The 53,362-nt window shown below is 34.5% G+C and overlaps 2 protein-coding genes across 11 annotated transcripts; one reads left to right on the top strand and one right to left on the bottom strand.

The window, feature by feature from the left end:
- Positions 1-3,349: 3,349 nt before the first annotated feature.
- LOC128183102 (F-actin-monooxygenase MICAL3-like) lies at positions 3,350-39,922 on the top strand. Of its 10 annotated transcripts, none has more exons than XM_052851966.1 (30): positions 3,350-3,468; positions 6,606-6,911; positions 8,290-8,497; positions 8,785-8,898; positions 9,547-9,645; positions 9,997-10,511; positions 10,959-11,164; positions 11,679-11,797; positions 12,263-12,413; positions 13,761-13,957; positions 14,130-14,227; positions 14,747-14,824; positions 15,025-15,225; positions 15,606-15,798; positions 16,143-16,231; positions 16,576-16,657; positions 17,613-17,642; positions 20,301-20,508; positions 20,750-20,782; positions 23,795-23,970; positions 24,182-24,489; positions 24,716-25,174; positions 26,173-28,219; positions 29,445-29,500; positions 31,295-31,505; positions 32,617-32,713; positions 33,937-34,010; positions 35,257-35,322; positions 36,469-36,583; positions 37,054-39,922. In XM_052851966.1, the coding sequence occupies exons 2-30, from the start codon at positions 6,657-6,659 to the stop codon at positions 37,172-37,174; spliced, it is 6,606 nt and encodes a 2,201-aa protein (XP_052707926.1). In that variant the 5' UTR covers positions 3,350-3,468; positions 6,606-6,656; the 3' UTR covers positions 37,175-39,922. The 10 variants fall into 10 exon arrangements, with proteins under 10 accessions (XP_052707926.1, XP_052707927.1, XP_052707924.1 ...); XM_052851967.1 differs by lacking the exon at positions 20,750-20,782 and adding an exon at positions 21,996-22,013 and having other exon boundaries at positions 13,761-13,969; XM_052851964.1 differs by having other exon boundaries at positions 13,761-13,969.
- A 4,354-nt stretch (positions 39,923-44,276) lies between these two features.
- Positions 44,277-47,332, bottom strand: LOC128183114 (uncharacterized). Its single transcript, XM_052852006.1, has 2 exons — positions 44,703-47,332; positions 44,277-44,550 (listed from the first exon to the last, which is right to left on the bottom strand). Exon 1 carries the CDS (start codon positions 47,269-47,271, stop codon positions 45,589-45,591), a length of 1,683 nt encoding a protein of 560 aa, XP_052707966.1. The 5' UTR covers positions 47,272-47,332; the 3' UTR covers positions 44,277-44,550; positions 44,703-45,588.
- Between the last annotated feature and the right edge of the window lie 6,030 nt (positions 47,333-53,362).

Raw genomic sequence — 53,362 nt, 5'->3', positions numbered from 1 at the left:
GGTAGGACTTGGACCCGCCTTCAATAAAAAGGAGGGGAGATAAGCGACAGTCTGGGGCGGATCTTGGTTGTGATGGAATCCCAACTGCAATATTTCTACATGAGTTATAAGAATTGTTTTCAACTCCCTGAAAAACGAAACAATAGCAGCTCGCATCATGCTTTATAGCATCATTTCAAAGTTCAAAATGGTGTAAAAGTTAACCCATTATATATCTGTGTATGAATTTTTATTTTGATCGCGGCAGATCGTAATAAATATTATTTCTACTCATTTTGAAACCGCAATGTTTGATCAACGGTTTAATATATGAGAAAAGCAGTGTTTCTCTAGAAATAAAGATGAATGAATCCATGTTATTGCAAACAGTTACTCAGTGGACATTGAAAAAATAATAGTCATAGTTCTTATCATTCTTCTAAAACAATGATGGCTGTAAAATCCAGTTTATATTAATCACTATTATAGAAGTCTTTATTAAAAGGACTAGGTGCATCAATGCCTGTACACAGAATATACATCGGGGAATAGTTTCATAATGTACTATTGTAGGTAGATATGTTTCAAACGATTTAAGGTGGAAAACTTCACCCAAATTTTATTTTATGGAATGTTAACGTATCATTTATGAAACATATGATTTTATTGTTCAAAGAAGGATAAATGCTCTTAATTATTTTATACGATATTTTGTTGTTGTATTTTATAAGACAATTGAAAATATGTTTTGGTTGCAAGTAACACACTCTCAAAATTTGGTGTGAATAAATACATGATATTATGACAATATTCATGATAAATTTTAAACTCTACAGTGTGTAATTTGCAACTAAAACAATTTTCCAATGTCTTATAAAAATTAGTATTAAATGATTAAGATAGCATATATCCTTCTTTGAACACAACATCGTGTAATAGAAAGGATCCTTTGATCCATAGAACAGTACACGTATATATAGTATAAAAATGAAAATCGTTGACTAAGTATCTAAAAAACATACGTGTGGTAGAATTTACTGTAAAATAAAAGGTTCCATATTAATGCAATTCCTGAAATGTATACAGTGGTCTAACTCTCCCCACTATTCAGGAACCAAAACAAAAGACCAAAATCCTAATCTGTGTGTGTGTGGGGGGGGGGGGGGGGTAGTGCGAAGATTTTAATGTTATCTAATTTTCTCAATTTTTGTAATATTTACATGCTCTAAAGTGTGTGTAAGTGGGGTGGTGGTGTTTGCAGCTCATTCACAATCCCATTTACTTAATGAAAAAGAAAAATGCCTGCTGTGATGAAAATTATAGGGTGTGGCAGCCCCCTCCCCCCACCCCTACCCCCCTCCCACCGGTATCAGGAGAAAACGTACCCAGGGGAAAACGTACCCGGGAGAAAACGTACCCTATGAAAATCATAAATATACTACCTGATACTTTTTAATACTTTTAAATACTATTTTACATAATAAATATATAGAAATGTGTGAATTTTATATATTTATATGAATTTAATACTTTATATTTTTAAAGGGTTTGGACAAATTAAATAATTTGCAAATGCATATTTAAATGCATAAATATATAGAAATAGATTGAAATATATTCATTTAATGAATGATATCTTTATAATAATTGTAGCAACTTTTATTTTAGTGCGAATTAATGACCTGTCATAAAGTGTTATCAGCTTACTTCTTCTAAGTTTTCCATTTACCGTTAGCCTTACCTATTTGAGTATCTCTGTGCGAGATCCCCTGATTGTCTCTAATTATAGTGATAATCAATTAAATACCTGAGCAGTTATTATTATGTAATATTATGTATTGCCTCCCCATGCCCCACGCAGGAGGTAGAAATATTCACTCCCCACACAAAACCAAGTGTCTTTAAAGTTACTCAGTTATCTAATACTAAAGAACTGTGTAATTAAGGTAAATATTTATATTATGCAAACAAGCATCGAACTCTTAAATGTACACTATGTTTGTCTTACTTGTTATTTAATATGAATATGTTCACATGTATATAACCTATGAGATATTTGTCTCTTGGAATAAAGAACTTAAACATTATACATGTCAGTGGCGTCGGAAGCAAATTTACTAGCTGTTCAATTTGTTGTAATCCATATATCATATAAATTATATTTTCATATATATGAAACAAATCATTGCCTAAATAATTTATCTACGTGACAATGTATTTAAAAACAACAGCAAACAACGATATATTTAGAATTTATAATAATTATGAAAACTATTATTTATGTTTTTTCATAGGGTACGTTTTCTCTTGGAGAAAACGTACCCTAGAAATTGGGTACGTTTTCTCCCGGGTACGTTTTATCCTGGGTACGTTTTCTCCAGCATTCCTCCCACCCACCCCGATGCTCCGTGTCTGCCTATGCGGATGAGTCATTTATGAAATTTGGGGTAAGATCCTTTTACCAATGATTAAACATTTAACATTGTTTAAACATTAACTATACCCCCCCCCCCCCCCCGGTTTTTTAATTCTCATTTTTTTAAAAACGTTATATGACACGCTCTGACATTTACTTTATTGTTTACACACATTTATATGGATATTTTATTAATATTTCATATATGTAAATAAAGGAAACTATGTCTTGCTTGGTTCGTAAGAATTAATAAAATAATTAAAGAATTACAAAAACGACGATAGAATTTCGTTTTCTTTCATGACTGAATTTCCCTGCTCTACATAGCGACATATAATATAGACTAGCAACTAATATAAATGTATTAAAATTAAGTTTTAAAAAACCTTCTGAACAAAAGTCGCATTTCTGTGGGGTTAATCCAGAAACTCTTTTTAAATATTTCATTGACACATAGATGGCATGCGCGGATCTAGAGGGGGGGGGGGGTCGGGGGGGTCCCGACCCCCCCTGGAAAATGAAAATTTATTAAATTTACATAGTAAAATTATCGCGAAAATATGCCTCGGACCCCCCCCCCCCCCCCTGGCAAACACAATTATCCTTCGGACCCCCCCTGGAAAAATTTTCTGGATCCGCGCATGGATGGTAATTCAAACTGTGCCAAATATCAATATATGTATCATGATTAGATATTATGTAATCCGAATACTGTCCATTCTGTGAGAGAAAGAACTTTTTGGGGTTCCTTATAAAGGAGTGTTAAAAACAGAAAGAGGTTTTGAATATCACATACTTTTAATAATTTGTGTTAATATTCTAATGAACTAATGAATTTATAATTATAAATCTTTTTGAATAAAAATTGAAAATTGTTATTTCAAATTAGCGGACACCTACACAGTTTCTCCCTCCTCCCTCTTTCCCGTGTTGGGAATATATTTAAGCCGGGATCGAAATTCTACAATGACAGAAAAGGCAAAATGGCGGTTATATCACAAAAAAGAACAAACTTGTTTATAAAATAACTCAACAAATCTGAAGGAACATATGTCCGATCTTCAGTCATTGCAGTGAGTAAAAACAATTACTTAAAACTATGCAAATCTTCAGTGAATATTTTATTTTGTTTGAGCGAATGCGTAATATATGAATACAATAAGATGGCGAGTGAATTTGATGGACCGAACTATGACTCACGGAAGAATCTGTAGAGTTCTTAATTATCTAATGTATATTTGTAAAGTTTCCTCATTATTTACCATTGGAAAAATTCAAGTGCTGTTGGTTTTCACTTAATATTTGCTATTTACGTTATCGGTAATGTAAACGAGACATCAACAAGTGACCTTTGTTTACATTTAGTTTGTGTAGGGACTGATATATTTGGGATGAATCATACAATATTTAGCTATGGGCAATATGTGCATTCATAAACCGCCCAGGCTTATTGCATCAAATAAGGTACTGCCATGTGAGTCAGTCACAAAAAATTGTTTGTTACAAATTAAATAATGATAATTTCATCATTATTCATACAGGCCCAGAGTATAAATTATATAGCTTATGTAAATCAGTACCCCATGCAAGGTTCCTAGCTTCTCTTTTTGATAACCGCCAACATATTCTTCATTAAATACGTTTTAGTTTTTAATTAGGTCACACATTTTGATTGGACCAAGGTATCTTAGGTATGGGATAAAGTGTCTTTAGTTTTGGGCTGAGGGTCATTATACTCTGTCCCAAGATATTTTGGATTCACGTTTGGCTTAATTGTTTGATATTCATAAATACCTGAGGATTCAAACGATGTTCATTCAAAAGTATGAAAAATTTCCAAGATTTCTCAGTCAAAACGCCCCTGTTAGCTTATCAGGTTTCAATACAATGCTAAAAAATGTGATGTCTACGGAGATTTTGTATTGCAGCAAGCCCGGATGATAACGTTGAAATATTGCGCGATGTATTCCGAATGGTGAAAAGATGTAAACATTCCCCATTATAAATCTCCATAAGGAATCTGTTTTCGTTCCTGTGAATTTTTTCGAGTGAAAGATGATAATGTGTCAATGAAATTATCTTGGAAAATATCCCTTTCAACTATTTCAATTGCACTTCTTTCAAAGGTAAGTGTATTTTGATTAAAAATCGTCCAAATGTGCAGCATAAATATTTTGGGACAAAATGTCAATAGGTGAATTAAGATGTTGTTGGGCCGAAGTTTCCAACATTCTTTGTAACAATATTATGAGAGAGAGAGAGAGAGAGAGAGAGAGAGAGAGAGAGAGAGAGAATGATCACCTTTATTAATAATTATACATTTGATGATTTGGAATAACTCTATTGAACGATTTTTTATTAAGTCATATTATAATTACCATGACTATCATATTTAGTGGATCTGCATAATCTAGTTATCCATTTTGTCAAAATGCAGATGGTCTTGCTGTAAGAATCATTTATGACCTCTTATTTTTGATAATAGAACAAGGAGAATGTTTGGTTACCTATTTATTTAAGAGTTTTCAATTTCTGCAACTCGGAATAACATGAATAATCTCTTAGATCATTTGAATCTGTTTCAATTCAAAACAAAGGTAACACAAAATTACATACATTTCAGTTATTGCATTGGCATATATCTATTATTAGTGTATTACTAAGTTGTTTGTTTACATTTGGTATGATAACAGACATTCAACCTCAAAATTAGATAACGAAATCAAACTTTTGGCTACCAGTTAGAGCCACTTAAAAATAACTCATTGTGTCACAATTTCTTCTTTCAATATATAGTCCTTCAGTTCTTGGGGTATTTAATATTATAAAATTTATTTTAAAAACTAACATTTTTATACCCCCGCTCCGAAGGAGAGGGGGTATACTGTTTTACCCTTGTGTGTCTGTCTGTCTGTCCGTCAGTCTGTGTCTGTCTGTCTGTCCGTCCTAACAAAAATTTCTGTCGCATTTATCTCAGCAACTATTTATCGCAGATGCTTGAAATTTTAACACAGTGTTTGTTAAGGCATGCCATATCGTGGGATATATTTTTGTATCAATCGGACGTCAACTTCCTGTTAAATGACGGCTTTGCTTATTTTTTTTAACCAAAATTTTCAAACAAATTTCCGTCAAAGAATTCTCAGCAACTGTTTATCGCAGATGCTTGAAATTTTAACACAGTATTTGTATAGGCATGCCATATCGTGGGATATATTTTTGTACCAATCAGACGTCAACTTCCTGTTAAATGACGACTGTTTATTTTTAGCAAAAATTTTCAAACAAATTTCCGTCAAAGAATTCTCAGCAACTGTTTATTGCAGATGCTTGAAATTTTTACACAGTATTTGTATAGGCATGCTATATCGTGGGATGTATTTTTGTACCAATCAGTCGTCAACTTCCTGTTAAATGACGACTTTGTTTATTTTTTGCCAAAATTTTCAAACAAATTTCCGTCAAAGAAATCTCAGCAACTATTTATCGCAGATGCTTGAAATTTTAACACACTATTTGTTTAGGCGTGCCATATTGTGGGATATATTTTTGTATCAATCGGACGTCAACTTCCTGTTAAATGATGACTTTGCTTATTTTTTAACCAAAATTTTCAAACAAATTTTCATCAAAAATTTCTCAGCAACTATTTATCGCAGATGCTTGAAATTTTTGCACAATATTTGTATAGGCATGCCATATCGTGGGATATTTTTCTGTACCAAACGGGTGTAAATTTCCTATTAAATGACGACTTTGCTTATTTTGCATATTCACATTAGAGCGGGGGTATCACTAGTGAGCATTGGCTCACAGATATCTTGTTTGTCATACACTATATTACAGTAACATATCAAGAGTTGTCAATTGCAGGTCAAGCATTGTCATTTTCATATATCTCTGTTGTTGATAGTTATTTTATGATATACATGTAATAACATCATTTATTTTTACAGTTCAATGTGCTTAAATCAAAGTTTTCATTTTGTATGCCCTGTAATGCTCACTCTCCTTGCTCCTCCTTAAATGGAGAGTTCCTCAGTATGTTAATGAATCAATGATTTGTCTTGGACAACAACATAGTACAAATCTTGAAACATTGCCTATAAACTTCAAAGTAAAATGTCCCATATTATTTAAAATACTAATAGTATCACTTTGATACACATCATGTGTTACAACCCTACAATGTTAGAACTGTTTACTGCAGATAAAGCACGGAACAGTTATGGTTTGGTGACAGTGGGGGGATGTGTGAGTGATGGGGACCCACGGAGACATCCCCGCGGACTACATCTTTGATGCCTTCCTGAAGGCGGGGACTTGTAAGACTGTCCTGAGTTCCTTCCATCAGCTGTGCGAGGCGCTCGAACTCAAGCACACCAATCACCGCCTGTTCTACCGCCGCCTCAGTAGTCAACTCACGTCATGGAAGGCTCAGACTGTGTGGGTCAAACTCAACAAGAGGATGGCACAGCGGGAGTACCGCAAAGGGGAGGCATGTGCCAATACAAGGGTAAGTGTAAGAAAAGGGAGGCGTGTGTCAATACAAGGGTAAGTGTATGAAAAGGGAGGCGTGTGCCAATACATGGGTAAGTGTAAGAAAAGGGAGGCATGTGCCAATACAAGAGTTAGTGTAAGAAGGTATTTTTATTGTGTGTGTACAGGTGTAACAGTGTTATAAGGTACATCTATGTGTACAGGTGTTATAAGTTATTTCAATATATTTACACTTGCAAATGTTTTCCCTTATATAACACTGTTTGAGCAATCCGCTGTTATTTCTGCATAACATCATTATGGGTCAAGAGGTCAAAGTAGCGCATGAATAATATAGGTCACTACTTTTTCTATGTACACAAACTAATCGGCTTGTGCTGAAACACACCTATTAGATATCGTAAAGAAAACATAATTTTGGCCTAAAAAATAAACGTACATGTATTTGTATTTTGTTATACGAAGTTTTATTCATTCATTCTCATAAAACAAACCATTAATCGCGGGGATAAATGATTCATGTTAGATAACACGTTAGGCATGTAAACATAATGTTTATGGTTCGACATCGTAACGAGGTGTTCTTGAAAATTACAATCGTAATTTGTCAAAGGAGTTAATTCAGTTAAAATTCATTTCTGATTTTATTACAAGCCTCGGTCAAAATTGCAAATGCAAAATTACAGACCTTTCGTGTGTAGTACATTTACGGATCACGATCAAATTTTAAAATCCTTGTGTTTTCTGTCCGATTTGTTCCATAAAAAGATCATCAAAGTTAAAATCGCTTTCCTCTATAATGTTGGAGGAAATCATTATGCTATTGAATCTGATTCTGCGATAGATTTCCCCCTGAAAATGCCTAAGTATACTCTTACTCAACTTTCAATCGCTTGTTTTTAAATTTCTAACCGCTCTGCGACTTCAACACAGGTGGTACTATTCCGCCAAGCTTCAATCAGTTTTTTAATTGTACAAGTGAATTTTCTTTTCTGTTACCCATTTTGATGATAAAAAAGTGTTGTCTCCTCAAAAGTAGTGTCATATTCATTTATCACAATAATCAAATGCTTGCAATATTGTTGCACTATTTTTTGTTACGTCATTTAAATCGAAGCGGCTTTCTAGGTCATCACAAAAGAGGAAGTATGGAGCATTGTTAGTGTTATAATTTGCAACAAATGTAAATATAAGAAATAAGGTATCATTTTTGGATGTCTATCGGGATATAGATACGGGTTGGTACGTGATCAAATCTTCCATAAAGCCCTTCGGGCTTTATGGGATTTGATCACGTGACCAACCCGTATCTATATCCCGATAGACATCCAAAAATGATACCTTATTTCTTAAGTGTACAGGTGTTATAAGTTTTTTCTGTTATACATGTACAGGTGCTGGTGATTGGGGCTGGGCCCTGCGGACTGAGGACCGCTATAGAGGCCGCCTTACTGGGCTGTAAGGTGGTGCTACTGGAGAAACGAGACAGCTTCTCACGTAACAATGTCCTCCACCTGTGGCCATTCCTCATCACCGACCTCAAAAACCTTGGGGCCAAAAAGTTTTTCGGCAAATTCTGCGCTGGTGCCATAGATCATATAAGTAAGGGTGATGACTTCATTCTATAAAAATTTGATGCTTTCTTTTTTTCAAGAGCATCAACAAAAACATAATTGTGAAAGAAACAGAAGAATTCTATCATAATACAGTTACATATTAATAAAAAATCAGTGTGCAATACTACAGAAAAAGTAGCAAGTATTTGTGGAATCGTAGGGCTTGAATATTTTTTATACAGGGTCTTTACAGTTATGACTTTTTTATGGTGTCTAGAATTATATAAGGTTCAGTTTTGTTTTAGTTTTAAGAGTGATTTGATTTTGCTGTAGGTATCCGACAATTACAGTGTATCCTGATGAAGGTGGCCCTGCTTGTCGGGGTGGAGATTCATGTCAACGTCAGTTTTGACGGCCTGCTGGAGCCCACGGAGGATCAACCCAATGGTAGGGCAAGATAGGGTCTTATTAAATCTTTTTAATAATGTAGTCTAATGGTAGGATCACGCCTTAATCACGTGGTCAAAAAGTAGGGCCTCACCTAAGTCATGTAGTCTAAAGGAAGAGCCACACCTAAATCAGAGGCTTGTTCAGCAAAGCGGGTGCAAGCGAGTGCTTGCCAAAATTTGTGTTGCAGGTATAGGGATTTGGTGAGCACTCGTAAGCACTGCTCTGCTGAACACACCTCAGGTAGTCTAATTGTTGAGTCACCTTAAATTATGTTGCCTTATTGTAGGTCCACACCTAAATTATTTTAAAAGACATAATGTACATGTACATGATATATGTGCACAAATCAATAGACACTTAGAATTTTTTTTTATAGTGCATCCTTGCTCATTGATTTTTTGTAATTAAGTGTTAATTTTTATTTTTAAAAAGTGTTAATTTTAATTTATTTCAATTAAGTGTTAAGTTTAATTTACATTCACAGGTATTTATAGACCACTTAATTAAATGATATATATATGTAGATTAACTTAACAACAACAAGAACAAAGTTTGTCAGTTATTTTAATTGTCTTCAAGAAGAAGTCACTATTTTAGCTAGGATCGCGTGAGAACAGGTTTACAGGTTTTTTCTCCTGTTTGTAGTGGGATGGAGGTGTGCCATCACCCCAGAGGACCATGTTGTTTCTGAGTACGAATTCGACGTTTTGATTGGAGCTGACGGCAAAAGGAACACTCTGCAAGGTAAATATATACTGATTCATTATTCCTCTGTTACACATTCATTTCTTTTTTTTGTATGAAATGTATAGTAAGAAACCCTTTTAAGAGGTAGATTGTCAAAAGTAGTGATCAGTGAACTTAATGTTTGATAAAGAAGCTGTTAGCTTAAGATTTTAGTTTTGAATGTTTGTTAATGTTAAAGCTGAAAGAACATTTTAAGGTAAATCTATTATAAAATAGAAAGGAAAAAGGGATGAAATAAAGCATCGCTTTGTTAATTGATTTGATTTACAATAAACATTAGTTTCCATTTACATGTATTCCTCAAAGAAATGACATTTTAAAATTTGACCTGTTAATGTATCATTGAAGGGTTCAGACGAAAAGAATTTCGGGGAAAATTGGCAATTGCAATAACAGCCAACTTCATCAACCGAAACACGACAGAGGAAGCCAAGGTGGAGGAGATAAGTGGAGTGGCGTTCATCTTCAACCAGAAGTTCTTCAAAGATCTGAACGAGAAAACCGGAATTGATCTGGAGAACATTGTGTATTACAAGGACGACACACACTACTTTGTGATGACAGCCAAAAAGACGAGTTTGCTGGACAAAGGGGTGCTCCGCGAGGACCGCTCGGAAACGGCCTTGTTGCTGTCTCCCGATAATATCGATAGAAACGCTTTACTGGAATACGCAAAAGAGGCGGCAAATTTCTCAACGAACTTTGCTCTCCCGAATTTAGAATATGCAATTAATCATTACGGACAGCCGGACGTGGCCATGTTTGATTTTACGTCCATGTTTGCGGCTTTGAATGCTTCCCGAGTGATTGACAGGCACGGACATCGTCTGCTGATGGGCCTGGTAGGAGATAGCTTGCTGGAGGTAGGTTTTAAAGACTTAGTCTTTTATGTAAAATTATCTTGTGTCAAGCTTGCCTTGTCTCATGAAGAGTGTCTTATCAATGTGAAGGCACATGTAAAACATCTTTCTATTTCATTTCTGTCACAGTATTTTAACCTGCAGTAAGTAGATTTTTGAAGTAAGTGTATTAGAAAGCTCTCATCTGTATCAAATACACAACTGCTCTTGAATAAGTGGAAAAATCATCTACCTTAAGGTTGTTCTAAATTTACGACTGTTAGCTGGAGAGGGCAGACTAACATATTCATAAATGTAGCACAGGATTATAAACATGATAAATGTCACTTCTTTAATAAAAGTTTGTGATCGACATGATCATGAGATTTTTTATAGATCTAATTACCAGTTAAGATTATATTTTAGAAGAAAAAATATTCTGTAAAGTTTTATTTGACCATCTTCCTCCAGCCTTTCTGGCCGACCGGATCAGGATGTGCCCGGGGGTTCCTGGGAGGATTAGATGCCGCCTGGATGATTCGGAGTTGGGCCTCGGGGAAAATGACCCCACTCCAGGTGATAGCGGAGAGAGAAAGCGTGTACCAGCTCCTGTCTCAAACCACCCCGGAAAACCTGAACAAGAACTTCAATGAGTACACCATTGACCCCAACACCAGGTACCTGTTGTTACGCTCTTGCACATAATGGTTATCTGGATTTTTTGGCTGGTCACAAAATTCATGAATATGGGGAGAATGTGTTACATTTTTAATATGTGTCAGTCATTTTTGCATTTTAAAAGTTTCTTATGGGAAATAATGGAAGATAAAATTTCTGGATATTCAATAATTTGCTATGTATAAGTGATCTCAAAAAAAGGGAAAATTAGATTATAGGGAAAATTACGGTTATACAATATTGAAATGTTTGAATGGGGAGAATGATTACTGTACTTCATTATCCAGAATAAAAGATCTGCAAAAGTTTTCATATAATCCATACAAAAAAGTAGCTACCATTATGGTGATAATTATTTTTTTTCAAATTGTTCACTCCCTTAAAATAATTACACAAGTAAAAGAATAAACTGTACATTAATTTAAAATACATAATTTTCAAGATAAATGTGAAAATGTTTTTCTGATACAACATGAGCTACGTGTATGATGTGCTGTCTCTGTTGTTCAACAGATACCCGAACCTGAACACCAAGTTACTGCGGATGGACCAGGTGCGACATCTGTATGACTGTGGGGACCAGTCTTACGAGGACGAGATCCTCGACCACCCCACCAAACGACCCAGAAGTGGTACGAATATTGACAGTTCTAATCAGGGCAGGTAGTAGGGTTAAGGAATGGGAGTTTGACAAGATCCTAGACATCCATCAAGCTACCCTGTTATTATGTAAAGCTATATACTTACCAATGTTTTTATTTAGAGGAGTATATAGACAGCTTAACTCTGTTGTTTTAAACTGTATACTGTAATTCCTTTTTTACGTGAGTACTTAATTCCGTGCCTCTGCTGTTTTGTATCAAATCGTGAGAATATTAAATCATGAGAGCCTAATTTTTTTGCTAAAATTTCCTACAGTTTAAAACTCTCTGAAAATTAAAGCAGATTTAAAATCTGCGTGGGTTGCTTCTCGCGATTTTGCGAGGATAAATATTACTTGCATTTATTTCGGAATCTACAGTACTTGGTGTATTCTTAGTGTATCAGTTGTAAGTGATATACATGTAGCTATGACTGTATGCTTAATCTGTTTACAGAAGAGTGTATAGACAGCTACACTCTATTACACTGGTGTCAGCGAGTCCTGAACAACAAGTTCCGTAACGTCCACATCATAGATCTGACCACCTCCTGGAGGAGTGGGCTGGCGCTGTGTGCCTTAATTCACACCTTTAAACCAAGTCTCATGTGAGTGTACTCAATAGTCACACCTTTAAACCAAGTCTCATGTGAGTGTACTCAATAGTCACACCTTTAAACTGAGTCTCATGTGAGTGTACTCAATAAGTTACGCCTTTACACCGAGTCTTGTGTGAGTGTAATCAATAATTCACACCTTTAAACCATCTCTCATGTGAGTGAACTCAAAAATCACTTCTCTAAACTGAGTCGCGTGTGAGTGTACTCAATAATTCACAACTTTAAACCATGTCTCATGTGAGTGAACTCAATAATCACTCCTCTAAACTGAGTCACGTGTGAGTGAACTCACACATTCACACTTTTAAACCTAGGCTCGTGTGAGTGTACTCAATAATTCACATCTTTAAACCTAGTCTCGTATGACTGAACTCAATAATTCACATCTTTAAACCTAGTCTCGTGTGAGTGAACTCAATAATTCACACCTTTAAACCTAGTCTTGTGTGAGTGTACTCTATAATTCACACCTTTATACCAAGTCTCATGTGAGTGTAATTCACACATTTAAGGTGGTGTGGGACACTTTCATGTTGCGACGTATGGATTATCGAAATAAACAATAAAACCAATCATAATTATGTAAGTAGTTTCTTTCCCAAACAGCGTAGCACAGTGGGTTATAGCGTTGACTACGAATCTGTTAGTCATGAGTACGAATCCTGCTGGGAGTTTTACAATTTTTACCTCTTCAAATATTTTAAAAGCAATTTTTTGATTAAATATTGTATAAGTTTGAAAATTCTTAACCATTGAAAGTACTTTAATTATAATGTACTTTATTCCACACCCCTTTAAACTCAGAATACTCAATAATTCACACCTTTAAACCTTGTTTCATGAGTAATATGTGATTATAATCTTTGAAATGATTCTTACTGGTGAGTTTTTTTAATAAATCGCATCTTAAGACCTACTGGCTAGTCTCATGAGAGTGTACTCAATAATTTTGATCTTTAAACCAAACCTTTCTATCTAGTCTGATATGAATGTATCCATTTATTAAAACAATGTTTTAATTAATTAAAACAATTAAACGATAACCTCCTGTGAGTGCACTCGTTAATTCAAAACAATGAGTTTAATCTATGTGAATGTTGTGAGGAAAGTTTCCTCTTGATGATTAACTTTTTGAGCCCAAAGTGGTGAACTTAAAAATTCTGGCCTTCAAGCGTAGTCTAACGTGGGTATACATAATATTTCCCATCCAGTTTTTAAAACACTTTTTCCATATAAAAGATGGTTCAAGTCAGTTTTTCCTACCCAAACTGTATAATTTATGTGCACTCCAGGCTTGTTTAATTGACATAAGATTGTTCTGTGTTGCTGTTTCAGTGATTTCAACTCGCTGTCGTCGCTGGACACGGCTAAGAACAGCCAGCTAGCATTTGACGTGGCTCGAACGGAGCTCGGGATCAGCCCGGTGATGACCGGCCAGGAAATGGCAACCTGCTCCGCCCCCGACAAACTAACCATGGTCAGCTACCTGTCCCAATTCTATCACAAGTTCCACCGGGAAAGGAACCCTAGCGGTAGGGCTACTGGTAGAGTAACGGATATATGTGGTCTTCTTTATCATACTTCTGGTATCAGGCTTTATTACTGAATTGGCCCAGCGGTAGGGCTACTGGTAGGGACTGATGTGGGAACTCCTTTACTTTTGGTGTCTAGCTCTATTACTGATATTTTGTGTTTTATTTTCAGTGGAGTCCCCAGTTCGCAGAGAGAGTCATAAGTCGCCGCTCCACAGATCTCTCCTACAGAAAATACGCAACAGTGCCCGGTTCTCTCGATCAAAAAGAGTAAGTCTCTCAGTTAGCCCCTATAACTTAAAACAAATACACAAAATAACATTATCCCCCTGATCTAAAAGCTGAAATTTGTCCGAGTTGGCTCCTAAAATTTGAATGCACTGTTGGGCCAAAATATTGTGATCTCTAAGAATACTCTAGATTCCTTATTTTACACAATTACTTAATTCCATGATCTTACTGTTTTTCATCAAATCGCGAGAATATTAAATCGTGAACGCCAAATTTTTATCATTTTTTATTATACATGTAGTTTACATGGGTTTGAAAAATTAATGCGAGATTTTTTATGCAGATATTAATTCCTTGCTTTTGATCAGGAACTTACAGTAACACTTAGGTGTTCTCATTGAACTTGAAAGGTGCATCAAGAGAAAGTATTTCAGAATATATGCTCTCCTAAATCTGATCTTGGCTACTGTTATGAAAGAAATTGAAAACTTAAGATATATGAATTGATACAGTAATGAGAATTTCCTGTTAACTTTAATCATCTGGTTCTTATTTTAGAACTCTAAACACGAGGAAGAGAAGAATGAACACAATACCTCACTCAGTAGAAAGAAGTACAGAGACGACATTAAACAAGTCAGTCTCTCTCTCTCTCTCTCTCTCTCTCTCTCTCTCTCTCTCTCTCTCTAAACCTTAGCATGTGTATACATGTGTATGTACAGTAGATGATTTTGAAATACTGAAACATATAGATAGAACAAATTTTAGTCAAAGAAAATTTCAACGCTATAATAGATATAAAGCTTAATCAGCTTTGATTGAATTTTGTTTTTTAGCACAATGGCAATGTTCAACTTACCCGCTATAACAAGTTACCAATGGAGGAGATTGCCAACAAATTAACGGTGGACAAGAAAGATGAGATTAATGCCAAACTGAACAATGACCTTCAGTCAAATGTCAAGGTTAGCCAGATGGCCGAAATTCTAAAGTCAAAGTTCAAACAAGGTTTGGAGCCTCCAGCAAAACAAAAAGTGGTATGATATGTTTTACTGATTTTAGGAAATTAAAATTTTGCTCTAGTCCAATTTATTGTGGTGTAATTATGCTTCAATAATATTGTAATTATATCCAATCTGGTAATTTTGTATAATTCATGTTAAACAAAAATTCAAATTTTCAAAGATGAATGATTACTGAATGGCAACTTTTATTTGTGTCAACTTTATTTTGCGAATAGTTTTCTAGATCAAGATTTGAATATTCTTTAAAATAAAACACCAGAGACGATCGAGGATTGATTCGCAGCAAGAAATTTCGACAAGGACGATGATCTCTTGAAACTTGCAAAATTATCTCTCACTAGCCATTAAAGTTGGTTTACAGTACTTAGGATTGGGTGGTCATTTTGTTGTAGAAGACCACAGGTGTTCTGCTGGCCGCCCAGCCAGAGAGCGAGTTCTGTTACTTCTGTAAGAAGCGAGTGTACATCATGGAGCGAATGAGTGCAGAGAGCGTGTTCTTCCACCGCGGGTGTCTGAAGTGTGACTTCTGTGAGTGTGGACTCAGGGTCAACAACTACGCCTGTGATAGACTCCCTGGGGGAGAAGGTAAGATGTCAGGGAGTGGGGCGGAGGAGGGGTCTGAACTGTGGTGGGTTGGGGTCAATTCCTGCTCAAAGCAATGAAGGATCGGTAAAAAATCATTCAATAAACAAAGTGTTCCTAGAGGGAGATGTGGGGGTTGTTAACAGGAATAATTTGGAAATTGTTAATTATTGATCTTAGAGGAAGAATACAAATTCAACTCGATACTTTACTAATGTGTGATATGACAGAGTTTACATAATACGTGACATTGTGAGTTTATCGACCATTTTTATCAAAATTTGTACACATCCCACTTTGTTGTCATTTACCTATGGTATGTTGAGTTCTTTGTTTGTTGTTTTCAGTCAAGTTTTATTGTTTTCGACACTCCAAGCCCGAGATGAGATTGGGTCGTGCCAAGAGGAAGCGAGCCTTCGAAGATGACACGCCCAAAGTGAGTATCCATAGTAACCGTTGGATCGGGTTACCGACAACGATCCCAACTAGTCAGTGGAATTGTTAATTGTATTTTGATTTACCTTTGATTGATATTAAGTTTAATGTCAAGGCAGAATCTTCAACAGAAAGCAAAGACAAGTACAGCAAATTTAATACATAACTATTAAATTTACACATACCTGTTCATGTAAAAACAATAAAAATATCTTCTGTATAAGTCCAAAATCTTGCTTAAAGACTTTTAGTGTGTGCCTTGAATTTTCATGAACAAATTAGATATTTTTTTCAATGGAAGAGAAATTGTCACCGACTTATTTGTTGGATGATATTTTTCTTTAGGAGAATATACCTAAGATTTTGGAGAGTGGAGAAAAACTACCCAAAAAAGAAACTTCTGGAGATACCCCTAAAAAAATCCCAGGTAAGAATTATTTCCTATGTATAATGGGAGACAACACCTGCCTGGCTGATCAATTGATTCGGTACATCATGTCCTCTACATATAATACATTTTTAATAGCTTATATACTACATAATTTTTTTTAGTATGATTTTAAAGCTATCATATCATCCAAGTACATACAACAGAATGAGCAATTTGGTAAAAAAAATCATTTGGCATCTCTGTGCTTGAAACAAATATGTATGAAATTTTTGTACACTGAATAAAAAGTGATAGCCATTGATAACATTATTGGTAGGTTCATTTACATAACATTACTGTTGTGTGAAATTAATGTAAATAATAATTGGATGTTTTCTAACTGTTGAGTTCTAGAACAGTGTAAATTATTAATAAGGTTCACATTGAAGTTGAAATTAAACATTAACTGAGTAATAACAAAATTTGATATTGAGAATCTGATAGTCATGACTCACATCCAGTTGACGTGCCCGCGCTTACTGACCGACTGTTGGCCAACCCATTCAACTTCTCTTGGTTCCTATTGGCTCCTTCATCTTTTTTGTGAAAGAAATCTCTTCAAATGATGAAATGCTAACTCATGCATTTACATACAATTTCATTTTTTTATCACATTGTTTGCATTTCCATACCTTCAAAAACATGAACACTTTATGGAGAAGCTTATATAGGCATACATGCTGCCTAATTCCATTATGTTAATTGTTATTATAAAATAAGTTAAAAAAAAAAAACACCCACAAAAACCCCATAAGTATTTGGCTTTCTAATGGCTATTAATATATTGAGAATTATGAACATTCATGAGATAAAGGTTAGTGAGTTGGCCTCTAATCAGTAAGATTATGCAAGACTTGTTGTGAGTATTTGACAATCAGATTCTGATAGCCTCCCTTGTTTTACATTAACCTTTGTTGATTATAATAGTTTATTTCTAACTACAAATTTACAGTCTCTAAGAGAGGACGAAAGGAAGGGAAGAGTAAGTTGATAATTCACCATCACCTTCCTCTGTATGTATGTGTCTTACAGAATGCTTTGTGTCTGTTGTAAGGAAAAATCTCATTGGTTCCCTCAAGTGTAACAATCAATTTGATTGGTCCATTTTCTCATTAAGTTTAAGCTGAATGATCATTGCAAAAGTGCCTTTGTAAAGCTTGATTTCTGTTGAATATTTGTATATTAAAGAATTAGTTTTTATGCACTTGGAGAAAATAATAGTTTTTGATGTATATTCAGTTTGCCTTGCAACAAATTATGCAAAGAACTATGCACCAGAAATTGTTCTGAGTTACTGATAATTTAGCCAGAAGTTATTGAATGTATAGGGAAGATTATTTTTTTTTTTTGGATCAGTCTAACAAATGATGGCCTTGATTTTAGTACTTTTCTGCTCTACTAAAAGACAAGTGATTATAGATTGAAGCAGCACAAAGCATAGTTACACGGAGTAAAGGACTACTGTACTGAGACTGTAACTTGATTGACACTCAACAGATGATCAACCTTTATTTCACAATTCTTCATTAATCGCTAATCCTAACTTCACTAACTGTGCACAGGATCTAGTCAAATTGTAATGTGATATATTGGAAAACAAGCACTTTACATTAATTTAAACATATTTTTTTAATGTCAAAAGTATGTTGAAATTATAGAAAGAGAATTAAATGAAAAATAACAAGATTTAAAAGAAGTTTTGTCACACCTTAAGTTTATTAATTGAGAGAGAGAGAGAGAGAGAGAGAGAGAGAGAGCAATATTTGGTTAAAGTTTAGTTTTCTACATGCATGACAAAGAGCTGGTTTGAGTTCGGCTTGTTTTGTTTTCTAACTGTTGGATTAAGTTGCCTGTTAGAACCGATATTTTAAGGAGGAGTAATCACAACTTTGCTTGGTTATTGAGATTTGAATGTTCTAGAGTATTTGATTTTGTATGCATGTATGAGGGAAGTGTTTGCTTGGTTATTGAGATTTGAATGCTGTAGAGTATTTGATTGTGATGGTATGTATGAGGTTTGATGATGACAGGTGAGTGATGGGGTGTACTTAAGAAATAAACAACATTATTTAGTGAACATGGCGTTATGAATAGCAATTGCTCTGTTGGCATATTCCATGATGCGCACTAGTGCATCATGGAAAATATGCCAGCAGAGCAGTTGCTATTCATAACGCCATGTTCACTAAATAATCGTTGTTTATTACTTATATTTGCATTTTACCACTCGCAAATGCCCTGTATTAGCCTAGACCTTGACATTAATTTAGCAATTGCATCAAAAATAAACATTCAGACTGTAATGTATTTTAATTCACATAGATTTGTTAACAGAATCAATGATACTAGTATGTTATAACAGTAAATCTTTTAAAATGTTATTATAAGACAGGTTTTAATATTAAATACATCAATTTTATGGAGTTGGAGAAAAACACATGATGTATCGTATAGTGGTTTAAATCTATAACCTCATGGAAAAGTATATGACGTCACATCTTTATGACGTCATAGTATAGAGACGGAGCAATTGCGATTATAGGTAAATGGTTGTCCCTCACTTTGTCTGATGTTGTATAGCTTGTTGTTCACTGTTTTTGTCTAACACAGAGTTAACTCCCATTACCTGTAACTAGAATCAAGTGTAGATATCGATCTATAGAACTAGAGGTCAGGACTCTGACAGTAGTATTAATTTTGTTTATTCATTATGCTCATTATATGATAATAAACATGTATGTTATTCACAATACAGAATTATAACATTTATTGATTATTCCATTACAAACTCAACACAAATTACAAATGATATATGTACATGATTGTATAAAAAAAGTTCATTACAAAGCAGATACGTTTGCTTTGAAACTAAAGGAATTTTTAAATTAGAAAACATTACCTCCTCTGATATGTAGTGGCTATTTTCTACATTCATATTGTACATAATGGGGGTTGTTTCTGTCTAGCTGTTATAAAACCATTTCCATATACCAACTAAGAAGATCTTTCAACCTTACCTAGATTTATTTAATGTTATTGACATGTTCTACTCTTTACAAACTGCTTTTTCTTCTACAGCATGGAAAATAATCTTCATGTTCTAACTAAGAAGAGATTTCATATTTAATTTTTTTTAAAATCATGTTTTACACTCAAGGAATAGTTCTGATTTTCACATAAAAACTTCATTCCGTTAGTCTACATGTTCTACTGTGGTTTCATTAATTTTTGTGGGTATCAATTTTTGTGGATTTTCTGAAAACCACAGTTTCAAGGATACGTAATTTCGTGGCCAATGATCCTATCAATACAAAATGTTAGTTGAAATTGAACTTCAATGACCATTTAATTTCGTGGAATAACTTAACAACGAAATCCACGAAAATTGGTAGTCAACGAATATTGATGAAACCACATTACTGTGTACAGGGTTTTTTCTCCTGACCTTGTTTTTTTTTAAAATTGTTTAAAAATTGTTTTCAGGTACTACAAAAAAGTTTAAGCTTTTTTACATAGTTAATATATTAATAAATTCAGATGTATTTTACTGAAGAAAATAAGTATATTCATTGCATACAATGTTCATTCCTTGCGTCTGTCACCTGGTGAAAATATCACTTAAAAAAATTTTTTTTTATAGCACCTCTCACCCCACCCTTGGCCCCTGGCAGAGACTATGTCAAACCCAAGAAGACACCAGAGAGAATCGAGTTTGAGAACAGCATCGACGGACTTCCCGAGGAGTCGGAGGAAGAACTAACCGAGCACAATCTACGAGCTTCCATGTCACGTGACGCCATGATGGCTGAGTTCAACGATGATGACGACTTGTCTGACTCGGACTTAGAGTATGTATAAATACCAAGTCAACTTCATACAATCTTTCATTAATATTCCATGTGCTTTTAGGAAAAAAATCTGTTTATTCTCTTCTCTTTTTTTCACGTATTGTAGTTTAAGCTTCTCGTAATTAAAATTTCATTTATGAGACACATGCTATTATAGTTAGAATTTGTGGTAAATTTGAGTAATTAGAAGTTTTTTATGTGTTTTGAATTTTAAAAAAATGATTTGTTACCATGACAACAGTGACTTGGAACTAGCGGCCATTCTACAGGGCTGGTACGACAGTTTGAATTGCTTGCTGCCGTTGTAGATATCTTTTATTTCGTTTTGAAGGAGAATGCCGTTTTTCCGTCATCTAGATAATAAGTAGTTTGAAAGTAATATTAGGTTTCCTCCAAATTTTTATTTGTACTAATCGCCTGTGCAATTGTTAAGAAATTTCAAGAAAAAGAAATTTCATGGAAATGTGTGTGTTTTTGACTCTTAACAGGATATTATTTACTGCATGAAGAAACCCATTTGAATCATAAGGCAAATGTTGTGGCTGGTAACTGAATTATTTCCCTTTGGTCATGAGTCATGTGACCTAGAGTTAAACACTGCCATATTCAGCTCAGCTAAGATCTGATTTATTAATTAAGGTGGTATGGGACACCTCCATGTTATGATATTCTATTTATCGATCAGAAATAAAAAATAAAATCAAGTGTAATTTTATAGAGAGTTTCTTTCCCAAGTTTGTCACCTAACAGCGTATCGCAGTAGGTTAGAGGGTTCACTACAAATCTGTAAATAATGAGTTGGAATCCCACTGGGGATTTTAAATTTTTTTCTTTTCAAAAAATTTTTAAAAATGAATTTTTTTAGTAAGATTTTTAGTAAGATATTGTAAGATTTGAAAATTCTAAACCGGTTAATATTTTGATTATGATGTACTTTAATCCACATAAATATTGACAGGTGTTCCATACCACCTGAATAGAATAAAGTTTTAACAAACTGTTTGATATAATAATTGTACTTATAATTTGAAAAAGAAGATTTAGAAATGAACAAGTTCCTTGGTTTATTAAATTGGTACACTGTATCTATATCAGGACAATGGGCCCCAGTGGTAAAGATTTTATTTCTTCCTTTATGAGATCCAAATTCCAACTCTAGAATCTGTTTATGTATGCCTTATGGAGTCTGATCATGCATGTTGGATTTAGCTAAATCTTTAGAGAGAGAGAAAGGAAAGAAGAAAGGAGAGAGAGAAAGAAAGAGAGAGATGTTTAGATTAATTAAAAATAATCATTTTTCCCTTAGATTTGTCGTAATCTTGAATTTTTAGCAGTTCCATCACGGATAAAAACAGAAACTTGTTCTATAATTACATTTGTTAAATCTGATTCATTGAAGAATTTGTCCATATTTACCGTGCCGTGTGTTTGTGTGAGAGAGGTTCCTGTGCATTATGTAATGAGCCTTTTTCTTTGTCCTCCGGCAGTGACGTGTTTCTCCTGGGGTATGATATGTCTCTGCTGTAGTGCTGTGTATTCTATAATCAGGTTCTGTACATACACTACTGTCTGTAAAGTCTGTGGACTCAGGGAATCCATTCAAACATGTGTACCCTCATCCATTCATTCAATCATGTGTACCCTCATCCATTCATTCAATCATGTGTACCCTCATCCATCCATTCAATCATGTGTACCCTCATCCATCCATTCAATCATGTGTACCCTCATCCATCCATTCAATCATGTGTACCCTCATCCATCCATTCAATCATGTGTACCCTCATCCATCCATTCAATCATGTGTACCCTCATCCATCCATTCAATCATGTGTACCCTCATCCATCCATTCAATCATGTGTACCCTCATCCATTCCTTCAATCATGTGTACCCTCATCCATTCCTTCAATCATGTGTACCCTCATCCATTCCTTCAATCATGTGTACCCTCATCCATTCCTTCAATCATGTGTACCCTCATCCATTCCTTCAATCATGTGTACCCTCATCCATTCATTCAATCATGTGTACCCTCATCCATTCCTTCAATCATGTGTACCCTCATCCATTCCTTCAATCATGTGTACCCTCATCCATTCATTCAATCATGTGTACCCTCATCCATTCATTCAATCATGTGTACCCTCATCCATTCATTCAATCATGTGTACCCTCATCCATCCATTCAATCATGTGTACCCTCATCCATTCATTCAATCATGTGTACCCTCATCCATTCATTCAATCATGTGTACCCTCATCCATTCATTCAATCATGTGTACCCTCATCCATTCATTCAATCATGTGTTCCCTCATCCATTCATTCACTTCTACTTTGTATTGGTATAGATATTGCTAGCTATACTCGTCATGCTCTATAATTGCTGTAAATTCATTGATTTTTGTTTTGGGAGGAGATTATACACATTAAAAAACCAACTTTTTTTACTTCCCAAATGTCAAAATTTGACCCCCACAAAAATGAATGGTTTTACAGTGTAATTAAATACCATAATTGTTATTATTGACTTCAGTGAATTAACTAACAGTTTATTAACACAAAGTTTATAATTTTCTATATTTTGTATGGTACATTGTATCTGGTATTAATGAGTACTAATATATTGTATGATGTATACATGTATGTAATGAATACAGCATTGTAGTTTGATATTCATTGGAGATCTGTGATGAATAGTTACATTGAAATGAAAGCTTTCTATATAGTTGTGATTTATTAGAATTGTAAAGCTACTGTAGCTGTACGCTGATCAGGTAATATGATTTTGTTTAGAGCTAAGAAGCTGTTCTGTTATACATGTATATGCTAAGACTGATGCATACATACTCATTTCATGGCCGGCTCTCCAGCACAGCAAAATGACAGAGATTTGAACTCAACTCGATCTCATACATGTGATATCTCGAGACCTGAGCATGTGCATCTCAATCTAATCTTGTGGAATTAAATAGAGATTTTGTTTGTTGTGTTTAGAATGATGTTTGATAGCAACAACTAAAGCAATTTTATAATGCGGACTACTGAATCGTAAATAATGTAATCTTAAACAATTACATTTTGTTACCATAACTTTGTTCTAAATATTAAGTACATAATAGCAGCTTTAATTTAATTTTAAGATTTAATTTGCTCTGTGAATTTAGAATTGTACTGCCTTCTGTGGATATATATAAAGATTTTTAAACCTAGCTAAGTACATGTATTATGGCAGTTAACTTTTTATGCGGACAGCAAGTTAATATTGTTGCTATGATAACACAGGTCCAGCGACGATGAAGAACTACAGGAAGCAGTCGAGTCGACGTACGGACACAACGTGAGCAAAGACCTGACACTGGAGGAAGCCCTGGTCGTCGTGGAGACACTCAAACGCAGGTCCTACGAAAATCTGATTGAAGCTGTAGAACAAGAGGGGCAGGGATCCAACGAAGACACAGGTGTGTAGATTATGTTTTATGTGAGAATGTGAGCAAGTGTGTGTGGGTACGAGCGTATGTGTGGTTGGGGGAATGTTTGGGGGATACGTGTATATGTAGAAGTGAAAGATGAAAATTGAATAGATATTAAGCTCTTTTAATGTATAATTATTAATGGAGTTGAAGATTGGGGTTTTTTTTCTTTATAAACCCAACATAATTTGTATTGTAGACACGGAGTATGAGGCCTCTGAAGGGGATTCGGACCTGGAGGATATGGAGTATGAGGACTCCTCTCCAGATAAACCGGTCAATGATTTCAACCCTGAGGAGAACCTGGTCCAAAACACCAGCCCCCAGAGGAGGGCAAGGGCTGACTTCTTCACCTCACCACCAGAACCGGTCAGGCTCGACCCATGGAAGATGTTCGAGAAAACCCCAGAGAGGGAGGTGAGGAAGGACAAAGGCCAGAAAGAGGAGGCAATAGCTAATGAGGAGGAAATAGAAGAGGAGGAGGAGGAGGAGGAAGTTCAAGAAGAGGTGGGGGCTCCCTAAGGGGTTTCCAGTTTTTGATGTTAAAATAAGATTTTCTGAAATTTTGATATTGTTGACTCTAATATTAATGGGTGAATGATGTAAAATGCGACAATTTCCTTTTTCTTATGTTCTTATGTTGGTGACTAATCAGGAAGTCATTCATATTTAAATTTACATGTCTTTTGAGCTTATTATTAAATGCATTTAGTGATTGATTTTTACAATGCAGGAATTAAATGAGTCTGATAGAGACGGTCAAGAGGAAGGGGAAGTGGAGGGGGATCTTGAAGTGGGTGGAGATGTGGAAGATGAAGAAGGCAGTGACGAAATCAGAGATGATGATGAGAATGGTGAGGAAGAAGAAGACATTGCCGAAGAAGAGGATGAAGATGAAGAAGGAGAAGATGAAGTTGAAGAAGAGGATGATGATAAGACAGCCATGAGTCGACAGATGCAGATGATTCTGGAGGACATGGACCAGAAGTCGTCAGTCAGTGACGTAGGGGACGTGTTACGCTCCTCTGTCAGTGACGCGGGAGAAGTGAGGTCAATTGTCAGCGACGCAGATCAGTCCGCGGACGAAGAAGACGAGGAGGTGTTCCCGGGGAGGGATACCCGGCAAGCCGTGTTAGACAGTGTCAAAAACATGTCCTCCTCAAACTCCAACTCCAGCCCCTCCACAAAAGAGGTGAGTTATACAGTAAAACATGGATATAGCAATTGATTTACTTTGTTATATCTGTAATTCGTTATATCTGTTTCACGAATTTTTAATAATAACTACAGGAAATTCATATATAAATGTTTTCTTTCACCAGACTAATATTTTTGCAAATTGAAGCTGAATAGAATGAAAATACATTCTTTTAAAACCTTTAATAATCAGAATGTAAATTGTAGAATTTATTTGAAGGTAAACTCATTCAAACTATTATGTTAAATGGTAGTGCAAACTTTTTAAACTTAAAATTCATCATAAAAGTGTTAAATTTTGTCATTATTCACCTCTACGGGACTGGAAATCAGTTTACTAAAACTGTAAATTAGTTATCTTCAAATTCGTTATAACCATAAAATTTGCAAAGATTTGTTAAAATTTTTACTGGGGACTCGAAAGAACTTTGCTATCCAAGATTTACTATATCCATGTACATACTAAATGAGTTTAACTGTAATCCATTCTGATGATAGCACATATTTCTGTGGGTTGACCCCTCTTTGGATATAGATAACCTTAGAAAATTTGCAGATCATTTAGTCACCACTGTAGATTAAGTGTTGAAATATTAATGAATTTGTGGATAATTTAATGACCACTGTAGATTAAGTGATGAAATATTTATTAATTTTATTAATAATCAATTTGTGGATAATTTAGTCACCACTGTAGATTAGGTGATGAAATATTTATTAATTTTATTAATAATCAATTTGTGGATAATTTAGTCACCACTGTAGAGTAGGTGATGTAATATCCAGTGAATTTGCTTTATTTTCTTACTGCTTTACTTTACATGGCTGATTTTGATTCTAAAAAAGTTAAAATAATTTTGATGTGTAAAAACCAGGTGACCATGAATTAAGATCTAATTCACTCTCTTTCAGAAAGGTGTTTCAGATTTAAGTCTTAACTCCTTTGTTGAAGTTTCAAAAGAAAATCAATATTTGATTTTAATGTATTTTCAGGCTGTTTTGGAAAGTGTCAAAAATATGGGGGACCATGACATTCAGGAACCAAGTGATTTTCTCCAGGTGGACGATCGATTTATAACTAAAGGAAGAGGAAGTGCTCGGAAGAAAAGACGGGTGCAGCATAGAAATTCATTTGGATCCGACTCCAGTTTCACCATATCTACCCCGAGTGACTCGTTACGGTCATCCATTAGTTCATTAGCCGCGGATATTGAAGTCGTAGAAAATGACCTTGAATCTCCGGACAAGGACATGATCAGAGACTACTGCCTCACTCTGAGTCACGCTCTTGGAGAAAGTTTTGACGATGATGATGAAAATCATGGTGACGTTCCCCAGAATTACGAGGATACTCCGCGGACGATTGGCATGGACGATGCATGTCAGCAAGAAAACCTGGACAATACGCTAATCGAGGACGATGCAGACATGAAATCTGAGGGCAGGAAAAGTAGTATATATGAAACTCCAGATGTGAGTGCCGGAGATGAACGATACTTCTTAATCAGTGACCATGACCTCAGTAATAGGTCGAATACAACAAGTGCAATATCCAGTGTGGGCGTTAGTGAATCTTCCAGTTGTGATGCTAGAACGAGTAGTTCAGACAACAAGGTGTCCAATGTCTCCACTCCCTCTTCCATATCTGATAATCAGGAATTAACTGATAAAAATAGTAACGTAGTGACTAGTGAACCCAGGGGCTCACTTGGGGGTAAACTTAACAGTGATGGTACCCCTTGGAGGCCTCTTCCTCCCCTACCAGTCCTCGCTAGCACTTCTAACTTTGAGAAGAGTGCCAGTGAGAAATCTAAGGTTGTAAAAAAAGAGAAATCCTCAGAAAAGACTGAAGGAAGCAGAAAGCTTCCTGACATTTCAAACCTTAAAAGCAATGTAAACCAGCGTGAGTTCCAAAGTAACTTTATGAGGCAGCATCTTGGATCGCCTCGATCTGAGCAGAAGGAGATTGCTGCTGGCGGTGACAACAACTCAAGTGGTAGTGGCAGTGGTGGTGGTGGTGAGGCAGGAAAAAAGACAAGGATATCTGTGGACCACGCCAAACTGAAATCTATGAGTAGCCTGGAGGACAGTTCTAGTCAGGGGGAGGAGAAATCCAAGAAGAAGATCACAGTGGATGTACAGTTGAAGGAACAGCTCAAGATGGAGCCACCAAGTGCCAAACCAGGGGTTATAGGGAAAGGAAATTTCATCGATGAAATCCCTTTTGCAGACGACAGTGACGAAGAACCAGTTCAAGAAAAGTTTTACACCCCAGCCACCAGTAAAAAGAAGGAGGCATTTAAAGTGGAGGGAGTTGGGAAGGAGGTCAAAAAGAGGCTACTTCCTTTGCTTCCACAAGAGACTGTGCAGAAGATGCCCAGTGCAGATATCATCAGAGAGATGAAGAAAGTGGAGATGGAGAGTGCGCGGGAGAAAGCCAGACAGAGAGCCAGGCTGAAGAGTGACGAGGAGCTCGGAATCAGAAGTGTGGAGTATACACCCAAAGTGAAGGGACTGTTAAAGCGCAGCACCTCCAATACACCGAGTACCAGTGATTTTATATCGGACAGTGATGATCCCAGCAAGGTGCTTCACTCAACGCCTGTGGATAAAACGGAGGTTCCAAAACCGCATATCAAGTCCAGTGGGAAGACCAAGAAGAGTAAGAAAAAGACGATGGACTTGGACCTGACTCTGTCTGAGCGGTCGGATGGTGATACCAGCAAGGAGAAGGCCAAGAAGAAGAGGTCACTGCTACAGATTCTGAAACCTGGGAAAGACAAGTCACCCAAAGATCTGAAGGACAAGAGGTCCTCCTCTAATGACACTCTGGAGGAGAAGTCGCCAAAGAAGAAAAAGAAGACTCCAAAGTCTGACAAGAAGAAGAAAAAGACGATGCCTGATTCAGCGCTTGAACACCTGGACAAGGATCTGAGTGAGCTGAATCTGGTGGGAATCAAGGAGAGGTTCAGCAGCGAGAAGAGACCAACCCCCCACAGGAGGCACGCTGTACGCAAAACCCTTCCCCCCAAGGCTGAGTGTAAGTTTCTTAACTTTATTATGTAATATGTTCAACTATGTCCCAAAATGCTGAGTGCAGTGTTCCCCATAAACTAAGAATGGGATAAGTTTGTTTATCTTTGTCCTTTAAGACTGAGTTATGGGTCCTTGACAACAAGGCAATTTCAACCCATTGTTAAAACATTTATATCGCCAAAGGACTATATATGATAAGGGCCTAAAATGGCCCCCCCTAAAATGAACATCATCATTTTACTATCATTCTTTGTTTTCTTAGTACAGATATGTATGTGATGTGTTTACATAATATTCATTTTGGTTCAAGTGCCCACAATTTAGAAATACGACATTGTAAAGACAACCTTTTCCCGCCATTTTTACATTTTTAGCGTAAAACAGCTTGTTTTCAAGCAGTTTTTCCTTCCAAAAACATAGAGCGCATTCTTGAACAAATAAAATATTTTAATCAGAGATGTATCTAGCTAAGACTAATAAGTGACAAAAAATTTTTCCATGTTCAAGCATGCGCTCTATATTTCCCATTCGTAAATAGATAGGAAAAATGTCAATTTTTGGCTGATTTTGATTGAATTATAGAAATGGCGTCACTTCTGATGTCATATACTGCAAGTGAGTGCAAATAAATCAAATAAATAGATGAAAAATATATTTTATCTCAACTCTTCTAAAAAATTAGTTAACATTTTTTTGTACCCGAAACGCTTAAAAAATGGCGAATTATGGGGGCCAAATTTAACTCTTATCATATATAGTTCTTTGGTTGTCTATATCTGTAATGCAATGGGTATAGCTCTGGACAACTGACCCGCAGGTCCCAATTTCAAATACAGCAAGTGCTTTTGTTTTTATGAATTTCAAATTTGATTTTTACCTCAAAATTGATTTCTTTTAATATGTCACTTTCAAGTTAAACTCATGATAGAATTCCCTACCTCTAAGTTAAAAGTTTTGGCTTGTGTGCTAACTTTTCTCAAAGGTGCAGAGGGCCCTTAAGTATGTTAACTCTGCCCATAAAGTAAAGAGGAAAATTTCAAATTTGTGATTGAAAGGAGGGCAGATTAGTCAAAATTGAATGAAAGGCATAGTTCAATGTTATCAAAGAATGTACAGATTTCTATAGAAGGAAATTTGATGAATGATGACTGTACTACTGTAACAATGGATAGTAATTTTTTGGATGTAAGATGTGGGAATTTCTATTAAGATCTGTGACTTTATTGCAGTGGATGAGTTCTCTGACTCAGACGACAGTAAGATGGAAACATTGAAAAGATCTAAGGTAAGGCAAACAATATCCACTGTCTGTAACTCCCCCTGTTATTATACCCCCTGCAAACAAAGTTTGGGGGGGTATATAGGAATCACCTTGTCCGTCCGTCTGTCCGTCTGTCTGTTCGATTCGTGTCCGGTCCATATCTTTCTTATGGAGAAACATTAGAGGTTCTTACTTTACACAAAGATTGCTTATGACCTAAGGGTGTGTCATGACCTTGAACCAAGGTCATTCGGGCAAGGTCAAGGTCACTGGCAGAAAAAGTGCAAAATTCGTGTCCGGTCCATATCTTTCTTAAAGAGAAACATTAGAAGTTCTTACTTCCCACAAAGATTGCTAAAGACCTAAGGGTGTGTCATGACCTTGAACCAAGGTCATTTGGGCAAGGTCAAGGTCACTGACAGAAAAAGTGCAAAATTTGTGTCGGTTCATATCTTTTTAATGGAGAAACATTGGAAGTTCTTACTTCCCACAAAGATTGCTTATGACCTAAGGGTGTGTCATGACCTTGACCCAAGGTCATTTGGACAAGGTCAAGGTCAATGGCAGAAAAAATGCAAAATTCTTGTCCGGTCCATATCTTTCTTATGGAGAAACATTGGAAGTTCTCAGTTCACACAAAGATTGTTTATCAGCTAAGGGTTTGTCATGACCTTGACCCAAGGTCATTTGGGCAATGCCAAGGTCACTTGCAGAAAAGTGTAAAACTCGTATCCAGTCCATATCTTTCTAATGGACAAATATTGGAAGTTCTTAATTCACATCTAGAATGCTTATAACCTGAGAGTGTGTCATGACCTTGACCAAAGGTCAATTGAACAAGTTCTAGGCCATTGTTAAAAAAAAATCGGGCTCGGTATACCAATAATTCAAAATGTTTATATTAAGTGGCTGCTTGACATGTGGAATTTCGTTTGATTCGAGTCATGTTTGTTAACATAAGGATGCAAATGTCCTCATGCATTAACAGTTAACTTGAACTAAAATGGAATTTAAAGAATAGAAATTGGTTTGTGTACTCATATAAGCATTAACAGTTTTAAAAAATAGAGCAGTTGTTATTTATAGAAAATGGATGATGAAATAGATTCATCCAATATTTTCTATAATAGAAAAAATACATGAGTTATGATTTTTTCTTAGCGGGGGGTATCAATTGTGAGCTTGCTCACAGTATCTCTAGTTGGACACAAACATTATTATAAGTGATACTGTGGAATCACTAGAATTTGAAGTGGCTATCCATGGGTAGCCCTCACCCACAAATTTACATCCTTATCGCAAACTAATCATAAAAGATTTATTTTTTCTACTAAAAGCAGACTCATCCACGAAATAACAACACGACAAATAAGCAAAAAGCCCCTAATTAACAAAAATTGGTCCCCATGAAATGAAATGATTCCACAGTATTGGTTATGCTGCCAACACAGCAATTCGTTCTGTATATTTTAAGTGAACTCTTATGAACAACAATTACTGTGGTTTCATTAATATTCAAGGGTATCAATTTTTGTGGATAAAGTGAAAATCAGTTTCAAGGATACGTAAATTCGTGGTCAATGACCCCATCAATACAAAATGATATTAGAAATTGCACTTCAATGAACACTTAATTTCGAGGATCAACTGAATAACGAAATCCATAAAAACTGGTATCCAACGAATATTGATGAAACCACAGTAACAAGTGTCATTTTTGTAACACAAATGTTTCTTAGATACCATAAAATGTTTAGGTATTGTTTATCTTAATTCTATCAAAAGTGTTCAAGTGCTTTTCATCCCTTTGATTTGAAGGATCGTCGTACAATGTCAGAGGATGAGTTAAATTACCGCATTGCTCGGCGTGTGCAGTCGGCAGCCAGAAAACACATGAAGCAGCAGGAACAGAAACGCCTGCGCAAGGCGCAGGAAATCCAGCGACAACTGGAGGAAGTGGACGTCAAACAGAAAGAGCTGGAGGAGAGGGGGGTCATTGTGGAGCGTGCCCTCAGAGGGGAGGGGCCAGGTAATGAAGGGGAGGGGCCTGGTAATAAAGGGAGGAGCCTGGTAATGAAGGGAGGGGCCTGGTAAATGATGGGGGGGGGGGGCCTGGTAAATGATGGGGAGGGGCTGGGTGATAAAGGGGAGGGGCCTGGTAATGAAGGGAGGGGCCAGGTAAATGATGGGGAGGGGCTGGGTGATAAAGGGGAGGGGCAAGGTAATGAAGGGAGGGGCCAGGTAAATGATGGGGAGGGGCTGGGTGATAAAGGGGAGGGGCAAGGTAATGAAGGGAGGGGCCTGGTAATGAAGGGAGGGGCCTAGTAATGAAGGGAGGGGCCTGGTAAATGATGGGGAGGGGCTGGGTGATAAAGGGGAGGGGCAAGGTAATGAAAGGGAGGGGCCTGGTAATGAAAGGAGGGGCCTGGTAAATGATGGGGAGGGGTGGGTGATATAGGGGAGGGGCAAGGTAATGAAAGGGAGGGGCCTGGTAATGAAGGGAGGGGCCTGGTAATGAAGGGAAGGGCCAAGTAAATGATGGGGAGGGGCTGGGTGATAAAGGGAGGGGCCTGGTAATGAAGGGGAGGGGTCACTAATGAAGGGAAGGGCCAGTAATGAAGGGGTTGGGCCAGGTTATTTGAGAAGGAGCCTAGTAATAATGGGTAAAGTTATAGAATGGAGGGTTCAGGTAACTGAAGGAAGGGCCAAGTTAAAAAGGGGGAAGCCCCAGTTTGTACACAAATTAAGGAAAACCCGTGAAAAATGGCTAACTAACATGAAATGGGGAGGGTCAAGTCTACTGAGTTAAAGAGGAGTGGTTAGGAAACAGAGGGGAAGGGCTGGATTAAAATTTGGGAAGACCAGGTAACTGAAGGAAGTGGTAAGGACTAAGGGGAGGGGGCAAGAGCATTGGGAGGGGCTAGTTTACTGGCCAACATTTTCACAAACTAAATTCTTAAGTAGTTTTAGTTGAATTTGACCATTTATAGAATTAAACATTTATTTTAAGTAATATGTACAGTTTGAACAACTTACATCTACTTGTTTTAAGATTAACATTCTTGAAGGGTTATTTGCCCTTATAGGTAGTTGAATATGAAGAGAGTGTGTTAACATATGTTGATCACGTCTTTGTACAGATGCTGGGCGGGAAGAAGCAGAGTTGATGCAGGAATGGTTTACTCTTGTGTACGAGAAAAACGCTCTTGTCAGATACGAGTCGGAACTCATGGTCAAGTAAGTCTTATTTAGTCAAGTTGTCATAAATGAAATTTCTGTTAAAGTCTGTGTACAAGATAAGTTCTCTTGTCAGATATGATTCCAAAATCATTGTCAAGTATGTAGCAAGTCTTAACCTAAGTCATTTTTGTCTCAAGTAATATTTCTGTGTCTGTTTGTGTCAAGTTTTCCCTTTGGTCTAGTCAGTAACAAATTAAGCTCATGTATAAGCTTTAAGCCTATATCCAGTGTATTTCACTCTGGAATTTGTACGGTGATATCTTTCATACATTCAAGTTTTTATCAATTTTGAATACCAGCTCAATTTTGAAGAAATATTCAAAGTTTGGGTAAAGATATCAAAATACAAAAATTTTAATTTGTAAGGTGTACTTGTACTTAAGATTTAATATTATAAGGATTTCAAATGAGATTTTTTTGCAAAAAAATAGAACTAAAATGAAATTACTTCTTTTCCCACTAATTATTATTAGTTTCAATTTCATATTGTATCTGACAGTGTGGAATCTTTAGCATATAAATGTGAACGCTACATGTATACCATTTTCATGTTTTTGAGAGTTGTAGGCAATTTATGTATGAAAAAGGCCTGGGTGACAGTGTACTTTAGCCTACACATGTAAGGTATAATAAGTCAAGTGGTGTAATTCATATGAGGTTTGTCTTGCAATGACAAATGTATTCATTCAGTTATACCAGTACCTTGGTTTCTGATTTCTTTGTACATTTCTTAAGTAACTTGATTACCAAATTTTTCATACATGTATATCTGTATATCTCAGCTATATCATTGTTTTGAATAATTTATTGAATTCTTCATTCATGTATGATTTAGGAATATCAGTTATTTGATCACTTAGTTCCCTGTTTATGTAAATTACGTTCTTGTAACTATTTGTATAATGTTTTTCTTTCATGTGTGTCACAATTATACCAGTACTCATTATTTGGCTCTTCATTCATTTATGACACAGTTACATCAGTACTTTGATTACCGGGGCTCTTTATTAATATACTGTATGTCAGAGTTATATCCATACTTTGATTATTGATTTCTTCTGTCATTATCAATAACTTGGTTACTTAGATTTTCATTCATGTTTCACTTATATTAGTAATTTGAATAATTTTGACTTTATGTTTCTATTAAATTAGTAATTTCTTTGTATATCAGTATTTTAAATATTGAGTTCTTCATAAGTTCTTTTGGCCTGTTTCAGTGCCCAATACATGGAGCTTGAAGACAGACATGGCCGACTTGAACAAGAGTTGCGAGAGAAGATGTCAATAGACAGTAAGTACCAGACTCATTGTTAGTTCTAGTTCATATCTAACCAGTAGGCCCTATAGGACCTTAACACTATTACCCAACCAGAAGGGCCTATAAGACCTTAACATGTCAATAACTCAGCCAAGGAGGCCCTACAGGACCTTAACATATATCATTTACCCAACTATTAGTTCCTATAGAGCCTTAACATGTCAATAAGGTCCCTTTATAGGGCCTTTATATATTAACATGTTTTACCCAACTAGGGCCTCTAACATGTCAAGTTAATTTAGAGCAAGTTCTGATTTTAAATAGTGAGGTGCAATGCCTATGAATATCTTCAAATTGCATTTTTTGCTGGATTATGTTTATGAGAAATAGTTACACTTAAAAAATTAAAAAAAATAAAACCTAACATACTGGTTTTCACACCAGTTTTCAGTATTTGTTAGTTTATACTTTTTGGGAGAGATAGCAAATGAAAAATTGTCAATTTTCTTTTCTAATGAAAATTGTGAATTTATTTGGGGAAAAAAATCATAATGGTCAAATCCTGAGAGTGATTGCACCAAATTCTTTATGGTGTAATATGTATTGCAGATTTTGGATAAGCCTGCATTTGACTATCTTACAAGTTTGAATGTTTAAAAACAATGTTGCATTATGTAGTAGAATGCTTTTTGAATAGTTGTTGAATGTGCTTTTTATGAATAAGAATGACCTTGACCTTCATTGGTATGACATTGACCTACATTTTACTGCTTCAGATGACGGTGAGGAGGAGATGTGTCTGTCAGAACTCCTCAAAACTTATTGCAATACCCACGGTATACCGTTATCTCTTATCCTTTGGCTGGTGAAGTCCTCAAGTCCAAACCTACCCCATTTCCAATCACAGCTAAAACTATCAATATCTTAACCCAGAAATCACTTCCTGCAATTGATGATGTAATGCATTTCTTGCTCCCATATAGCTTTGTTTGTTATTTTTGGATTGAGTTTTGAATATCAATGATGGACCAATGCAGAAGATGAACCCTTAAAATAGAAAAGCTAAATTCAAACTAAACTATGACAGAACTAAAAGGATGACTGTACATTAACTAGATTCCTTTATTTTTGTCAAAATCGTTTGAACCTTGACCTTAAACAGCCTTTGATTATCAAGGTTAGTTATTTTAGAAAAACTGACAATAAAACACAGCCTAGTATTCTTTTATGTGATGTGTCAGAAGAAACAGTGGTACATAACTTTTGTGATGTACTGTAGATGCTCTGACTCAAAGTGGGCAACTGAAGAACTTGACTCAGATCCTCAGAACTAGCTCAGCACAGGGTATCATGCATAGTGATCAGTTCTGTTGTGGTTTTAGGTGCTGGTTGTTCTTGCCATGGAATTATAGTTCTGCTAATTTTCACTCTTAAAATATCATTACAAATATTATATTTCTTTCATGTTTGACTGTCAGATCACTGAAAGCTCATTAGGTGTTGCATCACTCACAGGCACTCAGTCAAAATTTAAAATTTCATTTTTTTCAAAACTGCCTTGTTTAATTTTATAAATAAAATAAGTTTTCATTTGTTATTACCAAAGCTATATTTGACAATGTATTAATGATGATAATAAAATCTATTCTTATGTTAACAGATTAAAAAACAGTTCTGATATCTGGTTGAGGACATATATATGACTTGTTTTCTTTTGTGTATTGCAAGATGAGATGGACAGGTTTTTCCTTCACTTTTTTCCTTCATATAAAAAAGGGATTTTGTAAGAATTCTAAGTCGTACACTTATATAATTCGTATGCTTAAATTTTATTAAAACTGACTCAGATTGCAATGCAAAACAAAATAAAATTTATAGTGTTAAAAAAAATTACCATTTCATAAAAGAAAAATCATTGAGTGCCAAGTTTCAAAATATCTGTGCTCGGTTTTACTATTCAGAACTGCATTTTTTTTTTCACTTTTTCTGGAGGAATTGCTTTGTGTAGATTTGTGGCTTGTTAAAGTTCTACATTAATTTTGTACATATAAAAATACATAAAGTGATCAGTTTATCAAAATCTTTCAAAATATTTTTCACAGTAAATCAATCACCAACCACTCATTGCAAGCAACAACTTGTACTGCATAAACAGGTCTTCATTTATGTAAAGTAAAGAAAAAATTTGTTGGTTTAATATTAATTGTGAATACTGTATGAATCAAGTTAAACATTATAATTTTTCATAAATTTTCTTAGTTTTAAACTTAAATATTGGTAAGTAAATATTTCTGATATCTTAAGCTCTTACTTGAAGTTCAATGAAATATATTAATATCATGTGACTTGTATGAGCATGGTGCTTCCTCTGAGTTTATCTTTTTTACCCTCTTTTGATAATGCTGTTTATTTGTTTTTAAGCTTATTTGATTTGAATGGTAGACTCTTTGCATGTTTTGATTAACTCCCATTGTAACTAAAACTTTCTCAGATTCGGAGAAAACTCCGACACAGGCAGCAGAAGAAAAACGCATTCTCGACGAACTACTGGAGGTTGTCGAGGAACGAGACAAGTTAGTGGCTATGTTAGAGGAGGAAAGGGTCAGGTAAGGTCAAAGGTCAAAGGGGTCAAATCACATCAAAGGTCAAATACAGGATCTTTTCTTTCTATTTTAATTAGTTTGCAACGTGTGATAATTTTTGTTGGAGAATACTTTTGTTGGAGAATACTTTTGCTGTTGTCATAGATTCTAGTATAATTGATAGAATTTTAATTTGAAGAGAACATTTTGAAATGCCATTTTATTACTGCATGCTGCAATAGTGTCAACATCATATGAAATTAATTGAAAAAAATTGTTATGTTGTATACTTTTTTATTTTAGCTCAGTGCTGAACTGATCTATTCCATTTACCTATTCTAACTTCATATTTCCCTTATTATATGCTTCTGAGCGTGTTGGGTTTTTTTTATTGCTGTAGTGTTGCTGAAATAGTAGTTATATGCTACATTTGAGTAAAAGTTACCCGTATTGGTTATGAATTTGTGGCAAATTTCCCTGTTTGATTCTTTCAGAGAGCGAGAAGAAGACCGAGACTTAGAAGCCATCATGAACGCCAAAGGTTACAGCCTGGCTCCCACTGACTATGCTCAGAAAATCAAGCTGTCCTCTCAAAACTTCCCCCTTTCATGCTAGTCAACAGAGATACAGACAAATTCTTCAATCATTTCTAGCAAAGCTAATGTGTCCCACCAGATGAGTTATTAGTTATTGGACCTATGACCTGGGATTTCGTAATCCCTGATTGGTTGTTTACCTGTCACATGGTTTCAGTTTAACAGGGTTGGACTCTTACTTTTTGATGTTGAACATCCACTTGTTCTTGGTGAACAAATCAGTGGGTATCTATAAAAGCAATGTTGTTCATATATCTGTGTCCTCCAGGAGGACTGTGACTTATTGGTGTATACGTTGTGGTCTATTTGACTATTTATGTGTATCTGTCATGACAGGGTCACAACAAAGATAGCTGGTTGTGATGAATAGTCAATCATTTCAGCACACAACTTGCTTTGGAAAAGCAGCACTAATTTTCTTAAGACTTTATCTGTGTACATATATCTGTATTACATAGACTAGTTATGTATCTTCAGAAAAAATCATTTTTTCAAGTCAAGAATAATCTAAGAAAACAACTTCCACTTAACACTGAATGTGCCATTTGAATTATAGTCCATTTTCAAAAGTTCACAGATCTTTATATAAAGTTATGGTTGGATTATATATATACACATGTATGCTAGTGTAACTTTTTCTTGTTAATTAATTTTTTATTTGATAGGTGTGTGTGTAATGTTATTGTATGATGTTACTGTAGCACAACAAACTGCTGCTATATCAAGGCATACGCATTCTCTAGTGAACTGTTACAATTTAGGGGAGTGATCTGTAGTTATACATTGTGTAAAATAAAACTTTTTCTGTCAATGCAAATTTTGTGATTGGTGTAAGTTATATGAAAATATTTGATTATTTGAATATTTATTTATGGTTTTAAATTATTGGTATGTGTTTAGTTGTATAGTAAACTTTAGCAAAAGTTGATAATTTATATTTTTACATGTGATGATGTCTGTATGAAGCCAATACATGTAGCAAACTGCTCTGATTAAGGCCTTGTAAGAACAATCAAACTTTTATATTGCTGTCTCTGTAATTTTTTGTTACCATGGTGATGGAGTAGGCCAGTTGTACAACATGTAGACAGGAAAAGGAAGATGAATCTCCCAAGTGGTTCTAGTCAGAGGTTCCTAGTTCAAATCTGATTAACCTATTTTTTTTCTTCCCTACAGTCACAATATTTTGGGTTTTATCAGAAAATTGAACCATTAATTTTATGTTCAGATGAAGTAAAATTAATCAAGATCATAGAATTATATACACAGAGCTTTGCATTGTGACCTGTAAATATTCCAGTGTCTGTAATTACAATATCCAGTGTTCTTATTGTTTGTCCCTTAAAATAAGTCGCAAAAAAATAAGTGCCACACAACTGAAAAAGTTTAAGATTTTATCATTTTCTTTCGAGAATATATTAATAAACATAAAATACTTCTACATGTATTTACATATTCCCATTGAAGCTTGCAAACCCCGTTATATTTACCACATATTTTATACACTTTAATACACTAAAACAGAAGATATAATGCACGTCTGTTTTTGTTCACATTTTCAAAGACATGGCTATGTTCACAGACCCACCACGTTATAAAATCAAATATGATTCTATATATTAATAATTTACTTGTGATATCACAGCATTGTTCTCCATTACTCTTCCATGTAAAGTGCTTGCTACACATTCTAGGTGCTATTTTTTCATTATTTCTCATGACATTCATACATGTAAGGTTGTACATTTTATCCAGAAAATAAAGACGGACATGTTCTTATTTAGAATATAAATACATTAAAGATCAAACTGTTAATCTCTTTATCTACTACAGATATTAGTAGGTCATATAAAAAAGACGTCTTGATTTATAAATAGGTAAAATTCACTCTATTAATTCGATCACATACTTAATTTCAGTTGATCAAATCAGCAAAAAAAATTCAGTTCAGAGGAGTTATATATGATTTCCCGATATTAGTGTGAAATTGTTACTGCTACATGTAAGAACCTTTGATATTATTTTGTGTGTTTGTGTGACTGGCGGAGATTTATGATAAACGTATAAATGTTCAATGATGATATCTTGATGATCAATATGCATGGTTTGTTTGGTTTTGTTTTTTTGTATGATATCATATCTTTGGATCTCACGTATATAAAATCAACTTAAGTTATGACTTATTATAAATCAATAACTTTAAATTTAGCTAAATGTTTGTAATTATTTTAGGATATGGTTAAGGGCTTTAATTCGATATTTTTTTTTCTGGAGGGATTATAAACATTTCATTTGTGCAAGTAGAATATATATACTTGTGATACAATTGTTTAAGTGTAGTTTCGGGAAATGGTTGATTTTTTTCTTTCTGTCGTGTGGATGCAGATAAAACATGAAAATTGATGAATTTTTAAAAAAATGTATTTGTTAAACAAATAGTAACAAATTCTTATATCTTATCATTATATAGCAAATGAAATATTTGTGATGTATTTTTACGTTTTTCACGGTAATAGTAGGTTGTAAAGGGTAAATTACTGAGCAGTCGTTTTGTTAATTTATTGAAATCCAGGACCCAACAGTATATAATCTCTATCACCATTTTGTTATTGTTGTGTTTCGTTAATTAGGTCACCCCGGCTTCGCTCTCTCTATCTCTATCTCATTTCTGCAGCCCTTAGACAAACTACATGTTAATTGTGCTGGTTAGTGATTTTGTGAATGCAATGTATTGAGCAGAGAGAAATAAATGCTGATTGCTATTCAGTCTCGCTGATTTGTTTTCTGTTTTAAGGATCCCCAAACAAAAATTTTTCTTAAGAAATCATATCAAAATCACTTAAAAATCATATGCAACTCACAAATTCATGATTTTGTTCTATGATTTAGACATGATCCATTAAATGAATCATACCCAAATCATAGGTGACAAATAAGGAAGTATGATCCTGATGTGGTTTGTTTCTTGGTTTTGAGTCTGCTATGATTTTCTGGTGATTCTGGTATGTGCTATTATCTTAGAAGGCAACAGAGCATGCGTTTGAAATGATTCGTTAATTGCCAGATAAACTGACCACTAAGAATTAAGATTTCTGCATAACAGGAAGTTGAGTTGCAAATTTTGAATGTTCATCTTGGAGCCTAAATGTGATGTACATGTCAGGAAAATTTGTTATTGTTTGGCATCTTGCTCTATTTTGGCATATTTATAAAGTGAATTTATGGAAGTATTTTGGGGGAATATATCCTTATTCACTTGAGGTAAATAATATTTTATAAAGACTAATTTACAATACACAATACACTATCAAGTGATTTATTAAGTGAAGCAAGCAACTAATGCATGGATGTACATGTATCATTAGTTCAGACCGGGAGCTACAGACCTGCAGCTAGGTTTTGAAATGCATACATAATATTTTAATTTGAACAATTCATGTAATAATTGCTGGAAGAGTTTGAAATAACAGTATAATTATCATCTAAATTATGGAAGACTTTGATCCTGCGTTCTAATTCAGATTATATTGGCTTAACGATACAGTTCATGTGACATATATGTATACTATTTTTCATATGATATATGGTAATTGACAATGTATTTCAAATATTAAAGTATATAATTAATTGTCTGTTGCAAAATATAAATTAAATGGTCATTTTTTTTCTTTAAGAAATTATTGTATAATTGTCCTTGAACAGATCATACCAGGACCATGGTTTTGATACGAGTTGTTAGTTACAACAGATCATACCAGGACCATGGTTTTGATATGAGTTGCTAGTCACAACAGATCATACCAGGGCCATGGTTTTGATATGAGTTGTTAGTTACAATAGATCATACCAGGACCATGGTTTTCTTGCAATTTGTCTAGTTTAACAGATCACCCGAGAATCATGATCCATTAACTCATTTGCATGTGAAATTTTCCTATACCGAAATCATCTCAAAACCATGATTTATTCACAAGTCATTGATATGATCCCGTAGGCTATTTTTTCTGTTTGGGCGATATTTCATCTTCTTGACTTTTGATTCATGCAATATTTGGCTGTTTATGCTTTGTTCAGTTTATTAAATCGTATGTGAATACTGACACCATTACCCCCCCCCCCCTTCCCTCCGAAATTATGATTTAAACCTTATTACTCCATTCATGCTTCCATATGTTTCTACTTTCCTGGACAGACGGTTGAAAATAAGATTTTCGAAATAAACACCAACAAATTTTCAATGATTCTAAACTATCTCCAAATTGAGGAGCTTTGGCCATACATTTAAACAAATTTGAATCCCGTTCACCAAATAGGGCATTGTGCCAAGTTTGGGTGAAATTATCCCAGTGGTTTTATAGAAACGATGAAAGTGTGGAAAGTTAGCGACGATGGCGACGATGACGCAAACGACAGACAAGTTTTGATCAGAAGTAGAGCTCAATACTTGATGCCGACCCCGAGGGTAAAATGTAACTCCCACGTTCCCACGACTTTGTCTTGGTGAGCATAAAACTTCATCAGTTAACCAGGAAGATAAAACACTACATTATTAGACCAAGAGTCCTCAGAATAAACAGTGACTATTAAGGACGTTGTTTACGCAGGGTTTGAGCTCAAATCCGGATTGTTAAAAAGTTCAATGTCATGAGTAAATTTTGTTCTAAACACAAAAAATATTTATGAAATGAATTTTTATTGACATAACATTTGATATTTTTACTACAATGTGGAATAGTGCTCAAACAAAGTTTGACTTTTAGCAAAACAGAGGACATTCGGACAAAATTTTTCAGATTTTGTTTTCCACTGAAATATTTTTGGTAGTACGTACTATAATATTGAAAGTTAAAATTTTATTTGTTAGTCAGCTTAATTTTGCATAATTTCTGTTGGTTTTATCTCGCTTTTTCGTTTAGATGATAGTACGGTACACACTACAAAACTATTGAAAAATGTCTAAATATGATAAAAGACACCATATCTCAAAATTTTGATCATTGACCTCATATCAATTTTATGCCAGCAGAAAAAGGTCAATGTACTTAGTTTAATACTATAAATGTTTTAGCATTATCATCATTCATTTTTTTGGGAGTTGATTTTAATCAACTCTCCTAGCTATGCACTTACTCAGGCAAAGCGAAAGTGAAACAGTGTTTGGACCTAAGCACAAATCAATACCGCTGACAACACTTAGTTCTTGAAAATAATCGATAAATTCGATGCTATGTATTCTGAAGCATTGCTTTTCAAGAAAACTTATTTATTAAAACCATGAAAATAATAAGATTTTAAATTGTACAAACAGTTTAGATATTTTTTAAAGTCGTATGTATTCCTATGCTAGAGTTCAATGTAGTCTCGTTCAACCAAACGCTTGGCTGTCTCCGTTAATATCCGACAAAACAGAGTATCTCTTGCTTGTCGGAGATAAACGGAGACAGCCGATCGTTTGGTTCAACAGAACAAGAGTTCAATCTTGCCTAGATCCATACAAATTCTCAGAAATATTTCGATTACTGATACTACTTGCCATGCAAAATCACATATCGTTGATTTTGAATAAATGATAATCGATAAAATCAACTTCTGACAGCACTTCAGTACTTTGATTGTTTTATTGAATCAAAAATGGGTAGGGATTTAAAAACTGATAGAGGATATTCGGACTTGAATATCTACATATGTGGAAAAATTGTGAATCAAAACCTAATGCATTGTATCTATTTAATGTCACTGTCATTCATAAACTCTATTTCACTTGTCAGAGTTTTGCAACTTGTATGATTTTCAAAATTACGAAAATCTCAATTATAGTGTAAAAGTTTTAGGCATTTTTCTTAAATTTTCAAAAAAATATTTAATGGCCATTTACTTATAAAGTAGGTCATTGACACAAAAGTTGGTTTTTCGGTATCATCAGTGGAATTTTTTGTATTCTGAGTAAGCGTCATCCTTAAACTGAACCTGGGATCTAAAATGCATATCTGTCGTTATTGGGAGCTGACCTACGTCTAATGGCCTGTTGCTATCTGGCTAAGCTATCTGCTTTAATAATTTAATTTGATTTTAGCTTTTTCTTGCAAAAAACTGACGTCGGAGGGTGGCAGTTGGCTACAAAATTTTCATTCTTATTTACATTGATAAATTTGGGGAAATACTGCTAAATCTACGCGTCTTTTAATTCCAGCTATAATGTTACCAATCAAAACATTCAATAATTTGACATCTGTTATTTCTATAATATAATGAAAGCATAATATATAAGATCGAGTTTCCCTTAGTTAAACTGGTTAAGGATGGAGTCTTCTCGTTATCAAACATACTTCTTATAATAAGAAATTCATGAAATTTTGAGACAGTCAAACGGATCATATTACCAAATGATTCTATCAGTTTAATCAAATTTGACCTTTTTGTCTTCGCATAAAGGTCAGGTCAAGGTCACTACCTTTTTCCTCAATGTAAAGGATGATGAAAATAAGTGTAGCGCTTTGTAGTTTTGTAGACATTTGTTTAAGATTTGAAGATTCTATTCTTCAATGAAATGATAGAATATCAGAATGTTTATCAGCTTATACTACTAAATTGGAATAAATATTTATACTAAATTTGATATTGCTTAGCCCGCATTTCCTCTAATTTTCTTAAATTTTTGAAGAAAAATTGATTATTTTTTTATGCTTCCAGTAATGAAATATTTCTGATTTTTATTTATAATGAAGACTTTATATAAATTGACAGAAAAGCTAATACATTGACCATTTAATAAGAGAGAAAAACTGATTTTAGTGATTTTTTCCACAAAAATCAATGTATAGAATGGGCGCTTTAGAAAGCTTATAAAATGTAATTTGATAGGCAAATCATATTTTAAAAATATATTCTGAAACCCAAGTATCATATCATTAGTTCCCATTAGTAAAAAATCAAACATTAATGTTATTGTTTGTAAAATGCTAACACAGACTCATTAATCTGCAGAAATTCAGAATCGCGAAACATGTGATATTTTCCTACGCCAATATTACGCCAAAAATATATAGTCCTTGTTAGATTCTAAACATTGATTACCTTCTATATGCCAAGTTGTATGATAATAAAAAAGAACGAAAAATATACTATTTTAATTTCCTTTCATCTTGATTTAATGAACAAATAATCAAATGTACGTTTGACAAGTCGAAAACCAGAAAAGACTCCTTCCTTAAAGCATGTGTGATAACATTTGTATAAACAAAAGAAAGCATAAACATGTAGTAATTCAATTGATTTAGGATAAACACATTAATACATTCTGACCATTGATATCTGATATATACATCCAACTAGTTCTCACTACTCACATTTCTAGTATTCCGGGTGATTTCTTTTTCTCTTTGGTTGAAAGCCACTCTACATTATGAATCGAAGATTTCACCAACAATACACACCTACATTATGACTCGAAGATTTCACCAACAATACACACCTACATTATGACTCGAAGATTTCACCAACAATACACACCTACATTATGACTCGAAGATTTCACCAACAATACACACCTACATTATGACTCGAAGATTTCACCAACAATACACAACTACATTTTGACACAAAGCTATCACCAACAATACACAACTACATTTTGACACAAAGCTATCACCAACAATACACACCTACATTCTGACACAAAGCTATCACCGACAATATACATCTATATTCTGACACAAAGCTATCACCGACAATACACAACTACATTCTGACACAAAGCTATCACCGACAATATACATCTATATTCTGACACAAAGCTATCACCAACAATACACACCTACATTCTGACACAAAGCTATCACCGACAATATACATCTATATTCTGACACAAAGCTATCACCGACAATACACAACTACATTCTGACACAAAGCTATCACCGACAATATACATCTATATTCTGACACAAAGCTATCACCAACTATACACACCTACATTCTGACACAAAGCTATCACCAACATTACACACCTACATTCTGACACAAAGCTATCACCAACAATACACACCTACATTCTGACACAAAGCTATCACTAACAATACACACCTACATTCTGACACAAAGCTATCACCGACATTACACAACTACATTCTGACACAAAGCTATCACAAACACTACACACCTACATTCTGACACAAAGCTATCACCGACATTACACACCTACATTCTTACCAAAAGCTATAACCCACAATACAATCAGATATTTTTTTCTTATCAAATTATTATACAACATATCCTGTTATTCGGCGTAAATTAACGAAAAGGAATATATTTATATTAATCCAATTTGGTTTTGTCACTATTTCCCCTGCCTGTCTTACACAAAGCAAAGATTTCTTCTATTTAATACTCAAATTATGTTTTTAGTTAAATAGGTGATATATGTTAAATGTGATACGTTTACATTATATATTTTATTTTCTTCACTTCACCCGTGTAGTGTTCAGCCACAACGAGGTTGTCTCTGGTGTCCACACATACACCCCATGGACACTGTAAACGACAGTTGTCAATGTAGCGGAGGAACTGTCCGTCCTGATCCAGGATGTGGATACGTTTGTTGTTATAGTCTGCTGTCAGGATCCGACTCTGGCTGTCTGTAGAGATGCCGAGTGGACTAAACGTTCCTTTGGGAGTAATGGGAGGACCAGTGTAGGTAAACCTGAGTTTTCCGGCCTGATTGACTACCACTACTGCACGGGCTCCACGGTCTGACACACAGATATCTAGGTTCCTGTTTTCACTGATGTATTTATAGTTACCACAAGATGAATAGAGAGGTTGTCCTTTGTCATTGAACTGAATACTTTGTGTCTCCGTTGAGCCAGAGTAACACACAACCTTTGTTTCTTTACCATTATCACTGTAAATGACAATCAAGAGGTTATCAGAGGAGGTACTACAGATATTTAGAGGTTTCCATCCTCGTAGTCTTATCACTGTCTGTTTCTGTGTATTATTCACAATGTTCACTGTTCTAGCATTGTAATCAGAATAAACTAGGTCCCCAGTCCTTGTCACTGCTATGTCCCATGGGTCGTTTTTTGAATTGGTTTGGATTGACTTCATAACTTCCCCCTTGAGCTTGTAGAGACTCATCATCTTATTATTATCACCACACGTCCATATTTCTTCATCATTGTGACAGGTAACACTAAGTAACCCATTTCCTAAGCCTCTATACTGTGTCTGTATAGTGGAGATGATCCGTGGCTCATCAAGCAGTGGTTTTAGAGGAGAGGATCCAGCTTCTGAGGTTTCCATGGTGTAGCCATGTTCCTCTGTTGTAATTGAGATTGCTGACAAGGAACCAAATTGTTGATAAAGTTGTTCTGGATTAATTTTCTGAGGGGTGAAGTTTGGTAGAGAAACTGTGAGTTTAGGAGGCAATCTTCTGAATTCAGCAATCCTGGATTTGTAGGCAGAGACACGGCTGACATCATTGGAGTCCAGTAACTTCTTCAGATCAGCAATGCTCTGTGTGATTTCAGAAATGGTGCGTGTGATTTCATCTTCCTGTTTGTTTAACAAAGCCAGGTGTTTGGCGTCCACTTCATCAAGATCAGATTTCAGTTTCTGTATAATGGTGTCTATTTCTCTGTGCCAGACTTCTCCATGTTTGTCTATTGCTGATGTCAGTTTCTCTGAGTTTTTATTCAGATCAGTTTTCTGAAGCGTGATGTTGTTTACAATCTCTTTATATTTAGGAGAAAAGGATTCATCTAATTCTTCTATATCTTCTTGTATTTCTATTTTCTTTCTTTTAAGGATGCTACAAATGTCAACTGGGTTATGGTTTTGATGATTTCCATTTGTTATACAATAAACACAGAGAGAAATGTCACATTGTTGACAGAAATGTTTACACTGCTCTTTGACATGTTCTGAGCAATAAGGATAATTTAGAGAAGATCTTCGTTCTTGAAACGGTACCACCTGATGTTTTTTGGATAAATCCAACATATGGCCACCAACACAAGCTTTGCAGAGATATATCTGACAGAAGTCACAGTGTAGTAGGGGGACAGGAGTATCACACACATCACACCGCACCACATCCTGGGCTTTCTGTTCATTGTCCATGGTCAAGTTCTCTATGTACGGGATACAGAAGAGTCTGAAATGTATATCATCACTCTTTTCATTGTAATACAATAACATTTACATTATATGTGCATGTGTATTTATTTGAAATATTTATACCTGGCCCAAGAGTGATCTGTACCAATTTGGTTGAAATAGACTTAGTGATTCTGTCGGAGGAGATGAAAATGCGAAACGTTTACAGCGACTTCGACAGACAACGGACATTTTTTATAATGATCAGAAAAGCTATAAATATTGTATAACAATAGATATTTGTTTCCTTTGTTTCTATATGCTATCTAAGCTTTATTGTATAACCTATCAATATTTTGTATTAGGTCGAATTCCAGTCACTAAGTTTGGTAGTCTATGAAAGGGAAATAAAGTGCAAATATGTTATTTTTCATGGTCAATTACTTAGGGGAAAATGATTACAAAACAAATTTCTTCTTGGTATTCATTAATCATTTTTTTCAGATACAATTGTGCATTATAAAATAATATATATATTAAATACACATCACATGAATTCGAGAAAGATGTTCCTTGAGAACTTCGCTTCTGAAGTTTTTTGGTAATATCTATTAACCGTTTATAGAGAGCATATGCCTGCAGTCAGTAATGCAGGCTGCAATATTATTAAAAAATGTTCAAAGGTGAATATCAATAGTCAATACTTAACAAAATGTTCAAAGGTGAATATCAATAGTCGTCAATACTAAACAAAATGTTTAAAGGTGAATATCAATAGGCAATACTTAACAAAATGTTCAAAGGTGAATATCAATAGTCAATACTTAACAAAATGTTTAAAGGTGAATATCAATAGTCAATACTTAACAAAGTGTTCAAAGGTGAATATCAATAGTCAATACTTAACAAAGTGTTCAAAGGTGAATATCAATAGGCAATACTTAACAAAATGTTTAAAGGTGAATATCAATAGTCAATACTTAACAAAGTGTTCAAAGGTGAATATCAATAGGCAATACTTAATAAAATGTTCAAAGGTGAATTTCAATAGTCGTCAATACTAAACAAAATGTGTAAAGGTGAATAGTAATAGTCAATACTTAATAAAATGTTCAAAGGTGAATAGCAATAGTCAATACTTAACAAATGTTCAAAGGTGAATATCAATAGGCAATGCTTAACAAATGTTCAAAGGTGAATATCAATAGTCAATACTTAACAAAATGTTTAAAGGTGAATTGTACAGCTAGGACTACATGCCTAAATATTATTAGATGATTTTAACAGTATATATCGATAGCCATTAACTGCAAGCTACACACATGGTCACGATTTTGGTTAAACATTATTTTTCCGAATGTAATGCCTACAGTAAGGACTTTTTAATAGTCAACCAAAATAGAGTTTCAGTCGCCGTGTTATAAGCGGGATACAGAGCTCACAATTCTTTGTGCCATGTTAAGCTTACGTTATGTAAGTTTTGACTGTTGGAGTGACAAATACAGTTTTAGACTTAAATTGAATGTAACAATCGCTAGGAACTATTTATTTATGTTTAAAACGAGTTATAAGAAAAAAACAGCTTAAAAAATAAATTGTATCGGTATATTGAACCAGTGTAAACTAAAACACGACACGCGCCTTGTTTACATCTTGCCTATAACTAGAGTATACGGCTGACACTTAAATTTTAGTTTCTCACTAAAAATCTTTTCTAAAGCATTGTTATCAATAACATTCTTTTAACCATTTTGATTTTTTTTTCTTATAATCATTTTGAAGAACTACAATAAAGTATTTGTGTATCAGATTTTAAAACTACGATATAAACTATGAATTTTTATCTTCTTAAAACTGAGATAAGTACTATTTCTATTTACATGTACTACAACTCGGTAAATTAAATATTTTAAACAAACCAACGATGAATTATTTCTGAATTCATAGTTCTAATATTGGTGTGAGACATTACCTGATTGGAGGAAGTTCAGCTAAGTTCCTAATGACAGACATTAAGATAATGATGAAGATTTTTTTAAATTATGAATGTGACTCGTTTTGTAGGTTATAAAGTATAGACATAAGTGTAAACATTGGCATTTAACTTGGTTCCTCAATCGATACGATTGTATATATCGTTTGATGTATTGGTCACACAAAATGTATAATCTATATAGATTTTGCTTTCAATGCATTGTTCAAAATTTAAATGCAGTTTAGTTAACTACAGAGTCAATGAACAAGAAGGCAAATTCAGAGTTGTTATTATTTTCTATGTACAAAATTTCTTTCGAGATGAACAGCAGTCATACCGCAAGTAGACTGGAGGCCAATGAAAGACCCATTTAATATGTACTAAGACATCTGCGTATAACCCGTCCAGATTTTAACTTCGGCTCGCGCATGAAGTTCGGTAGTTTTCTGGTGATAGATTGTTAAAACAAAATTCACAACTTTTCAAAAATGGCACATTGCGTTTGTGAACTTTACTTTAGATTCAACCTTCAACCTTCAACCCCTTCTATTAATAAATCAGCTCGTCTACTGAATCATCAACGGCATTGTGAATTCAGTTATGTAACTCATTCCACAAATTTATTCTTTTAGATAAGTGTTTTAGCCATGAATTAACTCTATCGAATACCACTTGACTTTGTCAGACTTATTCTTTATTCTTTTAAGTAAGTCTGTTGATAACATTTTTATTTCAAAGGGCTTGGGGACAATACTTTACTTCTGAATATGACACTCATTTCTACTGTAGTTTTTTAATCAAAACAAAAGTGTTATTCTGCAACGTAAATCGCTATTTGGCAACTTGTCCCAGGATATTTAGATTAAGAGGTTCAGATTATGTTTAAATGTATCATTTAACGGGCATAAAATACTAGTAATTACATCTCTAATCATTCTCTTAGGGACATAAACAATTCTATTTTGAATACTATGATGTATTAATTAAAAGAACTTGCGTTAACCTATCTCTACTTAAATATGTTCTACCATTTAAACTATTGTTTTAAGGAATTGGTGTGCAAACCTTTAACAATATTAGTATTTCAGTTGGACTTAAAGGCATACGCATTTTAATGACATACATGTTACATTGTAATTGTTTATTTGTTTTTGTTTTTTTAATGTTATGTTTAATATTCTCTTTACTAAAGATTTTTGTTACAGTCCAAGGACACATACACACGTGGGGTTGACCATGTAGCTTTTTGCTTGTTTCATTAAGCGTTAGGTTCACTTTGAAATTGCAACGCTTAATGATATTTGTATCATTAAGCGGCGTTTTATCATTGAAGGTACAGATATCGGTTTTGTCAATAACTTGTAATTGGTAACAAAAATTATGAAAAACACACCTGTTTGAAAACCCAACACTTAACTCTATCAATTATTCTAACCCACTCTTATTATTCTTTAAGAGAAATCAAAGACACAAAAAACAACAACAAACAAACCTCTCTCTCTGTCTACTTGTATGTTATGGTCCGTTTTTATATGTTTAATTATAGTAATAATGTAGCAAATAATCCTGCACTTGATCTCTGGATGTGTAAATATGCTGTTATCATTGCGGGGTGTTTTTTTCAATCAGATAGCATGCTCTGAGTTTGTTTATAATTTAAACGCTCTTGCTTTGCCATATTAAATACAAAACTCAGAGAATGTTTCAAACACTAAAGCTTCAGTTCTGTACCTACATGTATAAACGGACACTACCGGACTTCGTTGAGTTGCACTGTGACTTTTCTTTTGTAGGCAATGTTTGTTGCATGTCTGTTAAACTTAATGACGTTTTATTCATCGAATTCATAAAAAACTGATGTAGAACCTAGGTCCAATTTCTGATTTTCATAAAGCATTGTTAAGGAATACGTTTACTCAGAATGAAAAAAAATTCCACTGATGATAATGAAAAACCATCTATTGTGTGTTAAAGACCTATCATGGTAGTGCTATTTTTCACTTTCAAAAAAGTAGGTCAATGACCTACTTTTTGAGATAATGGCCATTGAATATTTTTTGAAAATTTAAGAAAAGTCCCTAAAAATTTTACACTATGATTGAAATTTTCTTAATTGTGAAAATAAAACAAATTGCTTAACTCTTTTAAAAATGTAATACAGTTTATGGAATGGCAGTGGCACTAAACAGACACAATTTATAAAGTTTTCATTCACAATTTTTATGAATATTCCAGTCCGAATTTCCTCTATCAGTTTTCAAATTCCTACCCTTTTTTGATTCATTTTTACAAAAAAACTGAATGATGATAATACTAAAACATTAATAGCATTAAACTAGGTATATTGACCTTACTCTGCAGGTATAAAAGTTATATGAGGTCAATGATCAACATTTTGAAATATAGTGTCTTTTATCGTTTTTAAGCATTTTTCAATAGTTTGATAGTTGGTGCCATTCGAATATCTAAACGAAAAAGTGAGATAAAAACAACTTAAAATATGCAAAACTATGTTTACTAACAAATAAAATCTTTACTTTGAATATTACAGTACTACCAAAAATATTTCAGTGAAAAACAAAATCTGAAAATTTTAGTCCGAATTTCCTGTTTTGCTAAAAGTCCAACTTTGTTTGAGCCTAATTCCAAATTATAGTAAAAATATCGAATGATTTGTCAATAATAATTCGTTTCATAAATGATTTTAGTGTTTAGAACAAATTTTACTCATGACATTGAAGTTTGTAACAATCTGAACTCAAACCCTGAGTAAACAACGTCCTTAACCAAAACAACGAGTGAATTGCCTGTCTCCCATACGAAGATGTTGTCGTTTTCAGTTTCACATTTTGAAATACAAATCTTTACACTTCGGTGTTTCAAATAACGATTTAAAAAACCTGAACGATGAGCGAACCCTTAACAATTTTTCATAAACTCATATTTATCGCCTTAGATTAATCCCTGAACGCTTTATAAACAGTATGCGTAAATAGGAGGTGTACATGTTTATCTCCTTTCTCAATATATAAAAGGCCGGGACAGCTTTCTGCTATCCCCCTTATAACTTATCAAACTTATCAAACCACTGGATTCGTTATGAATTTGTTATACATGAAAAGCACCTAAAATGAATTGAGTATCTAATCTTTTATTTACAATTTTTTGTTGAATGGATTGTGGATCGTTTACACACTTATTTATCTCATTGGTTTATTTGTTGATAGGTGAATCTAATCACATATTTATCCGTTGGTTGGGATTGAATTAGCCAAATTATGATTTGTATGTTTAAAAAAACTTATGATTATTTGTCCTATTTTATAACTTTTCTACTATAGTTACTTTGATAGGTATGTATATGTTCTCGTTAAATGTTATCAAAAGGTGACACAAAATCTGCATTGGACAGATTACAGCCGATTACTGGTACAGAACAAAAGAGGTCAGCAGACACCCGTTTCCTTGGTTTCAGTGGCAATGTTTATAAAAATTGCTTTCTTACGATAGGTTTGCTGACATTGATAAGTTTTATCAATAAATAGATTGCAAAACCAAATTTAGAATTAAGAAAAACATATAAAGCGGTTTATCAAGCCCTTTTTCTCGAAAGTCCAAAGGATTAAACTTTAATTAAATTAAATTAATTTTTTCTTCAATAAGGCATTCATTTCAATTTTTTATCAAGACCTTTTTATATAAGTTGCTTATACATGTAATTTGTTGAAGTTCTTATCTTCTAAGTTTTACATTGATCAAGCATACACAGATACAAACCTTTTCAGTCCATGTACTATATGGTCACCCCAAGAAGGCGGTAAAAAACACAGTCTTGTGACCCGCTGATTAGGCCCTTTCAATTCAGCCCCTAGATGTTTAGGTCCTTAATATCGATCGATTCTTTCAGTACTACACTGTACCCTCTCGTCGGTTTTAGTCATCTTCATGGTTTGATGATTCAAATTGTTAGTTAATTTCATAATTTTCAAATCTATTATAAACATGCATAAGTAACAGCAAGAGGTTAATATGTCGCATGGTATCTTTAAAGAAGGGTTGTTTGTAATAATTCGTTATAAACATTTTTTACGGCTCAACTAGTTCAAATAAGATAATATCAATAAAAATCATGCAACATCC

The sequence above is a fragment of the Crassostrea angulata genome, chromosome 5 (assembly GCF_025612915.1).
Source record: "Crassostrea angulata isolate pt1a10 chromosome 5, ASM2561291v2, whole genome shotgun sequence".
Taxonomy (NCBI): Eukaryota; Metazoa; Mollusca; class Bivalvia; order Ostreida; family Ostreidae; genus Magallana; species Magallana angulata.
Note: the sequence above shows the minus strand (reverse complement) of the source record. Positions and strands in the feature narration are given on the sequence as shown.

Coding starts and splice junctions, on each gene's coding strand:
- LOC128183102 (XM_052851964.1), top strand. CDS start 6,657: ATGGGGACCCACGGAGACATCCCCGCGGACTACATCTTTGATGCCTTC. Junction 17,643..20,300: donor AGGACGAAAGGAAGGGAAGA/GTAAGTTGATAA, acceptor TTTTTTTTATAG/CACCTCTCACCCCACCCTTG. Junction 20,509..20,749: donor TTGTCTGACTCGGACTTAGA/GTATGTATAAAT, acceptor CCATGACAACAG/TGACTTGGAACTAGCGGCCA.
- LOC128183114 (XM_052852006.1), bottom strand. CDS start 47,271: ATGGACAATGAACAGAAAGCCCAGGATGTGGTGCGGTGTGATGTGTGT.